The sequence below is a fragment of the Balaenoptera borealis genome, assembly GCF_965194805.1.
Source record: "Balaenoptera borealis genome assembly, chromosome: 16".
Classification (NCBI taxonomy): domain Eukaryota; kingdom Metazoa; phylum Chordata; class Mammalia; order Artiodactyla; family Balaenopteridae; genus Balaenoptera; species Balaenoptera borealis.
The window spans coordinates 10046941-10119029 of record NC_138872.1 but is presented as its reverse complement, the minus strand read 5'-3'; the positions used below and the strand labels follow the sequence as shown (position 1 = coordinate 10119029).

Genomic DNA, 72089 nt, shown 5'->3' with positions numbered 1-72089 from the left:
TTACCAAGTGTTTGCTGTGTGCCGGGCACCGAGCCATGGGCTTTGCAAATCTGAATCGTTCTGAATCACAATTCTAACAACAGCTGGACTTCAAAAGAAACAGCAACCTTCCATTCCCTTCATTCAAGTGTGGATGTGCCCTTAATGAAACCCCAAATTAAGAGCCAAATAGCTCATGATCCTAAAGAAGAACCACCAGTCTTACCGTGGCGGCGAGAGGCTCCTAGTGGGACACTAATTCTCCCCATTTCCCGTCCTGGAGTCGAGCCTTTGATCTTCCAGCTCACAGATGACAAGTCATGGGGAATTGCTAGAGTGAGTTTCTGTCTCATTGAGGATGAAGGTGTGCAGACGCTCTAAGCCGCCTTGCTCACTATCAGATTTTATGAGCGTTGAACTGTGAATTTTGAAGGCCTTGTTGTATTTCAGATCGATCTGCTTTTTTGAAGTAAAAGCAGTTTGCCTCTGCTCTGTGTTCATTGAGAAAGGGGCGGGGGAGGGACCAGGAATGTTGATGACCAAGTGTTTTTCTGGGGAACAACTCCTGCTTGAAATTTAGGGAGGCTCTCCTTGTTTGTAGTGTGGGCCACTGCCGAGATTTGCCGTTTGGCATGTGTGTTGCCTCTCAGAATGAATTTATGACAGCAACTGAATTTTTCTGGTTTCTGGAACTTGTTAACAAAGTGGAGGTGAAATGAGAAAGAGATTTGTACTCTACAAATAGTTTCCCCATAATTTTGGGAAAACTATCCAAATCTTTTAGGCCACACTCCTCATTTGGTGACTGGGGGTGGTGAGGGCAGCATAAAATGTTATTCATTCAAACCTCTTAGAAAATGGGTTCTGTCTATCTGACCATCATCCATCCATCCATCTATCCATCCATCATCTATCTAAAGAAATGACGACTTTAGCTAAAAACAGCCTGCCCAACACAGGAAGAATAAATACTAAGCCTAGATAATTTGGCAGTAACACTTTTCAATATGAAAAAGGTGCCTGGGGCTTCCCTGGTGGCGCAGTGGTTGAGAATCTGCCTGCCAAGGCAGGGCACACGGGTTCGAGCCCTGGTCTGGGAAGATCCCACATGCCGCGGAGCAACTACGCCCGTGAGCCACAACTACTGAGCCTGCGCGTCTGGAGCCTGTGCTCCACAACAAGAGAGGCCGCAATAATGAGAGGCCCGCGCACCGCGATGAAGAGTGGCCCCCACTTGCTGCAACTAGAGAGAAAGCCCTCGCACAGAAACGAAGACCCAACACAGCCATAAATTAAATAAATAAATAAATAAATAAATAAATAAATAAACCCAAAGTTAAAAACAAAACAAAACAAAACAAAAAAACTGAGTTAATGACTACAAAAAAAAAAAAAAGAAAAAGGTGCCTGGCCATAGATGCAGCAACTCTATACCTAGCATGTAAGCCTACAAAAATCATGACAGGGGTGTGTAAAAATAGATGTACAAGGACCGTCACCACTGCAGTGTGATAGAAAAAACTGGAAACAACCTTTCCATTAATAGGACCATCGTACAGCAGAAACTAACACAACACTGTAAAGCAATTATACTCCAATAAAGATGAAAAAAGAAAGTTAAAAAAAAATAGGACCATCGTTAATTATTTCTCAGCCACTTGACTGCTTAGTTTCTCAATTTCCCCATTTGTAGAACAAGGATATTCAGAATACTTATTGGTGTGTGGTGAGGACGAACTGAGTTAATGCTCCGATAGGGTTTAGAACTAGGCTTGTCACGCAGCACATGCTCAATAATTTTAGCCATTATTATTATTCCAAATAATAGAAACCAACATATTTTTTTAAAAGGCTGAGGTTGATCCAAATTACTGATCCATATTTATGGTTAAGGAAAAAAACCACAAATGACAGAATATGGAGAATATGATCCACCACATTTGTGCTTTTCAACCAAGGACATGTCTCATATTTAACATAACAGGTTTATTTGTAGATGGAACATTTCAGGAAAGATACACAAGAGTTGGTGGTCTATAAAAATATGTGCCTAGGGCTTCCCTGGTGGCGCAGTGGTTGAGAATCTGCCTGCCAATGCAGGGGACACGGGTTCGAGCCCTGGTCTGGGAGGATCCCACATGCCGCAGAGCAGCTAGGCCCGTGAGCCACAATTACTGAGCCTGTGCATCTGGAGCCTATGCTCCACAACAAGAGAAGCCGTGATAGTGAGAGGCCCGCGCATCGCGATGAAGAGTGGCCCCCACTTGCCGCAACTGGAGAAAGCCCTTGCACAGAAACGAAGACCCAGCACAGCCATAAATAAATAAATAAATAAATAAATAAAAATAATTAAAAAAAAAAAAAATGTGCCTAGCCTCTAGAGGGTTAATGTTAAAACACACTGGAGAAACCTGCTCATGTTCTTTAAAAGACATCTGTCATCTACCAACAATTCTCATTTATGGTTTATGACATATATAGGACAGAACAATTTGAGTCCCAACTGTCTCATATGGCCTAGTTTGAAACTAGTGGGTTTAATTAATTTATGGTTTGAATCAGTGACTGAGAAGCACCAATGATAATATGTATTGAGAAAAAAGCTCTATATAGCTCTGATGGCTAAAAAATGTTTTAGTTTGAAAATGATTGAGCTCAATGAAAATTTATGAAATGTAAATTTGTGGAATAAAAAACCACGAAACCTTTGAACTGCATTTTCAATTATCTTCCGTGCCAAATACCAGGTACGAATTAATGACAGAAAAGGAAAGAAAAAGTTTTTGCATAAGATAGTAGAAAATGGATTACAAGTTGATATTAGTTAGGCAACTATTGCTTAAATGTCTTATTTCATACACATAACACGACGGCAAAAATGAGCAGAGCCTCATGTTTAAGAAGAGCAATGCATGATTTTGTATTTTGTAGTTCAGCATTCACCTATGCTTGTTAGATAGTCTTTACTTGTGTAAAATCCAGGTCATTTTACAAATACAGCTATTTCTGAGTCCCTCCGAGTGTTAGCCTGTTCCTACAGATCTTTCTTTCCCTGACCAAATTCTGCTACTTTTCTGAAGCGTCTTTTGAATGTGGTTCATGTAAAGTTATCATCTTTAATGAAAATACGCCTGCTGATTCCAAGCCATTTGGTGCCCTCCTGTCAGGGGAGGAAAAGCATAACACTGAATAAGGCTGAAGGTTTTTATTATCACGTCGTAAATGGGCAAATGGCATCTGTCAATACAAAGAGCCTCACAGGGCCTTGGAAAAGGAAGCCGCTCTGGGGGAGGCTGTCGAGTGACAAAATGGATTTTTATTAACCTCCTGGTCCAACATCTCTTTTCCTATTTTATTTTGCCTCATTCACTTGGCAACATAATAATGCTATAAAAACACCCAAACAGGAAGCTGATAACAATTAGAAACCACAAAGTTGCCCCGTTACTGAACAGCAGTAAAGAGTTTGAATCATAGCCGATCTTTCGAATTTTAAGCATAAGTGTGTCGCCAACACATGTATTTTCACACCCGGGCCCTGCCTGCTTTGGGTCTTCTTTAGAAGATATTTCTTGCCAAGAATAACACAGCCCGTTTGCCGAAGCGTTAATTCTCACCAAGTTTTCATATTTGGGTCATAAACATCTTCCCTGAAACTGGTAAAATGGCCAAGGTGTTTATGAGCTGCAAGAAATGTTTATGCCAAATGCATAAAAGCAGAAATGGAACCGTTCACAACCATCCTGGAATGAGCTGCCCTGGTGTGGGGGAAGAGTGGGTCCCCAGAATGATTTTGCTGGGAGTTGTTAAGGTGGAGGTCTCATTAAAATGTTTAGGAAATGGTAATAGTAATTCAGGTCTGAGCAGGTGTGGGAGCGACACACACAGCCAGGACGACTGGAAGATGTACCCAGGGGCCTGCCGGCTCTAAGGGGAAGCAGTTCCTCTCCTCTGTGCCAGGGAAGGGATGGACCCAGCTTGGGAAGTGCCAAGGCTCAGGTTCTGAAATTCTGACAGGTGGGGCCCATCATGTTTTCCAAAGAGATTTAGAGCCTGGGCATAAACTGGGTTACCACTTCCATGGGAAATCTACAACCACCATGCAGATGTTTTAACCTAAAAACATTCACACTGCAGCAGACCTGATTTTGTTCTGACATGGAAAGATGTCCATGATTTTTTTAAAATGCAAATTAAAAAAATATATATAGCTCAGAAGATCCTTTTTGCTGTTGTTTAAAGAAAAACAAAAAAACCCCAACAAAACAGGGTATACACTGAGAACAACCTGGGGAAAATATCCCAAACATCACAGTAGGTTTGAATATTCTGTACTTTATGTTTCTGTATTGATTGCATTTTTAAAAAGGGCAAGTAGAGATAAAATGTCATAGATCTACACCTAGAGACAAATTAAAAAACAAAAACAAGTGCATGTAAAAAGCGGTGACATCTGAGTAAGGTCTGTCGTCTTCTGAATTGATTGTGCCAATCAACTTGGCACGATCCTGGGTTTGATAATGTGCTGTAGTTATGTGGGCACCATTGCGGGGAACTGAGGGATGGGTACCAATGACGCTTCTGGACTATGTTTACACTTCTTGTGATCTATAATTAACTTCAAAATAGAAAGCTGAAAAAGGACAGCTATTAGTCTGTAAACGAAAAAAAATAAAGATAAAAGAGATTCATAAAAAATGCTCATGGCATATCGCTGAAATTTATAGGTACAGATGGCAGAGCAGAATGTATACACAAAATATATCCATCAAAATGGCACACATATGCTCAGAGAAATATATAGTTGGAGGCTGCTGAAATGCTAATAGTGGTTATCGCTAGGTGGAAGCTTTTCATTTGGGGGGGTACTTTTTGGTACTAAATTTTTTTTTTTTTTTTTTTGGCCATTCCGCACGGCTCGCAGGACCTCTGTTCCCCGACCAGGGATTGAACCCAGGCCATGGCAGTGAGAGCACAGAGTCCTAACCACTAGGCCACCAGGGAACTCCCTGTACTTAATTTTTTTAAAAATTGTGACTATACATCACTTTTAACAGTGTTTGTCATTTCTTTCTCTTTTTTTTTGTCATATACTTTTCTGGGGTTTATTTTTCCCCAACCTTAGACATATACGCATATATACATACATACATATATATGTATGTACACACATTTAATTTTTGCCCTAGGTAAGTTCTTCACTCACTGCTTACTATTTTGGGTAAATCATCACGAGCCTTTTCATCTGTGAAAATGGAAGTAATACTATTATCTCACAGTTTGGGACCAGCTGCCAGTACTATAAGGGGAAAGTTCGGCCTGATATGTCACATTTGATCTCTAAGGAGAAGGGAATTAAAAGATGCTGTGGACCTCCTATGTGCCAGACACAGTACATACTTTCTTTTATTTATTCTTCAACACAAGCAGATATTTTTTGGATAGTCTTTTAGCAGGTGAGGAAACTGAGGCATTGAGAGGATAACGGAGCTCACACAGCTGGGAAGTGGGGGAGGTGGAATTTGAACGCAGAGAGTGTAGCTTCGGTGCACTCAACCACTATTTATCCTACCACAGGATGGAAACTTAGGACATCAGCAGCATCACAATGACTAATAAATAATCAGTGTACTTCTGCGTTTGGATTCTTTTTTTTTAAATAAATTTATTTATTTTTGGCTGCGATGGGTCTTTGTTGCGGTGCACAGGCTTCTCATTGCGGTAGCTTCTCTTGTTGCAGAGCGCGGGCTCTAGGCGCGTGGGCTTCAGTAGTTGTGGCTCGCTGGCTCTAGAGCACAGGCTCAGTAGTTGTGGCACACAGGCTTAGTTGCTCCATGGCATATGGGATCTTCCGGGACCAGGGATCGAACCCATGTCCCCTGCATTGGCAGGCGGATTCTCAACCACTGCACCACCAGGGAAGCCTTGCGTTTGGATTCTTAATCAGTAATATAACCAATACATAATAAAGGGCTCAGGATCACAGATGGAGAACGTAATGAATGACTTAGCACCAGACAACTGAATTACTATTGTAATCAGAATTTTCTGTAAGAAAAGCTGCTGGATCAAGAAGACAACCATACCCCGCAGTGGGCTGTGTGCACTGTGGTAAGGGAGGATCAGGGTGGAAGGACGGGCCTGAATCTGCCAGGTCCTCTGCTGGAAAAAGAGCTCCAGAAAAGACAGGTGGACGAGGGCAGAAGTCTCAGTGGATCGTTTGGGAAGAAAGAAGAGCAGCATGTGGGGAAGATGTTTACAGGCTGTGGTAGAGCCGAAGGCTCCAAAGAAATGATAGGGCCCGTGGTAGGCTGAATAATACCACCCCCCAAAGACGTCCACATCTTAATCCCTGAGACCTGTGGGCATATTACCTTACATGGCAAAAGGGACTTTGCAGAGATGCTTAAATTAAGAATCTTTAGAAAATCAAAGATGATCCTGGATTATCCAGGTGGACTGATTACAATCACAAGGGTCCTTAGAAGAGGGAGGCAGCGAGTCAAAGGAGGAGGTGAGAGATGTAACAACAGACGCAAGAGGTTGGGTGATGAGAGGAAGGTTCCAGGAGCCAAGGGATGCAGGCGCCTCAGAAACTAGATGAGGCAAAGGAAAACTTTTCTACTAGAACCTCTAGAAGGAACTGAAACGTAGCAGGACCCTATGGTCCTTACCCCCCAGTGTCCTCTGGCTGTCTTTCGTCTGTGGAAAAACTTTAGCCAAAGAATAAGTTTAATCAGAGAAGTAAGAAAATGCAGAAGCAAAGAAAAGCAGTCCAACAAGACTAAATAATAATACTTGAGTCATTAAGCAGAGTCAAGAACCTTTAGTTCCTTCTCAAGGGCTAGAGATAATATTCTGAGCCATATCCTGTGAGCTGTCTTATAGATACTGAAACCCCCTGACAGGTGGAAGAAGTTACCTACACGATGACCAGACTGTAGCCATGACATCAGCTGCCACAGTTCTGAGAACTGGCCTCAAAGAAATGGGAACAAACCAACCGTGGAACTGAAGATTAACTGTACCTAAAACAATCAAGATGACGCTGGTCAGACCACTGATGACCAATTTCAAGATGACGGTCAGAGCTGACTGTGCTGTTTCTGCATGGAGTCCCCTCCCTCCATCTATAAAAGCTCTCGCCCCCTGATTGTGTGTGTGTGTGTGTGTGTGTGTGTGTGTGTGTGTGTGTGTGTGTGTGAGTCAGCCTTTGGACAGGCATCTGTCCTCCCTCCCACCGCCCCCACCCCCCACCCCCGGTTGCTAACATCCAAAATAAAGCAAACTTTCCACCAACCTTGCCACTTTATTGGCTTTAGAGAGGCGAGCAGCCGGACCCCACTTTCCATTACAGAACCAGCCCTGCTACATTTTGACAGTCCAGTGAGACTAATTTTGGACTTCTGGTCTCTAGAACCATAAGAGAATAGACTTCTGTTGTTCCAATCTACTAAGTTTGTGATAATTTGTTATAGCCAACAGTAGGAAACTAATACAGGGAATATGAGTGCTACTGGCTTTAAATGGATCCCTTTTTAATTGTTTTTAGATAGAAAAAAAAAAAGAATTCTTTGTAAGTTAATTTTTGTTGCCTTATTATGCTTCTTTAAATGTGCCTTTGTGCATTGACTGGGCTGAATGGAGCCCTTGGTTTTATTTGGATTATGCAATCGTTAATTAATTGCTAGCTACAACAACCCAAGAGATGAATCCACTTCACAGAATGGAAAACTATGGCACAGGCAGATTCATGCTTCTCTAAAGGACCAGAGTCTGAAGCTGTGTTCACATTGCGAAATTTCACCCTCTCTGCCATGTTAATGGATGCAGAGTCCAATTTATAAAGTCTGTAAGGATGCAAGGGCGAAAATCAGGAATTTTTGCAGGTAGGAGAGGGCAAAAGTAAATGATAAAAGGAGAGTTCTTTTCTTGAAAAAAAAAAAAGAACTTTACTTAAAAAATACATACTCTTGTAGACACATTTTAAAATACAGATAAACAAAAAGAAGAAAAAGAAATTTACTTGTGAGAATATAAAACAGATAACTTCTGTTGGTATAAATGATGTCCGTGTATTTTCTATGCCTAAATATACTTACATATGTTCACCAAAAAGTGATCATACGGCACAAACCATTTTGTGACTGCTAATGTACTAAATCATCATGAACGTCTTTCCAGGTCAATAAACAAATTTCCTTAAAAGTGGTTTCCAAAGAATGTTAAAAGGTATTGAAAGAAGTTCTAGGATGAGCTTATCTTCCAAACCTGGGGTAGAGGAAGTTGGGGAACTTTGCTGCAGGATTTCTCAGATACTTTGATATGACAGACACAATGTACAGGTCTAAAAGGGCTACACAATAGGATGTTTTTCCAACCTATCTTACCATGGGACTGTCCCTCCCCCCATTTTTTTAAATTGAGGAGAAATGTACATAACATAAAATTAACCATTTTAAAGTGAACACCCCAGAGGTATTTAGCGCATTTACAATGTTGTGCAACCCACCTCTCTCTAGTTCCGGGACATTTTCATTACTCCAAAATAAAACCCTGTACTCATTAAACAGCTGAGTCTTCCTTATCCTGGCATCAAGAGCTCCTGGCTCTTCCTGGTATTTGTTGAATGAATAAATAAAGATAGTGTTTAAGACTATAATAACAACTCTTAAGACTTTGATCTGTAGGGCTACCTATTTACAAGAACACAGAAGTCCACGGTATAAATCCACACTCAATGATAATCCAAGAGGGTCATCTCTCAAGTCCTAGAGAAATAAAGAATATGCTAAGATTTGGCTTGTTATCACTATAGCTCAAACAAACAATATATTTATCCAAATTTTTTAAGCATAAGAAGAACATTTTCAAAGCATTCTGGAATATTAGAAACATTTGAAAGAGGGCTACTAACATACTAATCATCCTCGGCTCCTAAACGGCCAGAAAATAGTTATCTTGCATCTGTCTTTCAAAAAGGTTACTTTAGGAACAAACAAAAAAACCCTGATATACCTTTATCTATACAGGGGGAAGGGAGAAAGAGTAGGTAATGACTCTAGGGAGAGAAGGTTTAATCTTCTCTGCAGGAAGTCAAGAGATGAAATTCTCCAGGTGATAACTCCACAACCAGTGGTGTAAATCTAATATTTGGAATTTGGAATAAGAATTAGAAAAACTCCAACTAGAAAGAGTTAAAAGTGGTTTCCTCTGAGGAATGGGACTGGGGGCAGGGTGGGGCGGTATGGCCTTTCATTAGGCCTTCTGCAGTTGATTAATTTTTAACCACCAGCAAGGAATTCTTCCATTAAAAAAAAATTTTTTTTTTTAAAGAAATAGGTACTTCTGGACGATAACAATGATAATAGGTAATCTTGTGTTAGAAAAATACAGGAGATCTGGACAAATTTCGCTCCAAAGTGAAAATAAGAGAGCATAAAATATCTCCAGAATGACATACAAGAGATGAGAAGGCTGGTTTCTTCCAGGGAGGGGAACAGAAAAGCAAGAAGGCCTTTCACTGTACATCTTCTTATACTTTAAAAATTTTGAAAGATGCCAATGTATTTTTTGTAAAAAATAAATGTTTTTGGGAGGAGAAAAGACCGTAAGGCAAGAGTTTTAATTTATTTTCGGTGATTCATTTTTATTGTTATAAATGTATTAAAATGGATAAAACTTACTATAATGAATCTGAAAAGTGAATTATTCAGAGCAAGTATGGCCAAATGTCAACCATGAGTCAATCTAGGAGAAGATACACAGCTCATTTTACTATTCATGCAATTAAAAAAATTTTTTTTAAATAAAAGTTTGAGGAAAAATATTATGAAATTAAAATAAAGTGATAAACACTTGAGAGGCTTAAAAAAAAATCCTGGTGCTTAGGTAACATCCTGGAACAATAAAATCAGAATCTCTGGGGGTAGGGCCCAGCCATTAGTATTCTTTAAAAAATTCGCCAATTGATTTCCATGTACAGCAAGGTTGAAACTACTGCTCTAGAGAATCTCAAAGAATCCTTTTTGCTTTAACTTTCAATACTCTTTAGAGTAACTCCCTATGTCTGCAAAATAGCTTCAAGACACTTGGAGTGATTTCTAGCCAATTTCTAAATAAATCATCTTTAAAGCAATGAGAAAAAAAATAATAAAATTATATACTAGGAGCAGGGAAGTATTGTTTGTTATAAGGAAAGAAATAGCTTTTTCTCTGAGAAGCCACATGATGCTGACACACATTTGGGTTGAAGAATACCAAAGGTACCCTGCGTTTTTATAATTTTATTGGAACTGTTGAGTTTAATACAGTTCCCTTCTCACCCTGTTCCACACTCAGTGACTTCACAGAGAGGGTAGGGTCAGTTCAGCTCAAAAGAGGGGAAGAGAAAGTTCTAGATTTTTCAGTATCATGGGGAAGCTGGAATGTTAGGTCAGTTTTAGCTGCAAGTAATGGAAAACCCAACTCAGCAGGGCTTGGACAATAACGTCATTGACTAACCATCTATCAAGGAGTTTGGTATTAGGATGTCTCTAGTGGTGGTGATTTAGTTAGTTAATTTGGGAGTCAGGTTTTTTTCTTTCTTCTTCTTCTTTCCATTCTCCCATCCTTGGCTTATTTTCTTGGGCTGCCTTCCTTCATGGCCCCAGGATGTCTGCAGAGTTCTAGAAGTCACAGGGAGACAGTGATAACCAAGGGCAAAAAAAAAAAAGTCCCTGCCTTTCATCCCTATTCAAGGGTGAAGCCCTCTCAGCAGATTTCCGTCATCTTTTTGGTCAAAGTGGTGTCACGTACCTATTCCTAAACTAATGACTTGGTGAGACAAATGAGACCACCATAGTGAGCTCACAGCCACAGAAACGCTGTGTGTGCGCACACACACACGTGCGCACACACACACACACGTGCGCGCATCTAAAATGGATATAAAACACTTTTTTTTTTTTTTTGGCCATGCCAGGTGGCTTGTGGGATCTTAGCTCCCCAACCAGGGATCGAACCCAGCCCAGCAGTGAAAGAACTGATCTCTAAACACTGGACTGCCGGGGAATTCCCTAAAAGCCTTTCGATTCTGATGTATTCTGATTTGGCAAGTAGTCACCGTTTCCCTTTGCAATTTTAAGTTAATGAGTTAAAGTACACACATACATATGCTCCTGCTTGGCCATATTACTTTATAAGATAATCTCAAAATTCTGTATAATAAGTCCGAGAACATGTGGGAATTTAGTATTTGATAAAGACTGCCTTTCAAATCGGTAGGGGGAAAGATGAATTGCAGAATAAACGGTGGCTATCTAGAAAAAAATGTGAAGTTGGAACTGTACTTTGGCTCATACCCAAGGATAAATTCAAAATGAATCAGAAATCTAAATATATAAAAACAAAATCATAAAAGCACTAGAATAAACTTATCAGGGAATTTTAACATAATCTTGGAGTGAGGAGGTCTTTTTTACTAAGACACATTATTCAGAAACTCCTAACCAAAAATATTTGCTTAGCAAAAACTACCATTAGCAAAGTCAAAAGGCAAGAAACTGGGGGAAAGAAACTGCAACTCATAAAACAAAGTACTAATTTCCCTAAAATACAAAGAGTCCCTATAAATCAATCAGAAAAAAGTCAAGAGTTCAACAGAAAAATTGACAAAGGATATATAGATAATTGTCCACAGAAAAGAAAATCTCAATGGCTTTTAGACATAAGAGAAGTGGTCAATCTTTCTTATAATAAGAGGGATGCGGGGAATTCCCTGTTGGTTAGGGAGTCCAGTGGTTAGGACTCAGCACTTCCACTGCTGGGGCCCTGGATTCAATCCCTGGTCGGGGAACTAAGATCCTGCAAGACGTGCTGCACGGCCAAAAAAAAAAAAAAAAAAAGGCATGCAAAATAAACTATACTGAGATCATCAGATGACAAATGATCAGAAAGTTTTATAACGCACTATCTGGGCAAGAATATGGTGAAACAGCCATTCTCATATCTATTAATTAAATTTACAAACTCTTTTGCCCTTTGAACCAGTAACTCTACAGACATACTTACATATATGCAAATACCTAATCCCTTACATGAAAAGTGTTCGTCAATGTAGCATTATCTGTAATAACACAAGATTGGAAACAATGCAAATATCCCTCAATATGAGATGGCTAAACAAATTACGGTCATTTGTACAAGAATGAAGAGACTATATGCTGATAAGAAATGAGCTTCAAGGTCTGTTGTTTATATGTACAGAAATTGTAGTATATGCTATTATTTGTATATTAAAGAGGAGAAAAAATGCATACACCTATCAGATCATATATGCATCAACTATCTCTGGAAACACAAACAAGAGATTGGGAGAATTGGCGCTTCTGTGGGTACCTGTCAGAAGGGAGAATCCATTCCCTTCTGTTTCTTGGGTACCTCTTGATTTAGCAACATGTGAATTTTTAATCTATTCAAAACAATCTATACACAGCCCGACACCAATTTGTACTTGGTATTCTTAATTTGTATATACAGTAATATGTAATGTACCATCAAATTGTAATCAATAATGATGGCTACCGGTTATCGTCATGTGCCAGGTGGTTTGTACAGGTCATCTAATTGTCACCACGTCAGTAACGGCATTAAGGGCAGCTTAGAGGGACTTCACCACATGCTCCCCCGTTTCAACTGGCCTTTCCCACTTTACCTTCCCACAAGCCACTCCAAATACAATTAAGTATAGAGAGTTTATTATGGAAACACAGTTTCAAAACAAATTCACTAATACCCACTTATCCTCTCCGCAGCAAGACGGCAGCCCTGAGCCCCTTCCACGTAAAGGTCAGGAGTGGCTACCGGCCCTCTGATCATTATCTCTCTTGAATGGATGAAGAACTGGGGCTCAGATAGGTTGCAGGGCATGGGCAACATCATACAGCTCGTGGCAGTGGGGGTCTAACCTGGGTACGTGTGACCTCAAAGGCCAGGATTTCTCAAAGATTTCATTGAAATCTATCATTGAAAACCGTCTTATTTTCTTTAAGAAAACAGAACTCTGATTTTATAGAGAGAATCAAAGGAAAGCTGAAGTCAATAAACAGAAAATCGTTCTCGGTCCAGCTTCTTGGGAACTCAGTCATTCCCCTTGTAGGAGGCATACCTTGAGGACAGTAGCAAGAGAACAGTTTCAACATGAAAAGATCACAAGAGTCCTTTGGGAAAACTAATTAAGCCTGTGAATAATTTTTTTTTTTTCCAAAACGGACTGACTTTTATTATCCAGCACTAAGTTGAATGTAAAAAGAATGTCCTACCATACACTAACCTACAATTTTGTCAGGAATGTCAACCAACTCCCAAAACAAAAGAACAAACACTTTATTCATTCTTAAGGACATCCTCAGAATTAATGCAGAGCTGTCATTACAACCTGCATTTGGTTAAAAGTAACATAAAATCAGCTTATTTTTATAGCGTTAATATTAATTTTTAAGAAAAAGCACCAATCATTTTCCCCCTTATATTATTATAGAATGTTAGTCACCATTCAAAGTGGATTCATTTGAACAATTATTCTCCAGAAGAGAGTCAAGGCATCTATCTGGCAGCTTTTTTCCCCCCCGTTTTGTTTTATTTTCAATAGAAATATAAAATCTAAGAATAAAACCACAACTTTTGATGCCTTATTCTTTTTGATATAAAAGTTGATAAAGCCAAAAACTGTGTGCCTGAGCCCATTAGAGAATGCCCCATTTACAGTTGTGCGGCTTCTTACTGCACTTTCCAGATTTAACTCACAAGGGTTTTCATTTCATTGTGTATGTTTTATTTTGAAGGGACAAAAGTAATAGCCGACATCTCAACAAAGCCAATTCCTCGGTACTGTCTCTCAATTCTGCCTTCCCGTGACCTAATAAACATAACCAAACACAACACAGTGATGGTTAAAAGCCGGTGCAAAGGGAGAATGGGCAACTAAGGATTTCTTACTTGCACAGACTTTATCTTTGCAAAGACATGATATTAAATCCCATTTATCCCTGTCAAATATTGACATCCAGCTGTGGACTCAAAATAATCTATTTTTCACCCTCACTGTCTATACTCCCCTACCCAACTTTGCATTAAGAAAGCAATTGACAAACTAATGTATGGAAAGCAAATCTTTTGTGCTCCCCATAATGACCAATTTTTCCTCTGGGCTCACCAAAGCTGTTCAAACAAGAGCTCCATTGTCCCTTTCAGAGGAAAATAATAGAAAACTTAAATGAAATCTGGAGGTCACTGGACTGCTTAGGAAACAGGGAGGTAGATGTTGCAGCTTATAAACCAGGAGCCTGTTACTATGTGACATGTCATCCATACTCATATTTCCAGAGGAAAAGGTGAGGATTTCTGATGTCCAAGGAAGTTGTGGAATAGTGGTTTCCTCATTTCAGGCTTCTGACTCTGTGCCATACCAGAGAACCCACCAGATATACTTCACCCAAAACAAAGATTAAAGTAAGTAATAATAATGATCATCATCACAACAGTGAGCATCATGGCAGCTACCAATTACTGAATGCCCCCACTATGACCCTGTAAGGTGGGCATGACTATTACACCCATTCTATAGATAAACAAACTGAGGCTCAGAGAGGGAAAGTAGCTTCTCCACGAAGTATTAAAGCTGGTTTTCAAATCTGGATTATTTTGGAAACTTTTTTCTTTTAAAAAATATTTTTATTTATTTATTTATTTTGGCTGTGCCGGGTCTTCGTTGCAGCATGTGGGATCTTTTAGTTGTGGCATGCGGACTTCTTAGTTGCGGTATGTGGACGCTTAGTTGCAGGATGCATGTGGGATCTAGTTCACCGACCAGGGATGGAACCCGGCCCCCCTGCATTGGGAGCGCGGAGTCTTACCCACTGGACCACCAGGGAAGTCCCAGAAGCTTTTTTCTTAAACAGAACACTCTTTGGCTTCTCATCTTTCATAGATTCTTTTCATTAGAAATGTTAAAAAAATTTTACCATGTTTTTAATTACATAATAAATATTACTGCAGATTATAAACTGGTACATACTGAATTTTTCACAACAGTGAGACTATCTGCAGCTTAATTGCTAGAAATGGAATAGCTAGATCAAAGTCAAAGATACATGATTAGGGACTTCCCTGGTGGTCCAGCGGTTAAGGCTCCACGCTCCCAGTGCAGGGGGGCTGGGTTCGATCCTTGGTCAGGGAACTTGATCCTGCATGCCACAACTAAAAGATCCCGCATGCTGCAAAGAAGATCCTGTGTGCCGCAACTAAGACCTGGTGCAGCCAATTAAATAAATAAATATTTTTTTAAAACCCCCCAAAACAAAGGTACATGATTAATTTTGGCAAACATTGCCAAATTGCTTGTCTATCAATAGGAGAATGGTCAAGGAAATTATGGTACCTTCATCAAAAGGAAAGGGGAAGCATTTAATACACTGACATGGATAACCTCTGTCATGTGCAGGTGAGTAAAAAAGTAACATGCAAACTGGTGTCATGTATTCATCATTTTTAAGGTGTGATATATGTTTATTTTCTTATGTATGCAAGGAATTAACTCTGGAAGGATACACAGGAAAATGATAAACCAACTAGCTTCAGGGAAGGGAAGTGGGTGGGTGGGGAATGGAGAAAGAAAAATTTATTCTTTTATTGCCTACCCTTTTGTACTTTTTGAATTTGTAGTATATCAATGTATAACCTATTCAAGTAAAAAATTCACCCTACAGGTTTACGAAGTATAAGAACTTGACGCCAGCCTGATGACTTTACAGATGGGAAAACTGAGACCCAGTGGAGCTGGCAGTTGACACAGAGCTGGCACAGTGCCCTGGCAGGCATCCTCACTCCCAGCCCCTCTTCTCTGAGCTGCCCCACACCGCCCCACAGACTCGGGGGCAGACAGCGTGGGAGTGAATATTGGGAAGAAACGCATCCCCAAGGCTGTGGGCATGCTTTCTGGAGAGCTGGCTACAGAGGCAGGGACAGTTCAGACCCTATTAGTTATCACGTGGTCGGGAAACGGGAACCAGAACTGAACGGCCATGACACTTCTGTTGAGTGCTATCTGTGCCACACGTACCTCCCGTAATCCCGAGTTCAGCCCCTAGAATCAAACACCATGGCCATCTCCTTAGGCTTGGCACCACTGACTCAGACCTAGACTACTAACTCAAGTGGTGCTCAAACCCCTTCCATTCTTGACACGTCCTCCTCCAACCCCTCCCCCTACTCTTTGTCAAACATCATGTCACTCTCCTGCTTAAACCCTCCCCTGGCTGCTCATGGCAGAGTCCTGGGTGATGGAACACGAGGCTCTGAGCCTGACCGCAGAGAGACACTAGCGGAGGGAGATGGGGCTTGACGACGGAAAAGGTGGTAAACTAACCAAAAAGGACCCGCTCCCTCTGCAGAGGCACAGGCTGCAGATGCCTCGGCGGACTGGAGACTGTCCCCAGGGAACCCTGGGGGCCGTGGGCTGAAGACGGCAGAGCCACGTTGCGAAGGAGCCTGGGTCCCTGAGTCGATCCCGGATGGAACACTTGGATTTAATGGAGGCAAACAGGCTCCTCAGAAAATCCACGAACCTGTAATACCCTGCCAGTTGTGATTCATTTCTCCTGAATTCTGATGATTGAAATCCCATCTGTTAGTCCATCTGGGGACAACCTTCTGTCCTCTGTCCTTGCCCAAACATTGGCCAAACACAAGAGAGAAAGTCTTAGAGGAGGGAGATCCCTTGGACCTTTGTAGTCAGGACCGGGCTTCCCTGAGGCAGAGGGAAACTTGGGATCATGAGATCTCACCCAGGGGCCTGGGCTCACCACTCTGAAGAGAAGGGTGTAGGACGTGGCACTGCTTGACCCTCTAGCTTTGCTCTACGGCCACTTCCAGCTCCAGGCTGCATCAGCCCTTTCCATTCCCAGAATGTCCTGTACAGGTGGTATCACTATCTGTGTAGTGAGCTGAGCAGTCAGAGAGTATGTTTTTCTAGAACATAGTGGGTCTCCCTTCCCCTAACCCTAAAGGTGGTTTGCCCTGTTTGCCAGGCACCAGTTTGTCGTAGAGACGGAGCACCCCGCAGGGTTCCGTGTGGTCAGTTGTGGTCCATGGGACACTGGTGATCACAGGCAGAGCTGTGATGCCCATGGGACCAGGGAGGGCCTGCTGCCTGCCGCCAAAATGTCTTCCCTGCTGGTCCTAGAACTGCTGTGGGATGCTCTCCTGGTGATGTCTGTGACCTTGAGAGGAGTTCCAGGTCCCTTGGGGTTTCCCTGGGAGATCCTGCTGTGTGCTGCTATGGTGGTTTTCACAGTAAAGAGCCGAAGTACTTTAAGAAGACGAGCAGAGCTGGCCGAGAGGTGTTCTGTCCGGGCTGAAGTCTACAGAAAATTCAGGGAGAAGACTGAACTAACGGCACGAGCCTATGAAGCCCTCAAGACACCCACGGTGGAGGCCAGCACGCCCACGTTACAAATCCTTTGCTTGGAGGCACTTAATAGAAATCCGAATGGCTCATCTCTTGAGGACATGAAAGACTTCCTTGAAAAAGGACAGAAAAGTGAGGCCCCTCAACTTTCATTTCACGGGCTGATGATGGCTCACCACCAAGGACAGATACGATCATTTGGAGACACATCAGAATCCCACCAATCCCAGGTGGCCGAGGCAAAAAACATCTTGAAAACATCTCAGGACAAAGTACGACACCCCCAGGAGAAATTAATGGATGGTTTGAATGAAAATACTCATCTTCAGCAAAGTCTAGAACTGCTCTCCCAAGAAACGGAGGGATGGAAGCAGAGAATGCAGGACCTGAAGGGGCGAAAAGATTTGCTGGAATGCTCAAATGCACGAATGCAGCGGATGCTGGATGATAAAATAAGCCACCTGAATTCACTCATCAAAACCACGCTGAAGACCATACACTTGCCTGATCTCTTGAAAGAGGGTCACGTAGAGACGGGCAACTTGGAAGTAGAGGAAAAAAGAGAAGCAGAAAATGACCATCATCTAATGAACTTGTCGGAAGCTGATCTGAAGAGTCTCATTTAGGCTATTAAACTTAAAAGTGGCCTTTAAAAGGCACGAAGAGGAAAAAAAAGAAATATCCAGAAAACTGTGTGCATCAAATCAAATCAATGAAGAGCTAACGTGACAACTAAAAAGTCTCCAATCGGAGCAAGCATCCTTGCAGTCTGAAAACGCACAGCTGGAAGGTGAGATTCAGACGCTTCTGCTGAAACTTGGAATGCTGCCTGAATTACATCAAGAGCACGTAAAGCAGCTCCTGAGAAAATCAATTGAGGAGGAAACACATGGCCTGGAGATGGAGAAGAAATGTCCCAAAGTGCGTGGAAGACTGGACTATATATGTCAGAAGTGCAGCCTCTACGAGAAGATGGAGGAAGACACGGACTAAGAATTGGAGAGAACCACGTTCTCCTAGCAAAGCGAGATCCTCTTCTATGAGAAAAGAGCCCAAGAAAGGTGGGTGGCAGCTCTGTCCACCAAGAGGAAGCGCAATGAGCTGAGAAAGGAAAACGATCACATCAGGCGAATACTGGCCAACCTGCAGTTCAAGTTCCAACCTTTCCCAAGTGGAGCGTTTGCTCTTCCTGTTCCACACGCAGCCCGCGGATGCCCAGAAGTATCAGGGGATCCCCTGGGTCACCAGGTTCCCCGGGAAGCTGGAAGGTCATGCTGGGAGGGCTCAGAGTTTGGGGGTCACGTGCAGGTTTGATTCCGCTTTCATAGCAGCTGGGCTGTGAAACCTCATCCACAGCCACAACAAGACATATGCCCATGTCTTCTGTCTATAAAAATAATTTTGATTTATCTCCTTCTGGTCTAACTGCTATCTTTAGTTGATGCTATAACTGCTCATATTCAAGTTTTACGGCCTAGGTAGTATTTTTTCAAATATGGATTCATTTAATATAATTCTTAGGAATACATTCTTTTCATGTCACTGGACCCTCCAAAATGAAATAGTGTTAAGTACTATATTTTTTGTTTTAATTTTGTTTATTTTTTTGGCTGCATTGGGTCTTCATTGCTGCATGTGGGCTTCCTCTAGTTGCAGTGATCGGTGGCTTCTCTTGTTGCAGAGCACGGGCTCTAGGCACACGGGCTTCAGTAGTTGTGGCACTCACGCTCAGTAGTTGTGGCTCGCAGGCTCTAGAGCACAGGCTCAGTAGTTGTGGTGCATGGGCTTGTTGCTCCGCGGCATGTGGGATCTTCCCGGACCAGGGACTGAACCCGTGTCCCCTGCATTGGCAGGCGGATTCTTAACCACTGCGCCACTAGGGAAGTCCCAGTACTGTATTTTGATTTCAACAGAAGGTCCACGTTTACTTAAACCATCATTAAAGTTTGACATGGATAGAGACTTTAAAACAATAAAGATTACTTATATTTGTTCTAAGTTGTTAGAAATTTGTGAAAGTAACTTAACATTTAACCTCATACATTTAAATTGTCTTATTAAGAAATGCAAAAAAGGGGCTTCCCTGGTGGCGCAGTGGTTGAGAATCTGCCTGCCAATGCAGCGGACACAGGTTCGAGCCCTGGTCTGGGAAGACCCCACATGCCACGGAGCAACTGGGCCCGTGAGCCACAATTACTGAGCCTGCGCGTCTGGAGCCTGTGCTCCGCAACAAGAGAGGCCGCGATAGTGAGAGGCCCGCGCACCGCGATGAAGAGTGGTCCCCGCTCGCCGCAACTAGAGAAAGCCCTTGCACAGAAACGAAGACCCAACACAGCCATAAATAAATAAATTTAAAAAAAAAAGAAAAAAAAAAAAAAGACCCAACAAAACCACATCTGAACAACAACAAAAATCCTTCAGTGCCTTCCCTCACTTTCTCTTTGCACCAGTGAGGTCTCCTCCAATCTGGTTCTGACCGCCCTGGGCTTCTTTGTGTAATTCCAACCCTGGCTTATTCCCTCCTCAGGGCATCTGCATTGGCTGTTCTCGCTGCTTGTCTTTCCCAAGATGTTCACATGGTCGCTTCTGCATCATCCAGTCTCAGCCAAAAGCCACCTCCTCCAGGAAGCCTTCCCTGACCACCTCAGTGAAAGTGGTCCCCTTGTCCTGAGTCACCATCACAGTTTCTTCAGTGCACTATTGCTGGCCAACATCGTCTCCTTTACTATTTGCTTATGGATTTACTGACTGTTCCTACATGTCCCCTCCTCCAACTGGACAACAGCCTGCAAGTCCATGGGGCAGGGACCTTGTTGGTCTTGGTGAACCCTTTAGCCCCAGCATGCAGGACAAAGAGTAGATGAGAAATAGGCAGTGACTGAATGGATATATGAATGTGATTTTGAAAAAACCCTTGTAATTAAGTACTTCCATCTTTACCCCAGTTTACAGATGAGGACACCAGGGCACACTTTGCTCAAGATCAGATAGGTCAAAGTGGATTGAAACACAAGTAGTCCAAATCCAGCTGCCCTGCTCTTGACCATCTCAACTTCAAGTTGAGATCAGAAAGGAAAGAAGGGCCCTCCCAATTTTTCTTTCCCCATTTCTACCTGACTTTCACATTCCTTCCCTCACCTCCCTCCAACTAGAATCTACCTTTCCCTCACAGCTCTGTCCTCTGAGAATAAAGCTAATTAATTAGAGTGGAATCATTAGAAGTAAAATTTAGAAGGCTTTAATATGTTACCCCTCAAAGATAAGATGTGCCTTTACCCATTGAGACAATGTTAGGCTGTGTCAGATCAGTAATAGAATATGTGTGTGTGTGTGTATAGAGGTATTACATTATAGATATGTATATATACACACACATACATATATATACATATAATGTAACAAATGTAATACATTATATGTGTATAATGCATGTAACACATATTGAATATATTTCTCTTCTCCAGGAGAGTTTTGTTTTTTTTTAAATTAATTAATTTATTTTTGGCTGTGTTGGGTCTTCGTTGCTGCGCGCAGGCTTTCTCTAGTTGCGGCGAGCGGGGGTTACTCTTCTTTGTGGTGCGCGGGCTTCTCATTGCAGTGGCTTCTCGTTGCGGAGCATGGGCTCTAGGCGCTCGGGCTTCAGTAGTGTGTCATGTGGGCTCAGTAGTTGTGGCTTGCAGGCTCTACAGCACAGGTTCAGTAGTTGTGGCGCATGGGCTTAGTTGCTCCCTGGCATGTGGGATCTTCCCGGACCAGGGCTCAAACCCGTGTCCCTGCATTGGCAGGTGGATTCTTAACACCTGCGCCACCAGGGAAGTCCTCCAGGAGAGTTTTAGTGCCCTTTCAAAGCAAACTGCTCTGCAGTATAAGACAGGAATCTAATTTGCCTATTCTGAGAGGAAGCATATTTTGACCAGCAAGTAAGTGTTCAAGAAAATGATGGCTATTATTATTCCTAAAAGAAGAGTAAAGAAAGGTATTTGATTAAACAGTTGACTTGGTGTCAGAGGCACTACCAGGTATGAATAAGAGGTTCCAATTACTTTGGCGGGATGCTTAAGTGTGTATGAACCCACCAAACCCTTACAGCAGCCCTTGTATGTTTCCATTGTATAGATGGGGAAACTGAGGCTGGGGAGAGGTTAAACAATCTGTCCAAAGATCACGTAACCAGTGGGTGGCAAGGCCAGAATGAGAAGCCAGCCACCCTACCTTTGGAGCACACACTCCAAGGCTCTCGAAGTGGGTCCCCAGATAAGCAGGGTCAGCACCACCTCGGAACCTGTTAGAAATGCGATTTCTCAGGTCTCATCCCAGATCTACGAAATCAGAAACTCTGGAGGTGGGTTCCAGCAATCTGGGGTTGAAAAGGCCCTCTGCATGGATGCTCATGTTTGAGAATCGCCGCTATAGTCCTTCCTAAAGGACATTGATTTCCAAATGTAAAACGTCTTACAGCTTAAAAGCTACCTACACCTGCTCAGAAATTAACCAGGCTGAACACAGTTCATGCAGGGCCCTAAACCAGCTCTCCAGCAGGGTATTCATGTGTGGTGTGAGGGGTCGGTACGAAAAGCAAGTGGGGGAACTTTTGGACAGTACGAATTGCCCCTCCCTCCATATAACCCTCTCTCTCTAGGAAAAATGGGGCTACTTTCAAAATATGTTGGTCCAGGACTACTTTCCTGGGAAAAAGTAAACTGCCTTCTTTCAATCTCCCTCTGTTTAATGATAGTGATTGCAGTTAGGGAAGAGTTACGTAGTGGGTCTGTAACGGGGGAGGCAGACATTTTACATTTTCTCATTTACAAGCCTGGGAGGTTGTGACTGTCATTATCCCCATTTTACAGACAGGGATACTGAGGCTTAGCGACGTGAACATGCGTGAAGTCATATATATAACTGGTAAGTAGGTGGGAGGGCTTAGATGTGAACCCAGGACTGACTGGTTGAAAAGTCTGGGATCTTGACATTGCATCTCGATGTCTTTTCTCCCGAGAAGTCTCCCAACCACTGCCATTAGTCCCCTGTTAGTTCTCTGACCACGGCCATCTGGAGTCCAAGAGTACTCTGAATGTTCATATACGTCAGTGTGCCAACCATTGGCCGAGTAATTCTTGACTTAGAAACAGTTGCATAAAACCCAAGGATGCTTTTGGCTCTGTGGTTAGTCATTCATTTAGCTGTTAAAAAATAATTCTCTTTATATATAGTTAAGTGAAAAAACAAAAAACAAAATACAGACCAGTTTGAATAGCAGGGCACCATTTGTGGGAAAAGAAAATAATTTTTTTTTTTTTGGCTGTGCTGCGCAGCTTATGGGATCTTAGTTCCCTGACCAGGGATTGAACCCAGGACCATGGCAGTGAAAGTGTGGAGTCCTAACTGCTGGACTACCAGGGAATTCCCACAAAAGAATATTTTTATACTTCTTCTTATACTTACATAAACTTATTATATATGTGTATATACACACATATGCATTTCCTTGAATATGCTTAAAATATACCTAGGAAGATGCATATAAAAATGGTACCAGTGATTACTCCTGGGGAGGGAAACTTAGTTCTGGGAGGGAACCATTTTTTTAACCATTTTCTAGTTTTGGACTTTTGAACTATGTGGACATATACCCATGAAAAGTTAAATGACAAGGATATAAAATAATTTTATACTTTTTAATGAATATTCTTTAAAAAAAATCAACCAGTGAAATGTTAGAATCAGCCTGTCCTCCAGTCTTTGGGACAATTGGCAATAGTGAAATAGTGATTTTTTTTTAAATGAGAAAACCTTTACATGCCCACTGTAAATAATTTAATATGAAAAAATGTAAACACCTAACCTCTCTCTTCCTTTTCCTCACCCCTTCCATACCTTGGAGATAACTCTTATTAATGAGTCCATCCATCTGTCTGTCCACCACTCCAACCATCCCATCCACAAGTAGATCACATAGCACATGCAGCTTCACAATTCACCTTTCAATTAGCAGTACAGCAGATGCTTTTCGTGTTGGGATGGCTTCTTATTCATTTTAGTATTATTTTATTCTTTGCATGTATGATAATTTTTTAAAGAAACCGCCAGTGGATATTGAGGTATTTCTCTTCTTTCTACTATTACAAATACTGCCACAATGTAGATCCCTATGTATATGTTGATAGGATTTAGACCACTATCTTACCATTTTTGTGATAAAATTAATTTAGCAGATCTATGCCCTGGGGAAAATTTTCTTTACCTCATTCTTTATTTACCAAACAAGAGGGCTAGTTATATATTTTAAAAACTCTAGCGATAGCCTCACTGACAAATTTAAGACTCAGCTAACTTTAAAAAAGATCCATGTACAAAAATGACTTTAGTCAAGGTCAATTTTGAGTCAACTATAGAAATCGGCTTAAGAACACAAGAACAAAAGTGATATTACATTCCCTCAAAATTGATGTAAATATTACAGTTCTCTGAAATCTACAGTTTCTCTTAATCTTAAGAGAAAGTAAGAGACAAGCTTATTTCTAATTTGCTTTAGACTTAAGTTTATAGATGCATAACTTTCCCCAGCGACTAAAAGAAGTATTTTTTGGACAACAGAGAAAAGTAATGTGCAAAAAGAACAGGGGATGAGCACACAAAAATATATGTGTGAAGATATTTTTTGCATCCTTTTTTTGCAATTGGGAAACACTGGAAGAAACTGAAATGGCCACCAAAAGGGAAGTGGCTATGGACATCACGGTACATAACCACGGTACAGTGGTTATGGACCACTAATGTATAAATGAAAAAGAATGAGGTCGACTTATGTGTGCCAAGTTGGAATGATTGGCAAATCAAACTGCCGAGATCAAGGAAGCACACGTATGGTTTGGCAGCACTAATTAAAAAAAAACACCACCACTAAATACAGTGTGTAGATTTGTGCCTTTATGAATCTATGTGTGTAGCTATGTGCGTCTAGGAATGTAAATTCCCACAAGGGACACAGAGAGATGCACACGGAGGGGGGAGGGAGTGATCTAACATGAGAAGCAGAGGAACAGTGGAAGGGATTTTCAGATTTACTTTATGAACTATTACAGCGCTGGGTTCTTTCACCTAAATGCACGCCTCGTGTGTTACTAAGCGTGTTTTGATTGCAGAGAAAGCACATGCCGGTCGATGACACTGGAATCAGATGCTTTCAATGTAAACATATTTCACTCTTCTAAAAAAATAACCTGGTGATTTAAAATTCATCCTTAATCATAACAGCCAGCCAGCCCATTTGTGGCTCATTCATTTCCCCCAGAAAACAGTGAATAAACACAGCAGGATATAAATGCATACGGCTGGAGAAGATGAACTTTTACTAGTTCTGTCTTTTCAGAATTCTAAAGTGTGGACCTTACCAATTTCTTTGACCTGCCTTTTTTTCCCCATTCCAATGCATGGCAGTGACAAGGCATTGAATTACCAGTTTGTCACTAACGCCATAGGCTTTATTATGCCTTTGAACAGAAGCTGGGCTTAAAAAGAAAAGTTTTTCTTAATAAGTAGCTGTTCATCCTTTGATATGCACATCTGGATCCCTCGTCTTATCTTGGGCATGCTAATGCTGCTTCCTGCAGATAATGATAAAAGAACAACTCAAAATAACAAAAAAGGAATAAAATGTGCCAGATGCCTAAAAAATAAGGCAGACAATGCATATAAAAGCAACTGGTTTTTCAATTCCGGAGAATAAACTCTATCAACAATTGAAGTAATCATTTTAGCGGTCAACTGATGCAAGAATTTTTTTTTAAGGGATTAGGAAGAAAAAAATAAGCAAACATCAGCAGACAACCACCACCACTTTCTGTTAGAAATTAAGAGGGAAATAAACGTAAGTATGCTGTAAATCACTTTGGGCTTTAGTTTTGCTTCTGCCCTGCTACATTGTTTATTCTTCCTTTTCTCCCCCTTTTTCCTCATTTGGCTATGACTTAAACACTGTTAATTAAAAGCCAAAAAGAAAGACTTTGATTCATAAAGTTTTTAGGAATTATAAAATATTTCAAACACACAGAGAAGTACCAAGAATAATATAAGAAACATCTGTGTACCCATCATCTGGGTTTAACTACTTTTTCATTTTTCCTTTATGTCCATTTTTCAGAATAAATTTCCTTCATTCTAAGAAGTCCTTCCAAGTGTGGTATTTCTTAATTTCTACATCATCTTTGTTTATTGAAGGAAGGTGCTCTTCTTATAAAAATATTATGATTTTCTCATTTTTGATAAGTCTCAAAAGAGCTTTCATCTCCTATTCAGTGTGTAAATGGGTCTGATGCTTTGAAAGTGGGATTAGTATTCAGGAAGAAAGAGTAGAATTGTTATATATCTAATATACATATTTGATTTATAGATGTTACTTATGGTTACTATCTAGATGATCTTTGTCCTTTACAACTTCTTTTCGAAAAAAAAGCAATGGTTAACCTGCTTTGTCAATTCGCACATACAGCATCAGGAGTTCTATGGCTGATTGTGACTATGTATCTTAATAGACAGGCAAATCAAAACTGCTTTACAGAAATTGCCCCATAAAGCGGGAGCTGAGGATTGTGGGGAGAGCGAAAAGGCACTGGTCATGTCTCCCTCTGCAGCACAATGGCAGATTGTGGTTTGGACCCTTTCTTCCCTTAACCAGAAAACATTCGTGAATTGATTCGGCATTAGCATGCAGCAGGCATGGGAAAATGATAAACTCCTATGACCACTGTCATGGCAACTGAAAAAATGGCTGCTTTGGGGCAGCAAGGTCCACGGGAGAAGAAAAGCAAAGACCCCGTCTCTTTCTTCTGTTTGACATCTGTTGTTTAACATACAAAATTGTATTATCATGACGCGAGCTAGTCGGCCAGGACGAAAGCCTGCCTAGGATTTGTTAAAGCCGTGCTCCCGCCACTGCCCACTCCCCTCTCTTCACCATAAGAGTATATAATTTGACTCTGGACATTTTCACCGAGGGCTGTAAATTCCCTCCCTTTTCACCCCAGGTACAAAGTGTGAAGTGCCTCGGGAAGGTGCAGTGTAGGGGGAAGGGTCTTATGGGGGTGGGGCGCAGATGACGGATTATACAGCGAAAGTTTCTTAACTTTGTATCTGCTTTTCTGAACTGTTACCCATTCCTCTCTCCGCCCCCCACGTCCCTTCCCTCAAAAATATTTTTGAGTTTTCTAAGATAGCAATTTGGGCAGAGCTTGTGACCATGGGTAGACAGGATACAAGGAGGAACAGTAAACAGAGGTGCTGGTCTAAAGGTTTAAAATGGTTACTGCGGGGGGGTGGGGGGTGAGGAGGGGAAAGGGCTAGAAGGTAGCTCAGTGCTAGAGCCCTGATTTGGGAGTGGTTGGACGAGAGGTGGTATCTCCTCTCACTGCCCTTTTCTAAATTTTTTAAATCAATAACCAGCAAAAATATCCAATAAGTGTTTCAGATGGGGCTACAGAAATCGATCTCTGGAAGAATGTCGGTGCTGACACTCATACAAAAATTCCCTATTATCCAAAGGTACCACTTGAAGCAAGTGCTTGGTTCATATATATGTATGTATACATATTTTATGTATTTAAATACATATTTACATATGCATTTTAATACATAATAATATACATACTTTAATGCATAGTACCATTTAATACATACGTGTTATGTACATATTTACATATTTGTAATATGTGACATTTGCATATTACATAAATACATATTTAAAATACATATTTAGGGACTTCCCTGGTGACGCAGTGGTTAAGACTCCGTGCTCCCAATGCAGGGGGCTGGTGTTCGATCCCTGGTCGGAGAACTAGATCCCACATGCATGCCGCAACTAATAGTTCGCATGCTGCAACTAATAGTTCACATGCCGCAACTGAGGAGCCCGTGTGCGGCAACGAAGACCCAGCACAACCAAAAAAAATTTTTTAAATGCATATGTATTTATAAATAAAATACATATTTAACAACACGCATCTATGTATTAAAATAACTCATATTTTAATACATTTTTTAAAGAGAAAATTTAAATGAAATGACTTTCAAACATTTTGCTCCCCATCCCCTCACAGTTGTGTAAACAGAGCAAACCAGGGACCATTTTGGGTTGTTTTCACAACACTGCCTTGAAAACAGCTGTTAAGGGTTCCCTTGGGACTATCCTAAAATGGACTAAAGTGAAATTTTCGGAAAGAGTGAGATTGAAAGCCCAATGATAGGAGAAAATCAGCGACATACTAACAAAAGAAAGCTCCTTTATATCATTCACATCAATTATCAGCGAAGTTGGGAAATGAAGGCGGTAAAACAAAAAGAACCTGTTGAAGGAAGCCCTGGCCTCTTCGAGCGTGTGCGGTTTGGAGCATCCTCACGGGTTTTAATAAAGATCGTAGATCATGACCAGCGTGCAGGCTTGAGGTAGGGATGCAGAAGCAAAAGAAATGAAAAGGGTCAGAACGGCTCTGTTCGTTTTTTCCAAATTGTGGGAGTAAAGTTACAATGTGCCACCTGGGTAAGCCCACTAGCTAAGTCCCCAGATCATGTCCACAGTAACCACAGGGATTTCTTGGATGCATTAGGATCAACGGAGGAAGAATTTGCTTGGGGGAAGGGAGCTGCCAGGAACCAGCCCCAATGAAGCACCCAGGGCCGCTCAACGCTGGATATGACAACGGTCTTATTTTTAATCCTCATGACAACTCTTTGAGGTAGGTATTATTATTTCCAGAATAATAATGGGGTAGGGGGATGGTATCCTGACTTGCCCCCTGGCGTTTCACTTCTTGGATATTCCAGTATCAGGTCATTTCTGCCTCTGTTTTTGGCTTTCAGTGCCATCAGCATAATCTTTGTCAGAGGGTGGGAGTTTTACATTTGCAATTCGAGATTTTTCTTTCTGCTGGGTTTCCGGCAGCCCCACCGCTGTTTTTCACTTCTCTAACTGCACATCAAATGAATCAAGCCCTAGAAATAGTCCTAGGGTGTTTCCTGGGGAAGGGGGTGGGGGTCCCTGTGGGATTTCTCTCTTTGCAGTTTAAGATTTTGAAAGGCATAACTTTCTGGATGGGGTTGGGGGAGAGAGAAAGTTCTCTGAGCCAGCCTTTTCAATTCAAATCCCCACTTTCCTTCCTCCCTAGCCTTTTCTGCTTCCTGACAATCATGAAGTCATTCCCAAACCTGACTGTGCATTGAATCACCTGCTGAGTTTTCCAAAAATGGGGATTTCTCAGGCTTCGCTTCCGATTTACAGGACCAGACTCTGAAGGTCTAGAAACTAGACTGATTCCAAGAGTGCCCTCACTGGAGACTCAGCGATCGGAAAGAACTACGGATGCATCAAAATATACACTCATTTAATATCACGAGACTCATTTTGATTACTGACCGAGTCACATCTCTGTAAATGCCACCTGTGCAGAGAGACCATCTCCATCATCCTGCAACTCCCAGCACTTCTCAACATGCGGAGTTGATATCATTTACTTGTGTGTTTATCATCTGCTTCTCCCCAGGAGCACAGCAGCTCTGCCCTCTTCGTGGTCAAGTCACAGGGCCTAGGTCGGTGTCTGAACATCCCAGGGACTCAATTAGTTTGTGCGAGGTGACTGCATGAGTGAATGAATGATTTGACTGTAAAAAATTCCATCAGCAGGGAGGGACCCTGGTCCTTTTCTAATCTGATCTCCTTATTGTGCAGATGCTGGAAGGCAGGTCAGAGAAGAGCCCTCGCTAGTAAGCCTCTCAGCTCACCTGCCACAGGGGCACTGTAGCAACCTCCTACTCCTAGGACACCTGGGATTTTTTTTTTTTTTAATACTGAAAGATGTGTATTGCAGCATTGTTAATGGTAGCAAAAAACTGGAAACAAAAGGAATAAATACTGGCACATTCACACTGTGGAATATTATACAGTAGGCCCTTTGAATCCGCAGATGTGGAACCCACAGATACGGAGGGCCGACCGTACTACACTATTTAATATAAGGCACTTGAGCATCCGTGGATTTTGGTATGGTGGGTGGTAGTCCTGGAACCAATTCACCCAAGGTTACCAAGGGACGACTGTACAGACAATAAGCAAAAATGAATAAATCTGTAAGAATTGTGTCAAACGAATTTCCATTAAGTATCATTGAGTGACAAGAGTATAATGCACTAACGTGTAAAATACTACCCCATTTTGGTAAAACAAACGATGATAAACTATCCTTGCCCAGGATTACTTGAACCTGGATAAAAATATGAAATGATAGGAAATTCAGTGTGAAGACTGGTTGTGTATGGGGCTGGGTGTTCGGAAGCAAGAGTGTTATGGAGAAGAGGGGAGAAGGTGGCAGAAATCAAGGGAAAAAAAGGAAGAAAATTAGGTGATTGTGATATTTAAAATTATGTATTTATGAAAATTATATAATTATGCATGCATGTACATAAACAGAATTGCCTTTTTTAAAAAAATGTGAGATGCACCTGCAGTGATAGAAGGAAAATATAGAGCTTTGAATGTATTTTTAGGAAAGAAAGATGGAGGATAAATAAGTTAACATTTAACTTAGGAATTTAGCAGAAAGAGAAACAAGGTAAATGTAAAGAAAGATGGAAATAAAAGGAAATCACCTATCTGAAAATTAAAAAAATAGAAATGTCTTAAAGCTAATATGGAATGTTAACAGTCATTTATTGTGGGTGAAGGGTACAGGGATACTCATTATATTATTTTTTTCTACGTTTCTGTATGTTTACACTTTCCTGTTAGAAAAAAATGTAGCAAAAGACAAATTCAGCACAGTGTCCCCATGAGGGTCATTCTCTTCCGGAAGCAGGAGGCATGACCCCTGGGCACAATGATGTCAGTATTCCTTTTTCCAGCCTGTGGGCTGCTGCTTCCCAGACCAGGACTTCCTCATCAGTGGAGGATAAAAATTAACAGGGGACACCTGATTTTGATTTTCCTCTGCCCACCTTCACTTTTCTTCCTACTGCCCCCTTATGGAAGGCATGTCAGAATTTTGTCTGATTTTGTTATTTCAGTGGTTGAGTGTTATTTCAGTTCTGGAGACAGCCAGGTTCAAACTCTAGAGCTGCCAAGGACTAGCTGTGGGATTTTCTTCAAGGATGAAAGGAGAGAAGGCAGGTAAGGTGCTCAAGGCAGTGCTTAGCATGGAGAAAGGGGCCTTCTTTCTTCCTATTTCCATGGGCTCTCTTCCCATATCTGAGTAGCTAATTCTGAAATCTGTTTCTTCTCCCAGTCTTCTCTGCAGATTTTAGTTCTGGATGGCTCTCCAATCTCCCTACTCTCACCCCAAAACTATGCAACTCCTTCTCAGCCAGGCAGTGGGCAGCGTGCTAAATGAAAACTCATATCTGTCTTCCCATGGGGTCCAGTGGGGAGGGTAGGCATGGACTCAAGTGGAGTCCAGGGACTAAGGCATTGGGCTAGTATGTCCTGCATCTTACTAGCTGACAAATGACAATTTCTCTGAGGCTCAGTTTCCTCTTACGTAAAACCAGCATCACAAACTGGGTATATACATTAAGTATGCAGCAAGTGCTGGGGCTTTTTATTTGTTTCTGCTGTGTCTTCCTCCATTATGTCCATGAGGCCACAGTCTTTGATGGTTTCATTCACCATGGTTTTCTTAGAGCCTTGACTAGTACCTGGCACATTTTAAGTCTTCTGTAAATATTTGTGGAGTTAATTCCTTTTGTCTTATAGTTTGACTTTACAATTACTTCCTTACTTCCCTAAGAGGTGATATATATATATATTTTAATTAATTAATTAATTAATTTTATTTTTGGCTGCGTTGGGTCCTCATTGCTGTGCATGGGCTTTCTTTTACTTGTGGCGAGTGGGGGCTACTCTTCATTGCGGTAAGCGGGCTTCTCATTGTGATGGCTTCTCTTGTTGTGGAGCATGGGCTCTAGGTGTGCAGGCTTCAGTAGTTGTGGTACGTGGGCTCAGTAGTTGTGGCTCGTGGGCTCAGTAGTTGTGGTACGCTGGCTCCAGAGCGCAGGCTCAGTAGTTGTGGCGCACGGGCTTAGTGGCTCCATGGCATGTGGGATCTTCCCAGACCAGGGATCGAACCCATGTCCCCTGCATTGGCAGGCAGATTCTTAACCACTGCACCACCAGGGAAGCCCCACACCCTCAGCTTTAACTAGATGTCATCAATTGTTTTCCAAAGTGTTGTATCAATTTCTACTCCCAAATAGCAGTTCAAAGGGGGTCCCCTTTGTCTGCATTCTTTCTAAATCAGACTTTTAAATGCTTTGCCATGATTTCTCTTTAAAGGGGAGAATGCAAATGAAGCTGTTATCTTCAGACTCTATCACACGTTTAAACATTTTTATTTTTTACACTGGTACTACATTTTGACACTAAGTTATCACCGCAGATCTCAGCTCAAATATACTCCCCCTGGGAGGCCCTTCCCGAATCCCTGTAGAGGTTGGTTTCCTCTTCAGTCACTTTCTATCCCATCTCTCTGTTTATTTCCTGCATGATGCATTGGAATCTGAAATAATCTCTTGGACTGTCTTTATTTATTGCTTTCTCCCCTACGGGTCTCCAAGGGCTCTTATCTGTCATTACCAGATCTCTGGGCCTAGCTCAGAGCCTGGCACAGGGTAGGAGTGTAAGAAATACAGAATAAATGTAAGAGTATATGGCCTTTTTAAAAGCTAAAGCCAATTTAGACATTTATTAAACATCAGACTTATTTTTTAAAAATCTTGATGGTATTAGGCAAGTGCTATTATCAGATAATCTTCCTCCTTTATTTTGCCCATATCACTTCTGAACCACAGATTTTGTAATTCATCTAACAAGTGTTTATCGATCACTTATTTGCCAGTGACTGTGCCATGAAACTACTCATGGGATGAAGACAAAATTATATGTCTGCATTGTTGCTGGAAGTGGGCTTGGGTGACTAAGACAGAATGAAATGTGAAACCTGGCTTCAAGAATTTCTCAAAAGAAGGAACATTTTTTCAGTAGAGAAGTAATAGTAGGAATAGTGATGAGAGCTAAAATTTGTTGGATGTTTACCATGTGCCAAGCCCTGAACTAGCTGCTTTACACGAAGTATATTTTTAATCCTCAGAAGAAGCATACAGGGTAGTTATTATTAAAGTACAGCCACCTCTAGGTCCATTTCACCTCCCTGAATTCTACTATATGTGTGTGGAGAGAAAAGAGGGAGAGAGAAAAAAGAAGGATTTAAATTACCCAGGCAATCGTGTGCACTATTTCAAGGAAGAGATGAAGTGGGCATTTCCTGGTCCTGAGATTTGTCTGGTCCCTGCCTGCTCTACTATGATAACAGAAAGGATGGTCAAGGGTAATTTTTGATCATACTTGATTTTTTTCCCTCTACACATTAGCTTTTAGTACTGGCTTTGAAAATGAAGGCTCACAGGAGCTGAATGTCTTCTACAGCAAAGTTACATGTCTGCACAAGCAGATTCAACAACTATTGGGACTAGATTCTTTGATCCTAACACATCTCCTAAATCTAATATGTCACCATGTTTTATTCCTTTGACACAGGTCCATGCTATGGACCTGATGATGCACTTTAGTGCATCATTTATTATCTGTTACAGGGATCATTTCCTTCAAAGAACACGGAACTGAGCAAACTCTAGAAGAGGTGCTAAAGATTGCAGTGAAGTCGCTTTCACTGGAGGCCTTTTAAACTACGATAGATTCTAGACTGACGTGGATTTGTCAGATGCTCTGGAGACAGGGGAAAAGAAATCTGGAAGGTTATTCTAAACCCAGGATTCTGTGACCATCTCGTTGTTTCCCAAACTTCCTTGATCACAGAAATCACTTTTTAAAAACCAAAAACAAAAAAGAAATGCACATCCAAGCAAACAAAACAAAACAAAACATGACTCCTGGCACATAGTAAGTGCTCAATAAATATTTGTTGAATAAATGCTTGAAGTAAAAGAATCACAAATTGAAAAACAAAATGTAGGGTCTGATTTTTGCTAACAACCTTTCCCAAACCATATGTGTTTCTGTTTACACACACACACACACACACACACACACCCTATACTTGTTATATAAGTTTGTATCATCATAGGTAAACTCTTTAAAGGTGTTTAACGAACTGTTTAGTTCTCTTTGGGGAGAGAGAAACTGTCTTTGCTCCTGAGGTGCTGAAATTTTAGTAATTTAATAAAACCCCAATAGTTTTAATAATTTTAAAATAATAAGAGCTAAACATTTTGTAATTTTAATCATGGAATAAATTAAATAATTTGAATAATTTGAAAAAGAAAATGTTGGAAGAGTGATGTTCTTTTTTCTATAACTATCTGCCACTGATTTTCAATTACAAAATTAAATTTGAAAAGTATTCATCAGATGCCTGCCTTATTCATGGCTGAGAGCCGGGCATTCTCAGAACATGAAGTCCACTCCTGCCCTGGAGATACTTACGATTTGAGCAAGGACATATGCTATTTTGTGTGAAAACTGAACAATATGAGATTGAAATTATAGCTCAAGATAACACCAGAAAGGCAGTCTAGATTACTGCCAGGGAAGGGTGCGGGGGAAAAGGCATCCAGGTGATCTGCAGAGAGAGGGCCTAAAGGTTTGTGGGGTAGACAGGGTCAAAAAAGGTTTAGTGCAATAATCCAGTAGAAAAATGTGCAAAGGTTCCCAAAAAAGGAAATTTAAGTAACCCCTAGATGTATGAAAAGACGCCCAGCCTCACCATAAGGGAAAGACAAATGAAAACCTCGATGATGTAGTGTCTCCCACCTATCACACTGGCAGAAGAAAAACAAAGTGGACGTGTCCCGTGAGAGTGAGGCTGTGAGAAACAGGCACCCCTCCCACGCCACCGGTGGGACTGTAAACTGGTGGGATCTCCCGTGAAGATAATATGGCCGTGAAACCCAACTTAAACACACACATACCTTCAGACCCAGAAATTCTAATTCTGGGATTGATCCTCTAGTGTATTTGCACATGGACAAGATGACATATGTACAAGACTAGTCACTGAGATGTTCTTTGTAAGAGCAAGAGACTGGGGGGAAAAGCAAACTAAGTGCCCATGAAAGGGGGCTGTTTCCATCGCTTAGAGTAGAGCCATGCAATGGACTACTGTGGCTACTAAAAAGAAAGTCTAATATTTATTGAATGTGCCGGGTGTTATTCTAAGTTGTAGGTGCTTCTTCACTTGCTTAATCCTCTCAGTAACCCTCTGGAGTATTTAGGTATCGTTCCCTCCACTTCACAGAGGAGGAAATGGAGGCACAGAGAAATTTAATAACTCGCCCAGTGTTACACAACTAGTAAGTAGCAAGGTTAGTGTTAAGTGAAAGAACTCAAGGTCTGGAAGGTGCGTATAGAATGCTCACATTTGTGTAGAAAAGAGAGTAAAAAAAAATATGTATATGTATATATTTAGGTAACTATGTAGACACGTGTGTATGGATATGTACATAAATATATGCTTTTATTTGTTTAGAATATTTCTAGAAGGAGGCAGGAGACTCTGAGAATCTATTAACTGAGGCTGCCTCTGGGGACAGAAACTCATTTTCTGGAAGACAAAGGAGGGAGTGAGATTTACTTTACGCTGTATAGAATTTCATACCTGCTGAACTTGTATCATGTATATTCAATACCTATTCAACAACTTTACAACTTTAATTAAAAAGTTTCTTTGACTAGAAGGGGAAGGAGCTGGAGATCATTCTTACAAGCTCTCTCTTGATGCCTGCTGTCCATTCTGGCACCCCTGGGACCTGTGGCTCCTGGGCACTTGAGATGTGGCTGGTCTGGGTTGAGATGTACCCTAAGTTTACAATACACCCCTGATTTCAAAGACTTAGTATGAAAAAAAGTAAAATATTGAATTAATAATTTTTTGTATAGATGATGTGTTAAAACAATATTTTGCTATATTTGGTTATATATTATTAAAATTAATTTTACCTTTTAACTTTTTTTGAAAGAAAGCTACTAGAAAGTTTAAAATTACATATGTGGCTCACACTATATTTCTACTGGGCAGCACAGGTCTGAACCTCTCTTAAGGCCTATTGATAACACAAATGAAGCAGTGATTTACACTTAAAAAGGAATTCTCAAAGAGTATCTTTCTTTGAATCCTCTCAAAGCTCCAGTGAAACAGGAATTATTATTACGGTTCCCCAGTTACAGAGGAGGAAGCAAAATGCTCCTTCAGAGTCCATTATATTTTCTTTCAATTTATATTTTTATCCCAGAACCCTGATTGTGTAGGAAGGAAGGAGAGGGTTGCAGAATTAAATGCGCGGGGACTTATTCCATATAGTTTCTTTGCAAGCGCTGTATTGATAAGATAACTCTGGTTAGCTGTGACTCATGATATAAATGATGAGTAATAAATTACCTATCATGTGGCAATCTCATTTTTCCTATCAAGGCCCTTTTCTCTTTCTAACATTCCAGTAAAAGGCTCCATCTCAAAAGTCCCAGTTGCTCTGAACAGATTGTCTTTTCAGGGCTGGGTAGTGACGTTGGGAACGGTGTTTTACGAAAGACATTCTGTGGAAATTTACTCATTTGTTTGTTTGCATTTTCAGACCACCTAGCTAAGCTCACGGTGCTCACCTTTTGTTCACAAGCTTGCTCCGGCTTGATTTTCATGGTTTCCTACAAAGTGGCCGTGGCTGGGGTAGCTTACCGGTGTTCTTTTGTTCTGCTTTGCCTTTGAATGAATGTGGGTTTTCTGCAAGAAGCGTGCGTCTTCCTTAGCATCCTGCCTTTCTGCAGGATGGCTTGGTGAGGGAGCAAGAAGGAAGAATGTCTAATACGGAAGAATTCAGCCACTGAGAGGTTGACTGTTCTGGCTACAACTATGTGACTCGTGAAATTGAGTTAGGAATACATTCCCAAAAGCAGAATATTTAGGGAGTGGATGAGGTAGGGAAAGACAGACACTGTAAGGGTAATAGTGGCTGATGCATACAGTGGAGTTAGCTCCTGTGCCAGTGATCAGAGTCGGCATTCAGGGTGACGTGTGCATATATCATGTCGTTATTTTATTTATTTATTTGTTTATTTATTTATTTCACGTCGTTATTTTATACATCACTAGAGAAGAGAAAATGCCTTCAATTAAACTATGACACACCAATGATTATAGATGTATCCTGATTTCAGAGATGTTAAAATGTGGGGAAAATGTTTGAATTGTAACTAGTGAAATATAGGGTCAGAATTACCTCTGAAGTCCCCTTAGGAAGGGCCTTCAGGTTGAGGACAGCTATGGGATGCACGGTTGTCCCTTTGGTTGAGTGTCCACTGACGTGGCTGGCTACCCATGTGGGGACCACAGCTCCACGATAAACGCATCTTTAAACACCTGACCCCTGGAGGTGAGATGCCTGCACCTGGGACCGAGGCTGCGGGAAGGGATGGCATAGTCAGAGGCTCCTCCCCACCCCAGCTCATGTCGGGGCCCCCTTGAGCATATCGGCCTGTGGAATCACTTACGCTGTACACATTATTCTCTCTCATTAATTTCCCCAGCTCCTGTGGTTGACTTTTCCCATAAGTTAAGTGTTCATGTGATGCAAATATTTACTCTGTGCCAGGAACTATGTTAAATATTTTTACATGGATTAAATCATTTAATATTCACCATACTCCTATATGGTGGTGGCCGCCATAATCCTCAGTTTACAGATGAGGAGGCTGAGGCAAAGAGAGGTTAAGCAACAAACCAAAAGTTACACAGCAGAGGATTTGAAAATAGGAGAACAGGCCTATAGCTTGAGGCTCCATTTCAGAAAGACTGTATCTAGTTTCAGTGCCAGGTAATCAAAGTCCAAAAGGCAAATAATTAGAAAAAATATCCTCTGTCTACAGTCCTTCACAAAGAGCTGAAGAATTTTGGCAAAGTTTAGAAATGGGGTGATGATATTTAAAATGTTTTAAGCTAACCAAATCTGAGTGGCTACTAGAGAAAACAGCCTAGAGAAAACATTGTATTTTTCTTTACTTACACAATGATTCCTCGATTGAGTTTTGGAAGGTTATTACTTTCTCAACAATCTACTTACTCAATAGTTATAAGAGAGAGGATGCAGAGAAGATGATTTTTTTTTTTTTTTGGCCTCACTGCACAGCATGCGGGATCTTAGTTCTCCCACCAGGGATCGAATCCGTGCCCCCTGCAGTGGAAGTGCAGAGTCTTAACCATTGGACCTCCAGGGAAGTCCCAAAGATGATTTTCAAATAACACATTGAGATTCTGAGATATTAGCCCCAAGGCTAAAGTACAAATTATATACAAGTTTTCCAGGAAAGAATTTATAGCTGGGTCCTTAGCGAGATATCTATGTTTGCAGGCTCAGTGGAAACAAATTGGGGGTCATTTTAAGAATATGCATTTTTGGGAATTCTGAGCCCTGTTTAAACCTACAGTCACAGTAAAAAGAATGATAAAAGCAATCTTCCCTTTGCATTCCCAAAAAGAATCATAAAAATAGCCAACAATTACTTACACAGCTCTTTTTTTTCCCTTGAGAAATGGTAATTTTTTTCTAGAATGCAACTTGAACTCCTTTTCACCTAATTGAGTGCACTCGTGTTTAAAACCTAAAGAATCATGTCTCGGGCTTCCCTGGTGGCGCAGTGGTTAAGAATCAGCCTGCCAATGCAGGAGACACAGGTTCGAGCCCTGATTTGGGAAGATCCTACATGCCGCGGAGCAACTAAGCCCATGCACCACAACTACTGAGCCTGTGCTCTAGAGCCCGCGAGCCACAACTACTGAGCCCCGTGTGCCACAACTACTGAAGCCCACGCACCTAGAGCCCGTGCTCCCAACAAGAGAAGCCAGGGCAATGAGAAGCCCGCGCACCGCAGCAAAGAGTAGTCCCTGCTTGCCGCAACCAGAGAAAAGCCCGCGTGCAGCAACGAAGACCCAATGCAGCCAAAAATAAAATAAAATAAAATAAAATAAATTTCTTAAAAAAAAAAAAAGAATCATGTCTCTTGAGAGCCTATTGTTTGCCAGCCATGGTGCTAAGTTCTTTACACATGTTAGCTCCCTGATTCCTCCCAATAACCCAGTAGAGGTGGGGAGGATGGGTACAGTATTATCTTTATTTCATGGATATGAAAACTTAGACTCAGAGAAGCTAAGCAACTTTTCCAAGGTCACAGAGGTAAATAAATGGTAAAGCTGGAATTTGAACCAAAATCTGTATTTTTTTTTTAAAAATCCATTTTTTCAAAAAATGAGTTTTCCTACAGTTTGCCTAGAATGTTACACAAACCTTCAAGTCCAATCTCTCAATTTGCTTTGAAAAACAGTCTTTTCAATATATGCCTAAAGAAAACAATTGCGAAAAATTTGAAAATTAGGAAATTGATAACTATTGAGGACTAACTTGTGTCCCTCTAAAATTCATGCTGAGGGGACTTCCCTGGTGGTACAGTGGTTTAGAACCCATGCTCCCAACGCAGGGGGCCCAGGCTCGATCCCTGGTCAGGGAACTAGATCCCACATGGATGCTGCAACTGAGAGGTCGCATGCTGCAACTAAGGAGCCCACCTGCCATAACTAAGACCCAGTGCAACCAAATAAATAAATAAATATTTTTAAAAATAAACAAAATTTGTGTTGAAGCTCTCACACTTAACATGACTCTTTGGAGACGGGGCCTTTAAGGTCTTGAAGTCATAAGGGTGGGGCCCTAATCAGATAAGATTGGTATCTTTCTAAGAAGAGGAGGAGACACCAGAGATCTCTCTCTCCCCATCCACGCACAGAGAAAAGGCCACGTGAGGACATGGCAAGAAGGCACCACCTGCAAGTCGAGGAGACAGCCCTCACCAGAAACCAACCTTGATCTTGGACTTCCAGCCTCCAGAAGTATGACAGGATAAATTTTTGTGGTTAAAACACCCAGTCTGGGGCTTCCCTGGTGGCGCAGTGGTTGAGAATCTGCCTGCCAATGCAGGGGACAGGGGTTCGAGCCCTGGTCTGGGAAGATCCCACGTGCCGCGGAGCAACTGGGCCCGTGAGCCACAATTACTGAGCCTGCGCGTCTGGAGCCTGTGCTCCGCAACAAGAGAGGCCGTGATAATGAGAGGCCCGCGCACCGCGATGAAGAGTGGCCCCCGCTCGCCGCAACTAGAGAAAGCCCTAGCACAGAAACGAAGACCCAACACAGCCAAAAATAAATAAATAAAAATTAAAAAAAGAAAAAAACCCCCAGTCTGTGATTTTCTATGATGGAAGCCTAAGCTGACTAATACAATTAAAAAAAAACAAACAAAAAAAGCACTACATGAGGGAGGAGACCACCCTCCATACAGAAAGCATGTGAATGGCCCTCTCTCTGGGTGTTATTTCCATTTTACAGGTAAAGTCACAGGTATGTAGCTGAGCGGGATTTTGAACCCAGCACAGGTGACTTCCAAAGCCTGCGTCCTTAGCCACCAGGGTGGAGGTGAATCACATAAGTTTTAGGACTGCTCTACAATATGCCTTATTTAAAGTTTGAGGCAGTTCCATTTCTCACTCTGTCAAGGGAGCCAGGAGAGGGAAATATTGTGACTATTCTCTTTATCAGGATGTTTTCAGCCACAAGTCCCAATAGCTGCACGAAATTTGGCTCAAACAATAAGGTCATCTTTTCCTTCACTTAACAAAACCCAGAGGCTGGTTGTTCCAAGACTGGTTCAGGAGATCACCAACACCATCAAGAAACCAGCCCTCTCCATCTTTCCATCCCATCATCCTTGTCACTTTCGCTTTGCCCTGAGCGAGTGTCCTCATAGTCACAGGAAGTGCTGTAGCCTCAGCACTCCCTCCTACAGCAATGTTAAAGGAAGGAAAAGGGGATCTATCCTTGAGCATCCCTCTTTATAGAGGAAGAAAACTTTCTTGCAAAGTCCTCCATCAGGTTTTCCCCTTTGTCTGTGGCCAGAACTGGGTTACATGCCCACTTCTAGAACATTCTCTGGCAAAAGGGCTCAATGGATGGGTGGAAAGGTGGTGGGAGCTCACTTTCCTTGAGCACCCACCTCCAGATACCTGAATAAAATTGGAGGTCTTATTTCAAGGAAGAAAGGGAAGGTAGCAGTTGTGTATGTGATCAAGATCTTTGCTTGCAGTCTTGTTTCAGGCAAAGTTCACCTGTGAAGCTGGCTAAGTGCAGTTCACTCCAGAAATCCCTAGACTCTCTACTGCATTGCCCTGTGTCTTCATATTTCAGGCTTTCAAATAACCTTGCTGCTGCCAAGGAGATAAACTGAGACGCTAAACTGCAAGGCAGGATCGTTCCATTACAAAAGTACTGCTGGTAATTAAATCCTCCAATTACAGGTAGTCAGATTAGTGAGACTAGCAGGGTATATTTTAACTAGTAACTCAATTGGGGTTACTAAAGATGGAAAGAGATAAATTTAAACAGCCTAAGCTTGACAAAGAAAAGGGCATGAAATCAATTTGTATGTAAATTTCTCCCAGTCAGAACTTGCCAGAAGAAGAGAGTTGCACAGAACACACGTTCTTCTGGGTTAAAATCCTTCCTGAGACCGTCTGTCTGTTTAAAAGTAACTGAACATTGATGTCAGGAGTTTCGAGTCTAATCGTGAAAAAAAGAAATGTCATCTTTCTTGACGGTTTACAGGCAACGAAGAGAAAAGTACACAGTGTGCTTTCCTGACATTACTTATTACTTTTCTCTCCAAGGTGAACCCCTGGTTCCACATCCTGCACCAACTTCCATGGGGGGAAATAATACTATAAGACAGAGAATTGAATTGTTGATGTTACATCTAGTTTGTAGCTTGAGGCCATCTTTCCCTACCGATATTCTGTTGACTTAATTGAAGGGAAGAGCAAATCATAATAAAACGGATGATCATGACTATGACAGCCAATAGCTAACCTTTCCAGAGCACTTGCTATAAACCAGACATTGTACTTTCATGTGTAAAACTAGGATCACAAACTGGGTTGCTATGAACCCAACTACCCAATGAGGTGGATCCCTTACTTAGGCCAATTTTACAAATAAGGAAATTGAAATTTAGAGAGAATAAGTAATCATCCTGAGAGAATACTTCAGCCTTGGTTCTAGCCCTATCACCAACAAGCTTTATAACTGCAGAGGGTTGAACTGTGCTTCCCCCAAAATACAGGTCCAAGTCCTAATCCTTGGTACCTTGAATACAACCTTATTTGGACAAAGGGTCTTTGCAAATAATAAAGTTAAGGATCTCAAGATGAGACAATTCTGGATTATCGGGGTGGGCCCTAAATCCAATGACAAAGGTCCTTATAAAAAAAAGGAGAAGATAGAGATATAGAAAGGAAGTCCATGTGAAGACAGAGGCAGAGATTGGAGTGATGTGGCCACAAGCCAAGGAACGCAAGGAGCCACCAGGAACTGGAGGAGGCAAGGAAGGATTCTTCCCTAGAACCTCTGGAGGGAGAATGGCCCTGCTGACACTTTGATTTAGGACTTGTGTCCTCCACAACTCTGAGAAAATAAACTTCTGTTGTGTTAAACCATTCAGTTTGCGGCACTTTGTTATGGCAACTCTAGGAAACTAATGCAATAACTACAGGAAGATCACTCTGGGCTTTGGTTTCCTCATCTGTAACAGGCGAGGTTTGGAATATACCAGTGGTTCTAAATACAGATCAGGAAACTGGACCAGTCATGGAGGGGGGGATATGTAAGCCAGTGGTTCTAGGTCAGGGGCAGTTTTACCCCTCAGGGAACATTTGGGAATGTCCAAAGACACTTACTGTTTTCACAACTGGGTGAGAAGGGAGGGTGAGATTATTACTGGCATCTAGTGAGCGGAGACCAGGGATGCTGCTAAACATGCTTCAATGCACAGGACAGACCCCACCCTGGAGAATGACGTGGCCCAAAGCGTCAGTGGTGCTGAGGCTGAGAAACCCTGATGTATACCACGCTAAGGTGCTGTTTATAAGCGACACGTTATTGAATGTTCACAGCCACATCCTAGGGCAGGTATTATTAGTAGTATTTTTCCCATTTTATAGATGAGTACACTGAGGCTAAGAGAAGTGATTTCTTCAAGGCCACAGAGCTAGGAAGTGGTAGAGCTGGGATTTGAATTTTTGCTTTTGTTTTTAAAAATAGAGCTAGATTTATTCAATGAAAAGAATACCCTTTATTCAGAAATTGTCCTTTTTTTCCTAACTTTGGTATTACAATACCCATCCTAAAGTGAAATGATGGTGTTGGTAGCTGCTACTCTTTTAATTTAAGGTCCTTTTGGTTTGTATAATAAAAAGTTGGGAATCCTATATCTTGCCACACATTTTGATCAGAGACATTTAACTCTGGGGGAACCACAGGAAAAGGTCATTTGTTGAGTTTCTTCTAGTTCTAACGCTGAAAACATGTTTCTGCCCCAGTTGGGCCTCCACAAGATCCTCTAAGACGCTAAGAACTCTACCTCTAAGCACGCACTGGACATGGATTAATGACCCAGACAAGACAAGGTCTATGTTGACCATCGACTACATTGAGGATGCAGTGAATATATTAGAAAGAAGAAATAAAGCTGGCTCTCATGGTACCAGATGCCAAAAATTAACCACCACTGAAATTTTGACTTTAATTTTTTCACTATTTTTTTCATTCATTTGTCTGTTTGTTCATCTATTCATTCTGTTTGTTCATTTATTCATTCATTCATTCTGTAGCACCATTTTTGGAGCTCATGTTGATGTGCCTGACATTGTGTGAGGGCTGCAAAGTCAGATGCTGTGGTTATGAATTATTCAGGAAGTGCAGGAAGAGAAGATAGAATGATACTGGCTCAAACTGATTGACTGTGCCAGGTCTACTTAGTCCAGATCTACCTACTTTACCTGTATTTACTCATTTAATCCCTTAATGACCTATGGTTATCATCCATTTTATAGATAAGAAACTAAGGTACAAGACCTTACATTGCTTGAGGTCCTGGTAGAGGCAGGATCTGAACCCGAACAGTTCTATTCCAAACTCTACCCTTTCAGTCACTACCTCTCTGTATAGAAGTAATTATAACACAAGATAATACTTGGTTGCATTTTTTTCACCTGTTAGTACTGCCAAGAACAAGCTTTGTTATGACAAATTCTCACCACTGTTTGATGGAAAGCTACTTTTTCATGATTCCCAGTTTACCGATGGGAAGACTGAGGTTTGAAGAGGTCACATGATTGCTTCTAACCACCCAGCTCCGAAAAGGCATGAGAGCTTTGCCATCAGCGAGCTGGGTTTAAATCCTGGCCCTGTCACTTTCTGGCTGTGTGACCTTGGGCAAGTTATTTAAACTTTCTGAGCCTCAGTTTCCTCATTCACAAAATGATGCAAAGTAATTTCTGTTCATAGGTTTGTTGAGAAGATTAGGTTAGAACAGGACTGCACAAACTGGCCCATGGGCCCGATACGTTCCACCAACTGTTTGGCACAGGTGTGAACTAAGAATGATTTTTACATTTTTAAATGGCTGGGAAAAAAAAAATCAAAAGAAGAATAATATTTTGTAACACATGAAAATTACATGAAATTCAAATTTCAGTGTCCACAAAGTCTTACTGGGACATAGCCACGCCCACCCCTTTACACACTGCCTTTGGCTACTTTCCATTCAAAGGCAGGTTGAGTAGTTGCCACAGAGACTGTATGGCTTGCAAAACCGAAAATATTTACTCTTTGTTCTTTTATAGACAAAGTTGACTGACCTCTGGATTAGACGACAAATAGAAAATCCATGCCAGGTACTCAATAACTATTATTATAAATAACAACGAAAAGAATGATGTATCATTTGAAATGTCCAGTACATCTGAAGTCAGTGTTTAAAATTGTATGGAATTTTATCATTATTTGAAGTGAAAAGAAAAACCTTTTACCCACTGAGTGACTCAAAAGTCCGAAGATATAGGGAATTAACACTTGTTTATTAAATAGAAATCTAACAGGAACAAATAGCTTATATCCCCAAAGTCTATTATCTTTGTTTTCTCCCAGTTGTCAGCTCTTATCACCTGCAAATATGTACATTTTTCCTCTTGTCATAAGCATTTCTACAGACTTTACATTTTTTAAAGGCTGTATTTTTTTACCCCCCAATTAAAGGAGATCTCAATGTCCAACAATGGAACAATAATGAAATGAGCTTGGGTACATTTAATATTCAGTAAAGTCATACCCAGCTTCTACAAATGAGAATTAAGAAGAATTTGCAGCAACATGGTAAAGTGATTATAATGATAACTGATACAATATGATCTACATTTCGTAGTAACATGGAAAAAGATAATTGTCGGTGTGTGTGTATACAAAACACACACACACACACATATATAAAACATTTACATATATATAACATTAGAAAGAAATACCCCCAAAATATTAATAGAAATCATCTCTGAGTTATGGGGTAATTTTAATTTTCTTCATTATAAGTTTACATGTTTCTGTATTTTTCAGTTTTTCTATAATGAGTATAAGATGTTTTTACATCAGGGAAAAACATTAAAAGAAAAAGTCAGGGGCTTCCCTGGTGGCGCAGCGGTTGAGAATCTGCCTGCCAATGCAGGGGACACGGGTTCGAGCCCTGGTCTGGGAAGATCCCACATGCCGCGGAGCAACTGGGCCCGTAAGCCACAACTGCTGCGCCTGCGCGTCTGGAGCCTGTGCTCCGCAACAAGAGAGGCCGCGATAGTGAGAGGCCCACGCACCGCGATGAAGAGTGGCCCCCGCTTGCCGCAACTGGAGAAAGCCCTCGCACAGAAACGAAGACCCAACACAGCCATAAATAAATAAATACATAAATAGATAAAAACTATTCCCTTAAAAAAAAAAGTTAGCTAACTGCTTTCTTAAAAAAAAAAAAAGAAAAAGAAAAAGTCAGAAGCATAATTGCAGGATTCTGTGATTCTAATTGAGAAAAACGTACACTTAAGAAAAAAGACTATAATTAAATATAAAAAACCCAGAACTGTTTCATAGACAGTGAAATTCAGTAGGCCATGTTGTCTGTTTTCTAAGTAAAAACAAATAGAAAACGTTATCATTATTGGTCCCATGTCTTTTATTATTTTAAAATTACCATTCTACATATTTTACTCATAGAAAGCGTGTTGAAGACACTACAGCTTTAAACAGAAATTTAAAATTCTACTCGCACTCCACCACCTCCACCTTATTTTAAGGATAATTTTTTTTTCCTTACACAATTACAATCAACTTAAACTTACTGTGTATTTAAAAAAAAAAATCTAACTCGTGTTACTAGTTTGACAAGTATTACCCCATATTGGAAGCAAGAGGAATGCTTTCTAAGTGACCAGTTGTCACACATCTGAACTAAATCAAACCTGTTTTTCCAGCTTATAAGTAACCTTTTAATTATGCAAATAAAAGTACAGCCTAAAGAAATAGGTCAGGAGAGGAAACTCTGACTAATTAATCCCGGTGAACATAATGTTATCTTTCCATGTGAGCATGTATTTCACCAACCAGGTGATATTAAAGTTAAAACCAGGTAGGTTTATCAGACAACATGATTAAAGACCTTAACATCCAGCTGAACTAAACCATAGAAGAATTTGTCCTTTTGTATTTCTCAACAGGTGTCTTGAGTTGAGCTTACACACTCTAGAAGCTCAAGGTAAAAAGATTTATGTTCATTAGTGTTCACAGAGGACTCTGATTTTCTGATGACTGTTCCGTATCATCACAGATTACAGCTTAAAAAAACACTTATGTGTATGTGTATTAGGATATTAGTTGCTATTGCTGAGTGGTAGAATTTCAGGTGATTTTTCCATTTTACTTTTCTATATTTTTCTCCTTCTCTTCTATGAACATGGACTATATTTATAATGAGTGAAATAAACAACACAAAAATAAAATAATTAACGTATCATTTAATTCATTCAGCAGCTCAGTAAGACTCACGCTGGGCACTCCCTCACCTCGTTCCTCTCTTTGGAAGAAAAGGGCTGAAAGCCAGGTAGCAAAACCAATGTGGTTCACCCGGAGCATTTTAGGGAACAATGGATAAATGAGCTCATAAATGGGAAAAGCATTCTGCAAAGTACAAAACCTTAGAAAGATAAGATGCTCCTTGGGTGAATCCCAACAGGTGTGCAAACCCCAGCTTTGCCAATAGTTGGATATCTTATTTTCACTGTCTGGGTCTCGACTCTGCCTTTATGTTGAGGAAGCGACTGTAACGCATAAACAACGGGTGTGGCTGTGTGCCCATAAAAGTTTATTTGTGGATCCTGAAAATCACATTTCATATGATTTTCAGGGGTCACAAAGTATTCTTCTTTTTCTTTTTTTCAACCATTTAAAAATGGAGAAACCACTCTTCACTGGTTTGTCATTCAAGATAGATGGCAGGACGTCATGTGTGGACCACAATGCAGAGTTCTCTCCTAAAGGATATGAAAAGGATGGCAGAAGACAAAGGGAGAGAAAGGATCTCCAGTCCAGCGTTTCCCAGCATTCATCATTCTTGCAGCGCCATCAAATTCTTGCCACATCTGAGTATACAATAGTTTACTTAATACACATAAAGCAGTTTAACTCATGTTCTTTTACTTACACGTATTTATTTTAAAAGGAAATTTTGTCTATCACTGTCATGATGAAGAACTCAGTATCAGTTATCATAAATAGAAGGTAACGGTGCAAATGAATTAAAAAAAATTAAACCCTAGTTAGGCATGCTCATCTACTAAAGCCTCAAAACCTCAGGGCTGCTATCGCTTTGTTAAATGGGAAATTAGTGAGTGTGGAAGGGCATTAAGGATCTATTAGCACCAAACAGAGGCTTTCTCCTTAATGTAATCAGGCAGATTGACGGTAAACCCTCTTAGCATTGTTGAATGCCCTGTCCATGCCCCACCTAAACTGTCCAGCACAGGAGCTAAACTCATCTCCAGACCACCCCCTTGAGCCCATTCCTCACTCTGGGAAAACTGACCTTGCCAAAGTTTCCCAAAGCATATTCCACGGTGATGGGCATTTAACTGGTCCCCCGATCCAAGACTTCCTTCAATTACTATATCCTGAACGAAGAGCAAGTTCACCTTTTTTAGGACCAAAATTTGCTTACTAATAACTTACCTAAAATTAAACCATGGTTTGTGAGCATTAGAACAAATGGGAGGGTTATAAAACCACTCCGAGTGTGTCCAAGACAATAAATCTAGGATTGTCTTAAGGACGAAATGAGAATTCCTACTTAGCTTTTTTGTTTGTTTAGCGGAGGATCATATCTATCATTAGGCTTAGAAAGTTAATCCGCAACCTCATTCCTATGAGTTTTTGGGTCCTTCCATGTCTACTGTCCCACTTTGGGGCCTTTAGAATTGGATTTATTGTCTGTGAGAGTTCTCTCTATTTCAATTTTAGTGTCAAAGAATGCCTGTTTTTGTTTTTGTTTTTTTCCCCTTCTAGGCAAATGAGATTAAATTAGTAGTCAAATTTTGTGTGAAGTTTACCAATGTTTCCCACTCTTTATTTTTGCTGTTGGCTTAAGAGTAAAATTTTGTCTTGTTCTTTAAGATTATAATTGCTATTTAGGATTCTAGGTTGTAATTTTGCTGTTTTGTAAATTACATCACTTCAGTAGCAAAACCCAGCAAACAGTATTTATTTCCTTCCTCTGCCTTGGAAACTGATTCCTTTTGAAAAATGAAATGCAGAAACTAATGAAAGCAAGACCCAGTATCTGCCTGGATCTAGCTGATCTGATTTTAAACCAGTCTGCAGAGGAAGGAACAGACAAAAATGATGCAATCCTAGCTAGCACTCTTGGCTGTTTCTGACCATCCAGAAGCAACACGACTAATAAGTCAAGTGAAAAAATGTTTCCTTGATTAAAGTCATAACAATATATTATGTGTAATAACACAAGGGAGTATACATGACTCAGATTCCAGAAATGTTAGACATTGGAGGCTCAGCAACAGAAATCAACTAGTGGGGGCTGCTCTGCTGGCTGGGTGTTTGGGAAAAGCTTGCCAATTGCACGTTGAAGTTAAACAGAAGCCTAACTTAATTTTTATTCCATGTTAAAAGTAGTGGATTATGTATTTGCAGCAGAGAGGGATACTGAAAGCCCTTAAAAAAATAGTGTCTTTAACAAGATAGAAGTTTATTTTCTTTCCATTGAAAGCTAGGTAGGTGGTCTAGGGCTGCTATGAACTCCTTGGACCCAAGCTGCTTCTCTCTCTTCTCTGCTTTGCAGATTCGACTGACCTCAGGGCCCCATATGTCAGCAGCCAAGTTCCAGGCAGCAAGACGGAGGAAGGGGCAGAGAAGACAGCAAAGCTACTCATCTGCCACCTGCCACTTCTTTATACATCCTATTAGCCAGAATGTAGTCACATGACCTCAGCTAAACTAGATAGGAGGCTTGGAAATGTAGCCTTTTTTTCTTGGTGAAAATTTTCAGCCCAGCTGAAAATTCTATTATGTGGAAGAAAGAGAGTTGGGATCTTGAGGGACAACTTAAAAGTTTCTACCAAAACAAAATTATCTTGCTGGATTTAGACTCATATGCATGAAGAAAAACATTCATTCATTCATCCAATGGTTTAACTCAACAAATATTTATTGAGCACATACTACGTGCCAGGCAGTGTTTTATGGGCTGAGCTACATTGGTGAATAAAACACAATTCCCTGGCCTCAGGGAGCTTATGCCCTAGCAGGGAGGGAAAGATATCAAATAATAAATATAAGTAATTAAATTACATACTATAGTAGAAGGTACAGATTATTATAGCAGAAAAGAATAACAGGACGGGGGCGTGGAAGTCAGCAAGGGTGGTTGCAATTTTATGTAGGTAGATGGGTGGGTCTCATTGAGAAGAGGACATTTGTGCAGACTTAGAGGTGAGGGAGTGAGTCTTGCAGAAATCAGCGGAAAGAGGCTCCCAGGCAGAGGGAACAACCAATGCAAATGTCCAAAGGTGGGAGCATGCATGATTGAGTGATGTTTGCAAAGAAGCAGGAGACCAGAGTTGGCTGGAGCAGAATGAATATTGAGATGAAATCAGAGAAATAATAGGAGGCTAATTCATTTGGGGTGGGCTTTTGCAGCTGTTATAAGTACTCTGGCTTTTCCTCTGAGTGAAATGAGAGCTATTACAGTGTTTGAAGTGGTAGAGTTCTAAATACATAGAGTTTATAAATAAATAAACACACCCATATACGGGGAGTGGACTAAAAATGTTATAACTACTGGGGTGCATGATTTAAACTTTGGAGATCACTGGCTGGACCTATTTTCTGCATCTATGTAGGAAAAACTGAGACATAATGGTATTCTACCAGATTAAATTTCTGATCAGAAAATTTTATTTATGAGCAATATTGGGCCATCATGGGTGGCAGTAATCACTTTATCCACTAACGGTTATTAGGAACTCACTATGGCTGGCACTGATCTAAGTCCTTTATCCAGGTTATCCTGTTGCAACCTCACAACCACTCTATTATTATTATTATTTTTTTTTGGAAAGGAAGAGGTAAAACTATATTTATTGGCAGATGACACAATACTGAAAATCTTGGAGAATCTCCAAGAAAGCTACTTAAGCTAAAAATTCACAGAGTACAAGATCAACACACATAAAGCAGTTGTATTTCTATACACTAGCAATGAACAATCCAAAAAAGAATTTAAGAAAGCAATCCCATTTACAATACAGTAAGTCCCCTACATACGAATGAGTTCCGTTCTGAGAGTGCTTTCATAAGTCCAATTTGTACATAAGTCCAACAAAATTAGCCGAGGTACCCAACTAACACAATCAGCTATATAGTACTGTACTATATTAGGTTTATAATACTTTTCACACAAATAATACATAAAAAATAAACACAAAAAATAAAGAAAACATTTTTAATCTTACAGTACAGTACCTTGAAAAGTACAGTAGTACAGTACAACAGCTGGCATACAGGGGCTGGCATCAAGTGAACAGGCAAGAAGAGTTACTGACTGGAGGAGGGAAAGGAGGTGGGAGATGGTAGAACTGAAGGATTGTCAGCAATAGGAGATGGAGGGCAAGCTGCAATTTCACTCATGCCTGATGTTGATGGCACAGGTTCTACAACCACTCTATTATTATCCCCTCTTTTATAGGTGAGGAAACAGAGAGGTAAAGTGACTTGCCCAAGGTCTCACAGCTAGCAAGTAGTGAAGCTGGGATTGGACCCCAGGCATGTGCGTAGCCCACGCTCCGTTTTTTAAATGTATTTAAACTTTTCTCCACTTTTTTATATATTTTTTTGGCCGCACCCCACCCCACCGCTTGTGGGATTTTAGTTTCCCAAACAGGGATCAAACTCGGGTCCTCAGCAGCGAGAGCTCAGAGTCCTAACCATTGGACCGCCAGGGAATTCCCGAGCCCACACTCTTAACACTACATCAAACTGCCTCTGAGATGATTCAGATACTTGCTATGTCCTGTAGGGTAAAATACTGCTCTGAACAGCAGAGTGGGGTACCACCTGCCTTTTCAGTTCTGTAAATCTCGATGTTAATATGATTTGCTGATTTAACATCTGAGAGTTTGTGTGCAGGGCTGGACATGTCCTGGAGGGTCATGATGATGCTCTCATATCAGCTGGTATTCCTGGCAGGACTGCTGGCACATGCCCTGGCACACTGTCCATCACATTTAAGCCAAGCCTCCAGAAGCTACATCATCCTTTATCCTTTACGATGTGCCTCCTATAGCTTGACATGTAAACATCACTACTAGTATCATGTCCAACTCAGATTAATATAGAATAATGAGTGAGGGCATGATCTTGGGTCAGGGAAGACCTGGGTCTGAATTTCAGCTCTGGCACGTCACAGCTGTGTGACTTTGGGCAAACTGCTTCACCTCTCTGTGCTTCAGGTTCCTCCATGTGGTCCCCACCTCAAGGGTTTGGGGGAGGATTAAATAAGATCATGCACATAAACAGTGAGTAGTAGGGCTTCCCTGGTGGCGCGATGGTTAAGAATCCGCCTGCCAATGCAGGGGACACGGGTTCGAGCCCTGGTCCGGGAAGATCCCACATGCCCCACAGCAACTAAGCCCGTGTGCCACAACTACTGAGCCTGTGCTCTAGAGCCCGTGAGCCACAACTAGTGAGCCCACACGCTACAATTACTGAAGCCCGCGTGCCTAGAGCCCGTGCTCCGCAACAAGGGAAGCCACCGCAATGAGAAGCCCGCGCACCACAACAAAGAGTAGCCCCCGCTCGCCGCAACTAGAGAAAGCCCGCGCGCAGCAACAAAGACCCAAACAGCCAAAAATAAATTAAAAAAAAAAAAAAGTGAGTAGTAGGTGCCGCAGAGACATTTGTTATTACCACTTTTAAAGTTTCATAGCCCATCTACTATTTTCCTGTAAAGCCTGAGTAACAACCGGTGGAAAAGTACAAAAGTTAAGTTATAATCCATAAATATTAGTACTTCAGTGACTTGAAATGTTTTCCTTCCTCATACAGTCAGTTCTCTTCTAACACTTGTTTTGAAAACACGAATCTGTTCTATCGTGATTCATATATTAGGAGGCGACTGGAGCATGAATTTTGCATTTGCTTACGTGCAATTTCGTTTGCAAGAAACACAAGATGGATGTGGGAAACTGCACCCAGGTGATCAGAGACAGGGACAATGCAAAGGGCACGCACACACATCTAAGTGCCTACCAGCTGCCTCAGTTCCCTGTGTGTTACGAGCCGGACCCTTCCATACCTGGTGTGAAACTTTCTGTTCAAAATCAGATAACCCTTCTCCCTCCCCGTCACAATACCTCACAGGTGCAACCTTCCAACGTCCACTTCTATAAGCAAAGTTGAGGTCTTTTTCAAGGTAAAGTGTTACTTATTAAAGTATTTATATACTTTTTAACAATTTAATATATGTAAAATGGTGATACCGTTTTTATTAGGTTCCTGTCTTTTTAAAAAAGGTGTCACCAATGAGGTTTTTCAACACTGTACCCACTCTTGTTTTTCCATCAGCCCTATGGTTTTTATTGTGCAATTCTGCATAGCACGGTGACTTTTAGGAACATGAGTGTCACAGGACCGACTGTATTACAAAATGAACTGCATGCTCATTGTAGAAAATCTGGAAAAAGTTTAATAAGAAAAAAAGAGAAAGGAGAGCAAAAATCGCCCACATTTCCTCCCCACCAAAAGAAATCACGTTCCCTAACTTGTTTTTGCTGTATCAATACACACACACAACCATACACACATCACTTTTCTAGTTCTCTCCCTCTTCAAATGCCACAATATGCATTCCATGCATTAAATCTTTACCTACAACTTTACTTTTATAGGCTGTGCCATATTCCATTGTATGGATAGACCACATTTGTGTTTAAAAACATAAACGATATTGTTTTTTTCTGATCTCAAAAAGAACACATTTGAAGTAAATAACTTCAAACATTACAGGGTTCTATCACGTACGAAGGAACAGTTTCCCATAATCCCACCCCAACCATTCATCTGGCAAATACGTGCTGAGCTCTGAGTTGAGCTGAGGATTTAACAGAGGGGAAAACCAGGCACTGAAGATGCTTCCAAGAAGGCAACGCTGTAGTGGGGGACAAAGATAACGATCAAATGACCTCACAAGGCAATATAAAATTCTAGGACGTAGTGAGTGCTATGTAGGAAACGTGCAATTTGTAACTAGAGGCTACCACAGGAGACCAAGGGTGTGTGTGTGTGTGTGTGTGTGTGTGTGTGTGTGTGTGTGTGTGTGTGTGTGTGTGTGTGTGTGTGTGTGTGTCAGTGTGCCTCCCTAAAGCCAGTACTGCCCAGAAGGACCACCAGCTAAAGCATGGTGGATGCTCTTCCTGTTTGATTTTTCCACAATGAGCACAGTGATTTTTTTCTTTTCTAGAAATGGAACCATGCTTATTAATTTGCCTCTTTTTGCCTAACAGTATACCCAAGGCAGATTTTCCAGGTCACATAACACAGTAGGTAAGACCCTGGCTTCTGGATTCAAATCCTGGCTCTGCCTTTCACTGTGTGCACTTGGGCAAGATCCATAACTCTGTCTGCCTTGGTTTCTCCATCTGCAAAATGGCAATGATAGAAGGATTAAAAAAAGGATTATAAAAAGAGATGATGTATGTAAAACTCTCAGCACTCAGCAAATGTTAGGTATCAGTTTGATGGCTGCATGGTATTCATTTGTTTAAATCAGGATTTCTCAGTCTCGGGAGGATTAACATTTTGGGTCAGATAATTCTTTGTGGTGGCGGCTGTTTTGAGCACTGTAGGATGTGTAGCAGCATCCCTGGTCTCTTCCCACTAGATGCCAGTGGCAGGACCCTAGTCATGACAATCAGAAATGTCCCCAGATGTTGACAAATGTCCCTGGGGATGGAGGGGACAAAAATTGCCCCTGGTTGAGAACCACTGCTTTAAATATACACTTAATTAAAAGTGCTAACAAAAGATCAAGATGGAAAAAAAAAATTAATTACATGGGACTGAGTGAACTGATGAGGATGAGTATAATTTTTGTGACTTTCTGTTTGAATTAAAAAAAAAAAATCCCACAAGGACTCAGAGGCAAAGAATATACAAATCAATTTTCACTGCAAAGTAAAGGAGCTGTTACAGTGGAGGATTACTGGACTGAATGTCAATATTATGACACAGTATGAGTGTGTTTCATGTTTGGTAATTGCAATCATTGTTGCTTTTGTTGTGGTCATCCATGTACAATGCTTGGTGTCAGTCTATTTATCTCTTGTAAAAATAAAATACAGTGTGTGTGTGTGGAAAAAATAAATCCACACACCTATATAACATAGAATATGTAATATATGTAATATAGAATATGTAATATATAATATTAACTTATTTAATAACATATTATTAACATAAAATAGTATTAAATATAAATAAACCTGTTTATAAATAACATACATATATAAGTATAGATATATAATATATAAATACAAGTGAAATCTAAAATATATATAAACTTATGTAAAAAAATATACATTTACTTTTAATTAAGGAAAGCATTGATGAGGACAGTTCAAAGTTAAAAAACAAACAAAAAAACACAGATACAGAAAAGAAAAATCTGAGGAAACAAAGGGCAGTCCAAAATTTGAGCCAAAGTGGTATGGTTTCTAATTTCCACCAAAGCGAAATGTGGACCAGATGGGGGTAGGGGATGAGTCGGCCTCATAGAGGAATGCAGTTTGCTTTGGGGAAAATTAGCTATCTTATGTGTATGTGTGTGTGTGTGTGTGTGTGTGTGTGTGTGCGTGTGCGCGCGTGCGTGCCCAACAGGGGTGGGGGGAAGGGGAAGGGTGGCCAACATGATTTCTTGGTCAATGACCTCTTGGTAAAGACACACGCAGACAGGTTTGGAAACACTTAGGGCAAGAAAACTACACTTGCAGTTACACAATCCACTTTCAGTTAAAATAAATCTCACTTTCCCCTTTAAAACAAAAGATGCAGGAAGCTTTTAACAAGGATGTCTCCCCAAAACTGAACAATGAGTTTGAGCCACTCTTTTCCTGCCCTTGTTCCTTGTCTGAGTTTTCTATCACAGGGACAGAGCCTGGCTCAGGCTGAAAACGGCTGCTCGGCTGCTTGGCAGGGAGACTGAGGGCGAACGTGAAGAAGGCTTTGGTCTATCTTGTTGAAGGAGTCTCAGACGGTAGGGGGACACCAAAGGACATCAGTGATAACATTTACCCCGTGTTTTCGTGTGTCACGTCCTGTTTTAAGCACATTACATGAACTGGCTCCTTTCATCCATATAGAAAACCTAGGAAGACAACACGATTATACCCATGTTACAGATGAGGACACTGAGGCACAGAGGGGAGACATAACACGTTCTGCAGCTTGCAAGCCACAGAGCTGGGATTGGAACCTCGGCAGGCTGCCTCCAGAACCCAGCGTTACCCCAGACCAGTAGGTATCCAAGGTGGTGGTGGGTGTGTGGGTATCGTCACCCCCAGAGGACATCTGGCAATGTTTGCAGGTATTTTCAGTTGTCACAACTTGGGGAGTGCTACAGGATTCTAGAAGGTAGAAGCCAAGGATGCTGTTAACCTCCTACAATGCACCGGGCAGGTCCCCACCCTGAGTTACTCATCCCCAAATGTCAATAGTGTGGCTAAGAAACCCTATTCTAGACTCTTTCAAGAAAAGATAAGACCATCATTCTTCTAGAACTCTTGAAATTTATTTTGTGTGTCTTCTACATTATAAATAATACATGCTCATTGGAAAAACAGAAACAAGATAGATGTTTGTAAAGGAAAAGACGTTTATAAAGGAAAAGTTTATAAATGAAAGAATTTCTGCCATGCCGTGGGGTAAACGTTATTAACAGTTTGGCGTATTCTTATCTTTTTCTACTTACGGACATTTGTTAGTCTATCTCCTCATCTATTTATCTCTTTTTTCCCCCCTGGTCAAAAATAGAAGCCATGCATATGCATATATCTATGCCTATCTTTTCCCACCTGTCTTTCACTCAGAACTCCAAACCATAAGCCTTTGCATCTGCTATTCTCCTTTGCTCAAACGTTCATCCTCCAGGTAGGTATCTGTTGGCCTGCATCCCTCTTGTACTAAGATCTGAGCACATCTTAGGATGGCGTTCCTTGACTTCCCTATGGAAGCTAGTCCCCTCCTCCACCTCCATTCCTCACCTCCTTGACTTCATTTTCTTTAGCTCTCATCTCTGACATCTGGCTGGATACTTACTTGTTAACTTGTTCACTGGTTGTGCCCTCCCTAGAATATTGGCTCCATGGTGGCAGAAATTGTGTGTCTTTTATAAAACTGTGTCCCAGCACCCAGAACAGAACCTGGCACACAACAGGCACTCAGTAAATATTTACTATAATCAATAAATGGATAAATAGATGAAAAACAATGAATTTATCATGTTTATCCTTCAAAGTTCATACATGCAAATAAAGCTGCATCTCATTCTCTTCCATAGTTGCAGAATAGGGCATTTCACTATTCCCAAGGTGATGGAAACTTAAGTTGTCTCCATATTTTCATTTTTTTGCAGGGGGGGTAGGTGGGGTGCTTTTATGAATCATGCTGTAATGAGCATCTTATACATATAAACATCTGTGTGCACTTGTATAGGTATTTCTGCAGGCTAGATTCCCATAAGTGGAATTGTGGATCAGATGTAAACTTTTGATCAGAGTTGCTATAAATTTGAACTTCAAAGGCAGAATGCCCTCTTCATCAACACTGGATAATTAGAACTCACATTAATTTGACACTATGTTCTAAGGCTTTTGCATGTGTTAACTGAGTTAATCCTTAGAAAAATCCCCCCCAAAATACTAAGTATTTCTGTAGGATTTATATGCTAGACCCAGTTTTAAGTGTTTTACAAATATCATCTCATTTCGACCCTGTAACAACTCTCCGGGGTAGATACTATCGTTATTATCACTTTACAGATGAGAAACTGAGGCACCAGACGTTAAGTCCAGTAATTTCTCCAGTATCAGACAGCCAAAAAGTGGGACAGCCCAGATTGAGCCAGAAAGCGCAATTCCGGGGTCCACACTCTTCACCACTCTGCTATCCTGCTTCTCCATGGGGTAAGAACAATGACTACCCCCATTTTACAGAGAGGGAAACAGAGGTGTAGAGAAGCTAAAAAACTTGACCAAAAGTATTGTTAATCTTTTTAATTGTTGCAAATGTGATGGGTGAGAAATGGTACCTTGTGGTTTTAACCTTTAAAGGTATCTCTTTTTCTTCTGTTTTTAAAATTTGACAACAATATGTTTTATTACTTGGGTAAGAGAATTTCTCAATTGAGAAAACACATAAATGTCTGTAAAACGTGAGTTCTTTTGTTTGATCTGACTGATTAAAACAAATCCAGACTCTTTTTACTCCTAAAATGCCTCTTAAAATTAACTAATTTCCAAATCAATTATTTTTGAGAGGTGAACCATAAGAATATTTGAATTTACAAGTTGATAAATACCTAAATGCAACGTGGCCTTTGGACTGGATCGTGCACAAGGATCAGTGGGAAGACTGGTGAAATCCACACAGTGTGTCTAGTTAATAGTATTGTTACTTTCTCAATTTTTTAAAAATTTTATTTATTTGTTTATTTATTTGTTTGTTTGTTTGTTTATTTTTGGCTGTGTTGGGTCTTCGTTTCTTTGCGAGGGCTTTCTCTAGTTGCGGCAAGCGGGGGCCATTCTTCATCGCGGTGCGCGGGCCTCTCACTGTCGTGGACTCTCTTGTTGCGGAGCACAGGCTCCAGACGCGCAGGCTCAGTAGTTGTGGCTCACGGGCCCAGTTGCTCCGCGGCATGTGGGATCTTCCCAGACCAGGGCTCGAACCCGTGTCCCCTGCATTGGCAGGCAGATTCTCAACCGCTGCGCCACCAGGGAAGCCCAATTTCTCCGTTGTGACAAATGTATGTGGGTACATTAGATGTTACTAATAGGGGAAGTGGGGTGACAGGCACTCCTTGTATCAATTTTGTAACTTTCCTGTAAATCTAACATTATTCCAAATAAGTTTTTAAAAGACTGTTTAATGCTATTTTTTTTTTTATTTAATTTTTTGGTCTGTAAACACTCTCCTGATGTGGGTTGTCAGACATGGGAAACACCTGGCTATGGTTACATTTTGGTAAAAAGAAAAAAAAAAGATCTCTGTTACCCTTCTGCTGGACAAAAGGGTATATTTAGCCTCAGATTTTTTTTGTGGTGACCTTTGTGTTCTGAAATGAATTAGAGGTTTATGTGTAAGAATGTAAAGTGCAGGAAATCAGGAATTCGATGGGGTACCCCTTTCCTGTCATATTTCATTAGTTTTCCTGGAGCAGTGTCATCAAGAGGAGAGATTTTGGTAGATGACCTTGACATGTGACACATCTCTGAGCTCTAAAGGCAAGTGCACATGGATGGATACACACGAACACTTCCACCAGATCCCTTGAAATTCCTGCGTGGAATTTTAACTTTATGGGTTAACTGCATAATGATGATGATGATTTTAGTTGAATTACTTTAATGTGCTCTTTGTCTCTGGCTATTTTGATTTAGAATAAATTACTTATCTTTTATTTTGTGGACAGTAAAAACTTTTTTTATGTCTCAAATACAATCTGAGAGAAATTTTGGAAAGTAAACCATGTTCCCTGACCCATAAGTTCATATTCACCTCTCTCCATGGTAAACGTTGGAAATATGAACACCTGTTTGTCTTTTATTTGTTCTCTAATGAATGAAACATTTTCAAGGAAGACAACAAAAACGCCAATTTTCAGAGAATTCTGGCTATTTTTCTCACTCATATATCCCAAGACCTAACATGGTGTCTGGCACATAATTAATATCCACATTTGTACAGTAGATGAAGGAAGAGAGGAAAAAGTTACGTAATATTTTTTTGCATTTAAGATCTTTAGCAAGTATAAAATCATATTCTTTGCAGGAATGTTAAAATAGCATATTTGACAATGTGATTGAAGGAGAATACCTGCTGCTTTTGATACTCATTCTAAGGAGTAATCTTTAAACAATTTCCAAGTTAATAATGAGAGTAAGGTAGGTTATTTTCCCCTTATTCCTCAAATTTGGCAATGTTTGACTTCTCAGAAGTATTCAAATGCTTACATTTTGTTTTCGTTCATGAAATGAACATAGGGCTTCTGGCTGGGCTTTTATTTCAATGACATTTTAAAACGGGAGCATATGTTTCAAGAAGTAATTAGTGATTGTTTAATATAACGACCCCGCAGGCTGGAAAGGCTGTAGGTCAGAATTGTTAACAGGCAAAGCAATGAAAAATAGTAAAGCATTAGCAGATAGCATAAATAGTCAAATCTGACCTCCAAAGGTCAAGAGAGAACCAAATAATTTGGTCACAGCCCTGGCTGATTTAAATCAATGCAATCCCAATTTCCTTTTTTGCTGGTTTGCCTTTGGTATTCCACGGTCTAGTACTCGCCAGAAGTCAGAAGAGAGAGAGAGAGAGCAGGGTAGGGTCTGCTCAGCGATATAATTTTACTAAATGTGGGTGGTTTCAAGGAAAAAAATAGCCAGAAGTATTTCAGGAACCAAATGAAATTATTTAAACAGAACGCCATTGTTGTTCTCCTGCTACTTGGTTTTGTTTCTCTAAGAATGATTTATGATGGTAACACCAATATAAATACATAATTAACTATGGAAGCATTTTGTGTCTTAGGTTTCCCACATTTCTCTCATTTGCAGGCATCTTAGATTTAAAATGATATCCTTATCCTATAAAACAGAAAATCAGTAAAATCTGCAAATTGCTGGACCAAATGCTAAGTTTTTAATCTTTAGAAAAGAGTAAAAAAAAAAATTTCCTGATTTCTTTCCAAGAATTTTTTAAATTGAATTATTTCCTCCCTCCTGACCACGTCTGCCTTCTACTTTTCCATATAGGATCACTCTTTTTTGTACATCTCCCACGTCGATAATATGCAGCTGTTCAAATGTATTTTTTAAGGTAATAAATTGATATCCAGTTCTGATTAGGAAAAGGACATTTAAAGGAAAAAAAATTCTTTTGGTGATTACAAAATCACTTTAAGACCCGGGGGAACTATGCCTCAGTGACAAAACAAATTTGCCACAAATCATGGTACAAAAGAACAGCAGGACCTGAGCCTTAACTCTGGACGGCTCCTATTCATCTTTCATTTGTTTTGGAAACTCCACCCTCCTCCTGCCATGTTCAATATCTAATTGGCATTCTGACCCTTCAGATAACTCAACATCTGCTACTCGGATGCATCTTGGAAACCCTTTGTTCCCCTCAGGCGGAGTTCAAGGGGCTCTCTTTACTGATACACAAGATTCATGCATGCCATTGTGTCCGCAACTCCTGGTGCTGAGTGGAGACAAAACTTCTGTAAGCCAATATGAAAAATTGAGCCACCCCCATATTCTAACCGAATCACATTCAACAGATTTAAAATTACGGATGGCTGGAGCAGGGGGCAGTGAATTAACGAAACGATTCAGCTTGACTTCTTTAATAAGCAATTTGAGGCTGCAATCCACAAATCTGTTTTTACTTCCACTAGTTTAAATATATTTTGCCTCCATAGCCTCTGTTTTTCACGATTATGAGCCAACGTCTGTACTAAAGTTTTGGATTCTGAGGATATAAACTGGGATTTTTAGGGAGAACCACATAGAAGACTGATTCTCTAACACATGATTTCATCGAATCCAAGACACCATAGACTGTAGACTGCGTAATTATTTTACGTACCGCTAGGAAAGAAAAACTGAGGCTAATTAACTTATGGCATGCCTTCCATTCTAAGAGGCAGGCCTAACATCAGAGATGTAAAAATGTGTAAAAATGTGCATCTGGGAATGATGAAATTTGGTAGCATTGGGAGAGATTATGGAATTTGTTCCTGCAATTTACTGGGAAATGAATCATCCTTTTCAGCTGTTTTTTTCTCCCTTGGTGACTGTGTTCTGTTAAGGAATGTCCAATGTGTGTCCGTTACTCTACAGTTTTGATCCTGATCTAAGGAAGGTCTTCTCTGAAAGTATCCCCCGCAAATGTTCCCTAGTGCCACTTGCTGGGATGGGTTCCGTGGGCCACAAATCAGAACCACCTTTCCGGGCAACCGATTCCTTTTTATTATTTTACTTGACAGTTTGGTTTAGGGTCAGTAGGATAATGTTTAATTATCTTCTGGGAAGAATGAGCCCACAATGAGCTGAGAAAAGTTTAGGTCCTTTTGAATACTGAAAGTTATCTTAAGTTTTGGATCAGGCTGGAAGATTCTACTGCTAATAGTTTAAGGCTCAGAAGAAGCCAACAGAAGGGCATGAGCTCCAATCAAACAATTTAAAGGAATTTGGGACACCTCTAAAAAAATTAAATAACTGATTTTTCTTTTCCTGGTTTAAATGGTTGGGCAGGGCACTATGGTGTTTTGGTTCAAATCTCTGCTCTGCCTGATTCTAACTAGGAGTCTTTTAGGCAAATGTTTGCATTTATGAAATGGGAGTAATACTCATCACAGGATTAAATGAGTTAATGCATATAAAGTGTTTAGCTAAGTGTCTTGTACATATTATTAATTGTACAATAAATTATGATCATGATTATGCTTCTTGTTGCTACAGGCCTTTTGACCCAAAGTCGAAAAAAATTTCATGCCAGTTCCCCAAAAGATGTAGTGTTCTCTTGCTTTAGCCTGGAATTTCTGATTTCTAAAAGGACAAACTATCACTATTGTAAAAATTATTATTAATGATGGACTTTTCTTTCATGGTTTCTGCTGGTTCTTCCTTCAAAAGTTTCAGCCAGCATTTTCCTACATTCAGCTACAATAACTGACAATTCCTAGGCAAAATGTCTACATGGGCTTCCTTTCCTACTTCTAAGACTTGATTAGGAATATTATTTTCTAGAGCTCTGAGTGCTTAAATGCTAGTTTTTCTTTCCTAATGAGTTGACACAGCGACATAATCAATGACTGTGGTTTCTTTGATTTTTGTTTTCATCCATCGTTGTCATCTTTAGACTATTATTATTTGCCAGAATTTCTGAATAGGAGGAAACATCGTGGTAATCAGAGATTTTGCTTTAACTGGACACTTACATTAGACCTTTCCATGTGCTAACAGCTAGGGGCATGAAATGAATGAGATATGGTCTCTGCTTGGGAGAAATGCACAGTAGTGAGGGCCAAAGCCCCAACCCAGCTATTTAATTTCTTTTCTTATAAAGACCTTTAAAATATGTCATTAGCTACCAAGCAAGCAGGCCTGGGACGAAGGTGAGGCAGAAAATTTATGGGGACACCAAAAAACTCAGTCGTCGGGACTTCCCTGGTGGTGCAGTGGTTAAGAACCCACCTGCCAATGCAGGGGACACGGGTTCGAGCCCTAGGCCAGGAAGATCCCACATGCCACGGAGCAACTAAGCCCGTGCGCCGCATCTACCGAGCCTGCGCTCTGGAGCCCACGAGCCACAACAACTGAGCCCACGTGCCACAACTACTGAAGCCCGTGCGCCTAGAGCCCGTGCTCCGCAACAAGAGAAGCCACCGCAATGAGAAGCCAGCACACCGCAACGAAGAGTAGCCCCCGCTCGCCGTAACTAGAGAAAGCCCGCGTGCAGCAACGAAGACCCAACGCAGCCAAAAATAAATAAATTAAAAAACAAAAAACAAAAAACAAACTCAGTCATCAAGATAAATGATATTTTAATGCAATGATTTTTTAAAAATGCAGTGTTTTGATCTGCCCCTTTCTAGCTATGAGGCTTTGGGCAGATACTCATCTTTTGTGTCTCTGTTTCTTCATTTGTGAAATGGGAGTAATATTTACCTCGCAGGGTTGTGGAGGATTAAATGAGATAACACATATGAAGCTCAGTGCCTTAAAAAAATCCACGATGAACAAAATTTCAAAATTATGGATAAAGACTGAAACCATAAGAAGATTGCACTAAGTTTTGAAAAAATCCAAATGTCATTTGAAGCTAAATAACTACTTTTTAATAATAATTATGATGACAAAGAAGGACAGGGCAGCAAAGCTTGTGAATTTCCTCTTTCCTTTCTCCTCTCTCTAGTCAGAAAGTAGGTAGATTCTGGCAGGGCACAGAATCTAAAACTTGATTGCCTTGAGTTTGACCTCTGGACCTACCACTTATTAGCTGGGTGACCTTGGGAAAATTACTTAACCTCTCTGAGCCATGTGAGGATGAAATGAGATCATGCACGTAGAGCAGGCTCTCAGCAAGAGGGAGCAGGTATTCCTAATGAGGCAGTGCAACTCAAGAAATAAAACAATCTCAGTTTACTCCAGTTTTGCTTGTCACCAACAATAATGGTCATCACTTTCAGAAGGTTTTCTTGACTTCACCAATAAGAATGTGTCCATGATTCAGAGGGCTTAACAAACCCAACTGATGCAGGGCTTGGTAAATTTTCACACCACCACTACCATTCTTCAGAACACTTTCAAAAGATTATTATTATCATTATCATCATTATTATTTGGGTAAAAATGTTCAAACTCTATCCAATAATAGAATGACCAGGACAGTGAATGCTCTAGGCTCTAGGTAATGACCCAGATTTAATAATTATTAAGATTTTGCTGCACTTGCTTCAGCTAGGCTCCTTTCCTTCCTCCCTCCCCACCCTTAGTATCTTAAAGCATGTCATAGAATTCATGTCATTTCACCCTACACATGTGAGTATTCAGATATAAAACCCCAGTTTATTCAGGGGAAAAAAAACCACACGATGCTATTATCACTTCTAACAAAAGGGACGATTCCTTGCTGTCACCCAGCCCATCTTCCAGTGGCCCGCATCATCTCAAAAATGTCTACTTTACTCTTGATTTGTCGGAGTCTGGATCCAAACCAATCCCCTGCATGTGGCTGTCATAGGAAACCCTTTCTGTTAAGAACTCCCGGCAGGAGACTGTTGAATCTCTGACATCTTCTGCTTCCCTGGTCCCCAAGCACAGAACCAAAACAAAAAAAATCCCGACCTATTTTTCAAACACGTTTATCCAAGAGAAAGGGTGCCAAGCCAGAGCCCGGAGACGCGGAAGGGCGGTCAGGCAGGGTGTGGAGAGGGCTACGCTCCCTCGAAGCCTCCCGCGCCGCATCCGACCTCACATCCAGGTGCTGGGCCTCAAACCCACTTCCGCTATTGTTTACCGCCCTCCCGTGGGTTAATCCCCTGTCAGTCACGCCAGAGATGCTCTCGGGGAGACAGGCCTGCGTAGCATCCCATGTGTCAAGGCTCCTTTGATACACTTTATCTTCCCTTATCCTTTCAGACGCACCATGACTCCTCGGCCCGTCACGGCCCCGGAGCTTTAGAATCTACGCCCAGGGACTGACACCCCTCATGTGGAGGGGAGACGGGGGATTTTTCTTTTTCTTTTTTTTTTTTTTTTTTTGACAGAAATCATTGTTGATCTGATAAGACGTTTTTCAGGGGAATCAAGGGACAAACTGGGAGTGCCGTGAGTCAGGGATTCAGTAGCAGTTACAAGAGGCTAAACAGCTTTGCCTGTTCATTTTGACTGCAAAGATGCCCGTTGGTCTCATCAAAACTAGGAACTTTCTTTTTTTTTTTTGTGGGTGGGGTTCAGGGTGGTTCAGGAGGAGGGATGCATGAGTAGGGTTTCAAATGTATGTCAGCGTTAAATATTATCATATGTTCAAATTTCATTTCTAAAATATAACTATTCATTGAAGGAAAGACACGCAAGTTACATATGTTGTTGTACAATAAACATAAGTGTAGTAATGTTAATATTAAACCAATGTGCTTGGTTGCATTTTTTTTCTTTTAGTGGCTACTACTGCTTTTATTACTTTTTATACTTCTAGCATGATTGTCTTACCATTTAAAAAGTCAAATTTTAATTACACAAGCAATGCATGAATCCAATTCATACTGAAGAACATTCATATTTCAGAGATAAAGCTAAAAGTTCTTGACTACCGTTCCTAAATCTAGTCCCCGTCTCCATAGAAGGTGGCTGTTGCTGTCAGTTTGTTACATGTGATCACAGGGCTTTATTTCTATGCATGGACATCCACATATTTGTCCTAGACTTAATTTTTAGATCTTTCCTGGAGTCAGCATATGGGTGCTTAATAATTGTTGTTGCCTGATGGAGATGGTGGTAATGCATTTCTAGGAGCTACTACCACAAAGTATTAATATACTGATTTATGGATGTTTATTATATAGAATCTAGGCAACTGCACAAATCTTCTCGGTAGAGAATCACTTCTTTTTCCTTTGCTAGACACAATCCCAAAATGACACTGAATAGCAACATGTTATAGGACAATGTTGAAAATGATAATTCTCATCTCCAACCTCAAATCTTATATTTCTAAAAGTACCTATCAAAGTTGGATGAAAATGAATTTTCCTAAAGCAGAGATCCCCATTCACCTCTTACTTCTCCCTTCTCTCATTAATGACATTTTGCATTATTTTCCTGCTATTCCCCCTCCTATTTCTTAAACATAATGAAGAGAAGATGGTACTGGAATAAGATAGTTCTCAACCAATATGTTATGATTTTCCTAGTGGAAAGTAAAGTGTCTCATTTAACATATGACTTCTGTCTGGTACATTCTCTGAAGTTTCCCTAAGCTATTTCTTTTTTCTGACTATATAGAGATTCTGATGATTTTTTGGTGTTTTGTTTTGTTTTGTTTTTTGGCCGTGCCGTGCGGCTTGTGGGATCTTAGTTCCCCAACCAACCCGGGCCCTCGGCAGTGAGAGCGTGGAGTCCTAACCACTGGACCACCAGGGAAGTCCCGAGATGGTTTTAAGCAACAGTTGCTACTTCTTAAACTCCTGATGCCATCTATCCCTGCCATTTAAACAGGATCAGGGACTTAAAAGACAAACACGGGTACTTTTAATTCCCTCCTAATTTAAGTCAAAGCATCAAAAATCTGAGTTCACAAAATAATAGTATAATAATTATCACTAATATTTATTAAACGCTTCCCATGTGCCAAACATCATTCAAAGCACTTTATGTGTGTTATTTCATTTCCTTTCAAAACAACCCTATCAGGAAGGTACTACTACTACAGAAATAGTAATGGTAACTAACTACTAAATAAATGGTAATCTAAGCATTGAGCTAACTGGACAGACCAAAACCCTCCCCTTGTAGAAGCTTACGAATATAGATTAACTAATAAGAAAAATGAATAAACCAAATCCTTTTAACGAGTGATCAGTGCTACAAAGACAGTGGGACCCCTTTTCATCTTCAGAGAAACATGTCACATGGTCATAATGCCTAATATCAGAATGGTGCCTTTTTTAAAAAAAAAAATTCAATTTTACTCTTTAATTCTTCCTCCGATCCTGTAAATTTGTTCTGATCCCTGCTTTCTACAGATGAAGAATTGAGGCTCTGTGGGGATGCCTGAGTTCACACAGGTGACAAGAGGCAGACCAGAATGGTATCTAGGAGTTTGTGACTTCTCCATGCAATTTTATGTGGAATATTGCATAATAATTATTGGAGGCTTTCTCTCTCCACCCCCAACAATAGAAAACCAAATAAAGCTATTCCAACCCATCAAGTATAGATCACTTTTGTATGTTTGACAAAGAGAAAGGGTCGATATGTTTCAATCACTCAACAGTATTTGTTGAGTAACTTCTATGTTGTTAGTTGCTGGGATTTTACCGTGAATGGGACAGACACACATAGAGTTCACAGTCTGGTGGGGAATGTGGATCATAAACCTGAGAACAAATAAATCAAGAAATAAATGACAGAACACTGTAAAGCAATTATACTCCAATAAAGATGGAAAAAAAAAAAAAGAAATAAACGACAGGATGGTACCGACGGCAATGTCTATGATGAAGTATAACTGGTACTTGGGTAGAAAATGATGGAGTGGGTGGATGACTAAGGAGGCTCTTCAGCAATGGTAGCCCTGGAGGGCTCTCCCAGGATGGGATTTCTGAGCCGAAACCTGAATGATGAGATTATGCAAATGTGGGGGAAGGGCATTCGGGGAGGGGGGATTAGCACATACACAGCCCCTGCTGTGGGAACCTGCTTGGCGTGTTCATGGGTAGCAAGGAGGGAGGTGGGAGCAGAGCCCATGATCACGGCCACTCTATATCCTACAGAACTTACTCTAAGTCCTTTGGGAAGCCGTGGGCAGCATATAATCCAAGGAACCAAAATCATGCTACAACACATTATGGTGTAGTGGAATCTGGTGGAAGACCCCAGAGAGTGAGGAACTTGGCATAAGAGCTGTTTGACTCCCAGGGTCTTGAAAAGAATCACTTTGCTTTCTCTCCTGCAAACCTCCTTCTGCAGGGCTCCCACGCAGGACGCCTAGACACAGCATCACAGCAGATCCTAGTGGGTGTGAGCACTTCGCGCAAATCTAAACTCTGGAGCGACGGCAGAAGCGCTTGGTAATGCATTTATTACCTTATTCAGAACTCAGCTTTCAGCTTCTCTTGGCCAAAGGATACTACTTTAGGTTGAATAGGTCCTGCTAAAATTACCATCTCATATATTAGAAGAAACCCAGAAGAGGAAAACCTCAATTACATGAATAAGAGCCTTCGGGGAGCATTTAAATATGGTATTGTACATAGGATGGTCTGCTCTTTGATAAAACCCCCTGCATAATATGGGCTCACCTGGAAACTGGCTCATTGGGAGGGAGGACTTTTTGCTGTAGACTCTGTTGTGTCTTTTCAATCTTGTAATATGAGACTATACTACCCCGTTAAAAAAACCCCACAAGTTATATAAATAAAATTTCTGATTATTTTTATCAGTCAAATAGGCTGAACTTTTATTTGGTACATTGTCTCCAATGTATCTTAAGCCGGTTAATTTTTTTAAGTTTTAAGAATGCTTTTCATTAATATAACACCATTGAATGCCTACTAAGTACAGATCCTTTGCTAAATTCTTCTGTAAAACAAAAGCTTTCTTAACCAAAAGCAGGATGAATGGCAAATAACACAAAAATTAAACCTTTAGTTGATTATATGCCATGTTTAATCTATTAGGTTCCTTAACGGGTGTTTTTGTTGTTATTTAGAGAGAATTATATGAAATCATCACTAAGGCTTCACTGACTTGGAGTGATTTATTTTGGGGGGGAAACCAGATGTTTGGGATGGCTGATAACGCATGAAAAGCTGCTTTCTTTGCTGTTTGTTTTCTCAGGGTAAGTTAGGCAAAGATGACAAATATTAAGGTACCACCTTACCCCATCCTACTGACAGGCCTGTGACTGATCTTTTTTATCAGTTAGTTGAAAACACACACAAAGAAAGAAAATTAAATAATAAGGCCTGGACGTATGCATAGTTCAAGAAGTTAATTTAAATTTAGATTGCTAACTTACCCTCTGTGCCTTTAAAATTTTTTAACAAAAACCCCACATGCCCACACTACACACACACACACACACACACACACACACACACACACACACACACTCACTCATACAATCTGTTGGAAATGTTTCTAAAGGGCTACCAGTGGCTCAGGGGGGAAAAAAAACCCCAGCATGCTTTGGACGTTTGGTTTGAATAAGTAGTACAATTGCTATTTGTATATTTTAAAAATTCCAAATCTTATTGAATTAGATAAGTGGGCTCCGAAGAAAGTGAGTGAAACAACTAAACCACTTGTGTGGCTAATTTCAGAAATTTAAAGAAAACACAAACTTGGGAATGTCACATTACATGGTTCTAAGGCACAAAGCAGAAGGGGGATGGCCTTGGCCATTTGCTTGATTTCTCTCCTCTCATAGGACCATCCCACTGGATTCCATTTCAACGTGATGGTTCCCCAGGACCTGAGCAAGAAGCTCCCTAAATCCCAGCACTGGGGGGTTTCTTAGACAATGAACGAAGCCCCCCAGGCCACCCCTGTGCTTGGAGATTGGGCGACCTAGCGCACAATGGAGCCATGATTCCCTTGACAGTGTCAGGTTTATTTCTGCCCCAGTGGCACCCCCGGCCCCATGCGAGTTTTCAAAACATCTGCACCTCACTTTCCAATGCCAGGCACCGTATCAATGAGAAGTGCAGGGGGCTCTTCGTCCTCCACTGATAACAACATCTGGGGATAACTTCTCTCATTTTACAGCGAACTAAAAATGAGACAATCTTTCAGCAGTCAGAGATAGAGGCTTCCAGGCCTTCCTGAGCTGCACTTTATTTTTGATTTCTCGTGTCAGAAATAGAAAACGGAGGGCAGATCATCTGACCTGACATAAGATCAGCTCTCTGGCTTCACATCTCTAGATGGAAGACTGTAATAAGAGAAAAAGGAGGGCTTCCCTGGTGGCGCAGTGGTTGAGAATCTGCCTGCCAATGCAGGGGACACGGGTTCGAGCCCTGGTCTGGGAAGATCCCACATGCCGCGGAGCGACTGGGCCCGTGAGCCACAATTACTGAGCCTGCGCATCTGGAGCCTGTGCTCCGCAACAAAAGAGGCCGCGACAGTGAGAGGCCCGCGCACCGCGATGAAGAGTGGCCCCCGCTTGCCGCAACTAGAGAAAGCCCTCGCACAGAAACGAAGACCCAACACAGCCATAAATAAATAAATTAATAAAAAAAAAAAAAAGAGAAAAAGGAGATATTTATATGCATCATGTGGCACCTCAGGTGGCATTATCAGTGAGCAAACTCTCTCTGGCAGAGCTCATCATTTTTTGGAATATTGTGAGCCTCGGCACACGCTGAGGACCATCGCTGGGGGTGGAAAGTTTTTCCTTTTTGCGTCTTTTAATGTGAACGGAGGCCTTTGATGGCTCCAGCCACATGGCTGTGGGGTGAGGCCCCACTGAGCTCAAATGCAGGCACCAAGCCTGTGTCAACAGGACTAAAAATAGTCGAAAGTTGAAAGATTCAGTTAGTCAACACGGAGGGGTTTGCGGAGGGAGGGGGATGCAATCAATGACTCCGCTTGAATAGGTTTCTCCCGCTAATTCATTCATTATTATTATTTAAACATCAACAACAAGGCAAACAGTTTCTATGTTGTATCCAGTATGGTTCTAAATTGCTTTATAAATACTAACTGACTTGGTTCTCATAGTAACTTTTCCTGTTCCCATTCTAATGATGAGGGAATTGTAAACTGGTGGTCTCTAGGCCACCTCCGACTCACGGATAGATTTTGTCTGACCTACAAAGAGTTTGAAAGGTTGGTAAAATTCATATAAAATTCGAGCTTCTGGCTTTACTTGAAAATTGGAAAGATTTGGTGACTTGGGGCCTGCATTTCTGCATGGAGAGCACTGGCAAGAGTGAGACAGAGACACAGACAGACGGGCCGAGAGACACACATACACACAGACGCACCCCTGGATATGGACTGGCTTTCCGGGCCACCGGAGTTCCCACCTGGCCTGCTGTCCGCATTTCTGATCTGTGCCTGGGCCCTGAGGTCACTGAGTTGGTGATGCTGGTGTTTCAAGTTATCTGAGTTCATTGAAGGGGCTGGATTATTGATAGTGGTGATGGGGAGGGGTTGGGGAAGTTGAGGAAGAAACAAAATATGTACTGAATGAATGAATGGGGTTTCTGGTCTTGAGCTGAGTTTTCTGGGTGATGAAAGGGATAGAATGAGAATGTTTTCCTCAGGAGAAGGTACAAGAAACACCTTAAGGGACTTCCCTGGCGGTCCAGTGGTTAAGACTCTGCACTTTCACTGCAGGGGGCGCGGGTTAGATCTCTGGGCAGGGAACTAGGATCCCACATGCCATGCTGCACAACCAAAGAAAAAAAGAAAAAAAAAAAGAAACTCCTTAATGCAGTGGTCTGCAGTGGGGGCTCTGGAGTTGGGCTGCCTGGATTCAAACTCCATCTTAATAAGCATTGCGGTCTCTGGGCTTCAGTGTCCCCATCTGTAAAATGGGGCTAATTAAACCAGCTGCCCCACCAGGGAGCTGCGTGGATGAAACAAGACATAAAGTATTTGGTGCAATGCCTGGCACATAGTAAGTGTTCAACAAATGTTAGCTATGAAAAGCCCCTTTAAAATGCTCCTTTTATGAAGTTCAAATAAAAGTCTGGAGTTCAGCTAAGAGTCACGTACCAGTGTCAGTTTCTTTGCAGTTACCATGAGGTTTTTATATAGTAGTCTCTCTCCCTCTCCCTCCCTCTCTCTCTCTCTCTCTCTCTCCCTCTCCCTCTCTCTCTCTCTCTCTCTCTCCCTCTCTCTCTCTCTCTCTCTATATATATATATATATATGTGATTGTTTTAGGTGCTGATCTCTTAATTTAGAATGTACTTTTTTTTTTTTTTTTTGGGCCACGTGGCATTCAGGACCTTAGTTCCCTGACAAGGGATTGAACCCGTGCCCCCTGCAGTGGAAGCGCGGAGCCCTAACCAGTGGACCACCAGGGAAGTCCAGAAAGCATGATTTACGAGAAGTTGAGATGGATGTGTTAGGCATGTGAAACCTAAGTTTCAAGTTTCCTTCAGTGGCCCTAGTAAGGGCCCTAGCATCTATTCACATGGTCACATGTTTCTGTAAAATTTGCAAACATAAGATGTTTTTATAGTCTTTGTTTTATTTATTTATTTTTATTTTTAAAAAATTTATTTTATTATTTTATTTATTTCTTGTTTCTGGCTGCGTTGGGTCTCCGTTGCTGCACGCGGGGCTTTCTCTAGTTGCGGTGAGTGGGGGCTTCACATTGCGGTGGCTTCTCTTGTTGTGGAGCACGGGCTCTAGGCGTGCAGGCTTCAGTAGTTGTGGCATGCGGGCTCAGCAGTTGTGGCTCGCAGGCTCTAGAGCACAGGCTCAGTAGTTGTGGCACACGGGCTTAGTTGCTCCGCGGCATGTGGGATCTTCCTGGACCAGGGCTTGAACCCATGTCCCCTGCATTGGCAGGTGGATTCTTAACCACTGAGCCACCAGGGAAGCCCGCAGCTGTCTTCTTGTTCTTAATCATGGGGCTGAGATACTCATCAGGTCCTACCTCCAAGCGTGATTAGATTCCAAAAGA

The 72089-nt window shown here is 41.0% G+C and overlaps 1 long non-coding RNA gene across 1 annotated transcript; it reads left to right on the top strand.

Annotated features, from left to right (window-relative positions):
• Positions 1 to 25038: 25038 nt before the first annotated feature.
• LOC309614418 lies at positions 25039 to 49721 on the top strand. Its single transcript, XR_014236164.1, has 2 exons — positions 25039 to 30578; positions 44191 to 49721. It is a non-coding gene; the product is annotated as an uncharacterized lncRNA (long non-coding RNA).
• The last annotated feature ends 22368 nt before the right edge of the window (positions 49722 to 72089 follow it).